This window comes from Thunnus albacares, chromosome 11, assembly GCF_914725855.1.
Source record: "Thunnus albacares chromosome 11, fThuAlb1.1, whole genome shotgun sequence".
NCBI classification, from domain to species: Eukaryota; Metazoa; Chordata; class Actinopteri; order Scombriformes; family Scombridae; genus Thunnus; species Thunnus albacares.
The window spans coordinates 30,079,796-30,151,884 of record NC_058116.1 but is presented as its reverse complement, the minus strand read 5'-3'; the positions used below and the strand labels follow the sequence as shown (position 1 = coordinate 30,151,884).

At 40.8% G+C, this 72,089-nt stretch overlaps 1 long non-coding RNA gene across 1 annotated transcript; it reads right to left on the bottom strand.

Annotated features, from left to right (window-relative positions):
- Nucleotides 1-17,176: 17,176 nt before the first annotated feature.
- LOC122992680 lies at nucleotides 17,177-38,347 on the bottom strand. The gene is made up of 4 exons (XR_006406101.1): nucleotides 38,337-38,347; nucleotides 24,072-24,075; nucleotides 18,354-18,361; nucleotides 17,177-17,276 (listed from the first exon to the last, which is right to left on the bottom strand). It is a non-coding gene; the product is annotated as an uncharacterized LOC122992680 (long non-coding RNA).
- Nucleotides 38,348-72,089: the final 33,742 nt, after the last annotated feature.

The window sequence follows — 72,089 nt, the reverse complement described above, 5'->3', positions numbered from 1 at the left end:
AGTTGGACTGTCTTGCCTGAGAACCAGACTTGTTGCCTTTATCGCGGCCTAACAACACATCCGACAGCGGTATGTGTGCGCACATGTTTCACAGTTCTGTGTATACAATTGTGTGTGTGTGTGTGTGTGTGTGTGTATATATATGTGTGTGTGTGCTTTAGTCTGTGTTTATGTGCTGACGAGGCCAGCGCTCATCAGATGTGTGTGATGTTTGTGAGTGAGCGCGGAGCACTTTTGGTGTGTCTATAGGATGTCTGAGGAATGTTAATGCATGGCGGACTAGCAATCAAGGCAGAAAGCAGAACAATGGAAAATGGATGAAGTGGGAGGATAAAGGAGCGGGCGGGCCAGATTAATGAAGCTGAACAATGCACAGTGTAAATGTCGAGCCTGTGAAGTCTGTGTGACTGATGCACTCAGGGACGGGGAGATTTTTCAGTGGCTTTAGTCCATTTTCTATCTGAATGTTGGCCAAAGTCAAAATATTCCACGACCCAAAACTTCAGACATCGAGACTGAAGTTAATACGAAGCTTCATCTAAATGAGCTTTGTCTAAACGAGTCAAATCAAGTAGATTTCTTTCAACGTTGCAGTCTTTTTAGTGCCAAAGTTCCTCTTTTTGTTACTATACTTCTGTCCGAGGAAACACAAAGAGGGAATTTGATGCTAAAAAGACTGTAAATGTGTCAGATATCCACTTGATATGACTAACTCAGACTGCTGAAGCCTCATATAAACTTCACTTACATTAAAAAGCACATTTGAAGGATCTTTTAATATCCAGTATGAACAGGAGGAATGATTACAGTGAGGAAAACCTCTTTCACTGCTCATATAGACACCTGACTGCTGGTTTAAGACCTTTAACCAGCCTGTTCTCTGTCTTGGGAAAAAGTCTACTTTGTTAAATTTAAGATGCTTGAAATGCATCTAAACCTCTGATTTTTAAGATATAAAACTTGTAAAACTTTCCTAAGATTTTGTCTTGTGTTTTTCTGTCATTCTCCAACAGGTAATTCAAATTATTATATTTCCAGTGGAAAGCTAAAAGTTCACATCTTCTTTCCTTGAGCACATTTGGAACTTTTCTTCTAAGCATCTCTGTATTCTCTATATTTTTCCCCTTCAGTTTATGAGTATAAGCTCATCTTGGATGGATCTGTCATTTCATAAATGTCCACCTGGACTTGCAATAAAAAATAAAAATAATAAAAAAATCTGTGCAGGAAACTTTAATTTTTTTTCTTTAGTTTTTTGAGAGCAGAGGTCCTAAAGTGACATGTTTTATGACTCCAACAGTCTTTTAACGAAGCGCTGTGAATTTTTTTAACAAAAGAAAAAGTTTAGTCATCATTTTAGTTCCTATGAGTGAATCTTGTTTGAAAAACAAATGAACTCTGCAGTTAGTGAACATCTTATTGCTACATTCAGTAACAATATTTGCTCATTATGTTGATAATACATGTAGTCTATTGGTTCTCTGCCTGATAAAACTACCCAAAATGTTCTATTTAATATTTACACATATTCCTTTAAGAGATTCATCTTTGCTATTCTAACTTTCATTATAAAAGTATGAGGCGAGGTCACATCATATCACCCCAAATATTTAGTTGAGTTTAAAGTGACAAACTCTGCTTCCTTGTCACCAAACTCACTGAGTGAAAAGAAAAGCCATTATTACCCCTGATCTGTCAACCACTTCCAGCTTTGTGAATAAAAGGAAAACAGTCGTAAAGAATCGAGACTAAAACGTCTCCTATCATTACCACTCCTCCCCTTCATTTCTCACCGAGAGGAGCATCCTGAGCCCAACAAAAGGTCCCAGGAATGTCTCCTCCTCACTCCCAGGCAATGCTCCGCTCTCAGGAATGTGAAGGAGGTGGAGGGAAGAATTCAATGAAAGAAGAGAGAGAAATAAGGAGGAGTCCCCACTACGTCTGGTCTCCCTCCTCGTCCCGGGCAATCAGCTCTAGTCGTCCCAGTGGGAGAGGAGGAGAGTGTGTCGTTTCTTCCAGGCCTCATGCTTCGCGTCGCTAATTGTAGGAATGAGAGGAATGGGATGATGGAGTCTCACTAGGTGCTGGTACTCTATTTGTCAGTCGGTGCTACAATGGCAAACACATAAGAGCTGCATACTTTTAAGACAAAAGGCAGAGACAATGCTGCTTAGAAGAGACGACTCATGTGGTATCACATTGTAGATTTAGGGGAGTTTTATTAACTTTTAGCCTTAGAAGTGATAGAATAGAAAAGAACTTTATTGTCACCAAGCAGAGCTGCAGACATGAGACTTTAGATTTGACTTCTTTGAGGCTGAAGGGAAAGATCATGGTGAAAATTATCACTTTGTTAAGGTTAGAGAACATATGGTGTGGGTTAAAGTCCTTAAAGTTAGGCCATCTTCGTCGCCATGGCTACAGTAATAACCAGGGTTAAAGGATAAGTTCACAATTTCTCATGTGTGTCTTAAAATAACAGTCAGATGGTCATATGAACACTTTCCTCGCTGTAATCATCCCTCCTGCTCAAACATAGACTGTATAAAAATATGGACGTAGTTACCGTGACGTCACTCGTTTGTTTCTGAAGAGCGGTTTTGAAGCTCAAAGCAGGTTGTACCAGGCTGTAAACATGTTTATTTCTGCTGTAAAGTTGGGCATTTTAACATGGGGGTCTATGGGGATTGACTCACTTTTGGAGCCTCAAGTGGTCGTTCAAGGAACTGCAGCTTTTGGTACTTCTACATTGGCTTCATTTTACAGCCGCTTGGTCTCACACTGCAATAATTGTACTGATCATTTTTGCTGTATTATTGTTTTTGGCACTTTGTAACATTGATTTGAAAAGTGCTGTACAAATAAAGTTTATTATTGTTATTATTAGTAAAGGTTTGTAGCCTGTCATTCTGCTTTGTGCACAATGATGTAGCAAAAAAAAAAAAAAAAGATTGATGCTTTGACAACATGACAGCATGAGCTTCGACTTGATGGCTCCTCAGCAGAATGATTGATTAGTAAGAGAAGTTCATGTTAGTCTTTTAATTGTTGACAATAACAAATATAGTTTTTATTATTAAGGATCAGGTGGAATATCAAGAGAACATTTAGAAGATCCAGAGCACTAAAATATTACATTTGTACACACAAAAGTAAAAAGACAAAACTTTTTAGGTGAAGAAAACATCTTAGTTAAGGGGTAATGCACAATATTTCCCCCCAATAAAGTCGTATCTGTCATCTGCTTTTCACTACCACCCTCTCATGTGTTTCTTCTTCTTCCATCCTCGTGCTGCAGCTGCTTCCCCCCCCCCCCCCCCTCACTCCCTGTAATCTCCTCTCCACATCTCCCTCTCCATCTTCCCTTACAACTCCTGCTGATTTCTTTACTTGTTTCCGACACGCCGCTACTCCTGAAAACCTCTCCGTCTCTCATCTGTAATATTTTTTCTGCGGCAGCCTTTTGATCAAAGACGTAAAGCCTCCTCTCCTCGTATCCCGCCTATCTAAAGGATGGAGATGAGAAATGTTTGGATCAGCAGGAGTTGCTACGGAGGCTTCGGCTCTCTGCCTTCGCCGCTCGGTGGAAAGCCGGCGGAGATGAAGAGAGGTACTCCTCATTTACAACCCCAAACCTGCCTGGGTGCAGGCTGCTGCAAGGGAACAAAGGCAGACATGATGGAGTGTGTGTAGTTCTCTTTTTTTTTTTTTTAACTTAGAGGCCTGACAACGAACAGGATCCATCAGGGGAGTTAGATGTGAAGGGAAGTGACGGGAAGCATGCTGGTTTGATCAGGTGTACATGTGGACTCTGTTACGAGAGATCTGTGCTTCATCTTTGGCCATATTTTACCTTCTAATGGTGGAAACTCCCCTGGGTATGGAGAAGATGACTTTACTGTTGTCGCTTCCAGGGATCACTTTGCATAACAAAAGCTACAGTGAGAGGCTGTGTGCTGGTTTTAACAGGTTGTCTGTGTGTTTATGTAGTTTTCTACAGCTACTTTTCATCTGACCACCACTCCCTTTCCTCTTCTGCTCGCCTTCAGGGACAGATTAACGTGTAACACACCCATATTCAAGTACTCCAGACCCAATTTATATATACACACACACACAGAGTCAGGCTTTGCCAACATCTCTGAAGCCCTTTTAAAGGGAAAGTAAAGGATGTGCCAGGTCAGATGAGTGTGTGTGTGTGTGTGTGTGTGTGTGAGAGTGTGACGGTGTTGACAGAGTGAGCGGGAGCCAAACAGAGGTGAACTGCCGGAGTGTGTGATCGAGTTATATCTGTGTGCCTGTGTGTGTGTGTGTGTGTGTAGGTGTGTTTGTGTGTGTGTGTGTGTACATGTGTAAGAGGTCAGAGGTCATGACAGCAGGTTCAGAAGTTCATTTGAGGTCCTGAGAGAATCCACGCAGCTGCCCCTATCTCCGCCTGATAAGACTACCCAAACAGCACAAATACGCCGGATGTGTGTGTGTGTGGGTGTGTGTGTGTGTGTGTGTGTGTCCTTTCCTATTTCTATATCTGTTTTTCTCCCACAAAGGCCCCTGGAGGAGCTTTATGAACATAAGCCACATTTCAATTAAAAAGTTCCAGGAACTACGGAACCAGAGGAACTGAACTAGGAACTACAAGTCGCTGCTTTGTGATCCTGTTTGTGTTGGAGAACCAGTAGATCCTGCAAACTGGACCCATGATGAATGAAACACCGACGTCTGTGTTTGAAATGCAGTATTAGAGTCGTCCTGTTGTCCTTCATCATTCTGATGATTCACTTAATGAATGAATGAATGAATGAATGAAGAGGAGAACTGTAGAGGAGGAAAACGAGACGAAAAAACTCAACATTAAATCATCTGTTGAGTCTTTGATGATTATTTATTTCTGCTTTTGAACACTGACGCCATGAAACAATGCAGCTCGTTCACATCCTCTTTTATTCTCTCTCGTTCAGGAAGCCGACAGCAAAACCCAACTTCACTTTTAACGTTAATGAACAATAAAAAACTGTCCTCCCTTCGTCCTATCCTGATATTGATACGGTTATAATTTCCCAAAAAAGTCAAAGGTGACGTCTTAAAATGTCTTATTTTGTCCAAAGCCCAAAGATAATCAGTTCACTATTATAAATTAAAAAGAAAAGCATTAAATATTTACATTTCAGCATTAAAATTAATTATTCAGTTATCAAAATAGTTACAGATTCAACAAAGTCTCAACTTGCTGAACGTCACCTGTTGAACATTCATGAGATCTGATCATCGTCATCGTCATCATCAACATCCTGAAAACATCCGTATAAGGCGACGAGTTCTGCTCCGTTTGTTGGCGAGTTTCTGACTTTCACAGTTTAGAGGAGTCTGGAAAATAGGAACGTAGGAGCTAAAGGAACAGAAATGTATCGATTAATTGTGGGATTTCATCATTTAAGTTTTGCAATAATGATAATAAGCAGCTAATTGTAGCTCAGCTGTATTGTCCAATCAGAGCAGCACATACAGTTTCTAACATCATCTGCTAACATATTAAACCCTCTAATGTTTACAAACATAAAATTATGTAAATAAATAGCAAACAGAAGCTGCGATGCAGTTTCTACCGTCAGTGTTACATATAATCTACTTTGACTGTTTAAGCTTTCTAAGCACAACAACACAGTATTTGACATTTTCATACAAATCAAACACCATATTTAGTACATTTCTATTTGTACCTGAAGCAATAAACAACCTGCTGTTATATTATTTTTATTTAGCTGACATTTTCATTTGGAAAGTATTTGCAGTATTGGACACTTTTCATTATACATCTTCATATTTGTGGGAACTAAAATCTGTTTCTTCCCCCCCCCCCCCCCCCCCCCCCCCCACTGCGTCGTCAACATGTGTGCCAACTTCATCGTCGCCATTTTATTTTTATTACTGAACAATTTAATTATAAACCTGAACTTTTTTGCCATTCAATTTCCATCTTATCTTTGCGTTTGTGCGCACGCAGACGTACAAACGGCCAGCTCTCTGTGAACTGGGAATTGTTCCGCTCCCCCAAAAAGTTTATGTTTGCCCACAAACAATGTCAAGTTCTTTTGTGACCTTATCAACAAACACAAATGTGCATCACAATTAGAGGCACGATGCCACAGGGGGAAAGGACCTTTTTACATTGCCATGTTTGGAAATTAAAATAACTTTCATGCTGGCACTGAAAGTGACATTTTCTTTCTCAGGCGACTCGAACAGTAACTCAGACTATTAATTAAACGCGCCGTGCAGTCGCCTGCACAGCCTGTGGCGTTCTCTTATTTGTCATATTTTATTATTTTTTTTTTTTCCCAGGTACCACAGTCTCTTCCTCACTCCCTGAATTTAAACCCATGTGAATTCAAACCCTGCGAGTGTTCTCACACCACCACCCCCGCACAGCGAAACCGAAGCACAATAAAGTGCAATAACAAAATTAAAGTGCAATAACAAGGAGTCCTTATTTTCCTTGGCCTCCCCTTTTCCTTCATTATCGTAAAAACAAAGAGAGGTAAAGAGAGTTTGGCCTGAGTGACTCCCCCTTCCCCCCCTCATCCTCCCCCCGTCCTCCCCTCACTTTCTTTATCACAGCAACACAACCAGAGAAGAAGCTGAAAGGCTGAGGTGTGTGTGTGTGTGACCTCCCCCCCCCCCCCCCCCCATCGCCCCCCTGCATCTCTTCACCCCCGAAGCCTAAAATCGGTCATGTGGGACGACAGGCTAACGAAGGGAACAACGGGGAGGGGGAGGGGGGGGGAAGAGGAGGAGGCGCGTGCATGGGTAGCTCTGAGGAAGGGTGGCAGGTGATTACAGGTGAAGATAACAGTCACTGATATGCAGATTGTGTTTGGCGGGAAAAACAAAACAGACACTGGATGCATGACAGATATACAGGAGGACATGAGGGAGTGAGGTGCAAGAAGAGGGTTGGATAAGAAAAAGACGACAGGAGACGTGAAAAGTGTGCAGAAGGTTGGTGAGATGATGAGATTTTAGGTCGAAGTTTTGACCAAATTAGGAGCCATTTTGACTTAATAGTTCTACATTTTTGGAAAGTAAACTTACTCGCTTTCTTGCTGAGACCACGTAGACTCATGTCTGTGTGCTACATATTGAAATTGAAATTTTAAATTGTTTTTTTTTGTATGATTTGCAATCAATGACAGAGATAAACACAAGACTTCTCAGCTGCTTCTGTCTCATGAAGCTTAGCGTAAATTCAGGCAGAAAGAAGAAGGACCATCTTAATCATTCATTCCTTCATATTTTCACTCTTCTCTCCGCGTCACTCCTAGTTAACAAATCAGATTCCTCCACGATCCCTAAACAGCCAATCACGGCCTAGCTGTCAAAATTTTTCCCTCTCTGTCGCTGTCAGCTGTCATTTCAATCAATCATCGCATCCGCCTCCTAGCCTCTCCCATCCCGGATCATCATTCGTGTTCCCGATCTCACATCACGGCGAGGCCCCGAGTCACCAGGAGCCGATACCGCGCCACGCCTCTCCATCACCGTCACCGGTGTCTAGACTCCATCGGGGGGGGGTTATCCTATTCCTGCATTCATCGCCCCCTCTCCATATTCCACCACATCGCCAAAGACTTTTCACATTCACTATCATGCTATTCACTACGCAAGAAACTGAGTCTCTCCTGATTGAATTCATGTTTGAATCCCAGACCGACTCCGTGATGTTGAGATCAGGACTCTGTTGAGGCCAAAACCATCTGTTGCAGGACTCCTTGTTGTTCTCCTTCTTGCTGAAGATGGTTCTTTACAACTCCGGCTGTATGTTTGGAGTTGTTGTCACGCTGCAGAATAAATTTTGGAGGATCAGACGCCTCCCTGATGGTGTTGCATAATAGATGAGAGTCAAAACATCTAAAGTGCCTAAAACTTGTGCACAGTAGTGTATATTTAAGTTAAGTGATGGTGAACTGCGTTGCACAAGAGACGCCGAGCGCAGTCACTTTTATTTAGAGATGAAGACATAGCGGATTGTTTTCTGTTTTTTTCTGCCGGCTTACCTAACATAACCAAAATCATATGTTTTTAGTATCAAACACTCACCGCCTGTAGGCTTGAAAAGATGGTTCAGTTTCCAAAAAAGCATCAGCGCATCCACAGAGACTTTTAGAAACACTCCTGCAGCACACACACAATCTACTTTTCCACTGCTGCGTTTGAAAACAGCCATTGTATCATGAAAACACGGAGCTGAATACACACTCAGGAGTCAAAGAGAAGAGGTTTATTTGTGAGTGGAACATATTAAATGGACAGAAGAGGAGTGGATTACACTAAAGGAGCGGGGTTGGAAAAGTTTCTATGGAGGTTTTTGTTTTGTTGTGAGTACGCAGGGATCTATTTTAACTGTTTTCAGTTCAAGTAAGCAGGAAAATCACACTGATAATTTCCTTTTTAAAACTCTATTTTGGTTGTTTGTCTCATATATCGTATCCTTCAGCTTCTTATTACACTACAATTAACACACAGATCATCTAATTACTGAAAAGCATAGCGACAGAGAAGCTCTAAATCACGTTGCTTCTTTTAGGGGATAACATACAAATGAGGAGAAAGTAGAAACATTATAGAAAGAGAGAGAACAAAGGGGAATAAAGGGTTAAACTGACTGTTAAAGCCTGTTGACCCCCCTGAGAGAGGAGAAGAAACAGGACACAAAGAAAAAAAAGACAATGAGTGAGACATAATGAAAACTTTCTTCCCTCTTCACCACTAATTAAACATGTGAAACATTGTGTTTTTATTCACATTGTCAATTTACACATAAAACAACCTGAGTGGAAATGCAGAAAATGAAACTCTAAATATTGCAACAAAGGCTGAGTGAATTAAAATAAGTTATAAAAGTCACCTGACAGCTCATCTCTGTGTTGCTCCTGCACTACGTTTCCCAGGGATCACCTGTTAAAGGCATCTTTTAGACTTTGCGTGACAACAGTGATTGTGTATGTTTACATCACGCCACGCCGTGCGAGACGTCTGTAATAAAATCTCAGTCATATCAGTGGGAGACGGTCAGACTGTGAGATGGATGTGTGGTGAATCGTAACGCTACGATGATGGAAATAGAAAAAAAAAAAAAAGTAAATAAAAGAGCAGAGACGCAATCAGCTCGTCATCCGTCTGCAGCTCTGAGGTTTGAAAATGAAGCAAAGTCACACAAACTTCTTTTTCATTTCACCTCCATCGTTTGGGTTTCGTGTGACGTGTGTGTGTGTGTTATGTCGTATTCTGATTGGTCGGTTTTTTGCCTCAGACTGTCTTTGGTCATCAAAGCTTCAAATCTGCCGTCAGCGGACGAGTCTCACAGCGAGATCCGGGAACGCCGTTTCGGACCGACGAGCAAAGATTTCACCACGTTTCTCTCTCACGGTTGTCAACTCGTCTTAGAACAGAATCACAGGAGTGTGAAGGAGCCTTTAATCAAAACACAGTCTTTTGATTTGGAGTCTTAATCTGTAGATGGCGCTCTTCTCTTTGTCTGCTCATCATTACAAGCAAGTTTTTTTTTAGCTTCATCAAAACAAAAATAGAAGTATAAATGATTTACGTCAGTACTTCACTTCATTTCTCAAGATGTTCCAGACGCTGTTTCACCCCCGACATGATGATGGATGTGATACATTGTTGAAATAAGAGAAAGTAGAAGTGATATTGAGCACTTTTTCCTTTGGCTTTGGAAATGTTTTCTTATGTAAACAGTGTTGTTTACGACGTAGTGTGGATGTAAGCTAAACGTATACAAAGCCGGTGTCACATCTGCTCACGGTGACAGGATGAGTGTGTGTGTGTTTGTAAACCTCAGATAGTGGAGGAGGCCTCGCTGACCCGAGTGAGGAGCAGAGATTTTGACTGACAGCTTCGAATCACAGGGTGAGGAGAGAGGAGCGAGAGGATCGATAGAGAGAGAGAGAGAGAGAGAACAAGGAGTGGAAGACTGAGGTGGGGGGAGTAGGTGAGGAGGGAGGTGAAGGAGGAAGGAGGGGAAGGAGGAAATGTGGGAGATGGGGGGAGATAAGTGTTGAAGGACTGGAGAGGAGGAGAGGAGGAGCTGTATGAGGACAAGGAGGGACGGGAAGTACGGAGGAGTTTTTGGAAATGAGAGGAGGAGATGAGGGAGAGGACAGGTGGAGATGAAGAGAGAGTTTGGGAAGAAGAAGATTCAAAATAATTATGTAATATAAAAACAATCTTTAATTGGACCTAATTTGAACTGATTGATAGATAGAAAGATGTCATGCAGACAGACAGGAAACCATCAGTGGCTCCAAGAGGCCTGGGAAAAAGCTAGCAAGCTAGTGTGTGTGTGTGTGTGTGTGTGTGTGCGTCCAGAGCCCTTTTGTCCCTTTGTTGATCCCATACTGATAATGTCTGCCTGGACAGGAAGCAGCACAATGCCAGGCAGGCCCTGAGGAAAGGCTGGATCAGAACCACACGCACACACACACACACTCTCACACACACACACACACACACACACACACACACACACACACACACTTTCTCACACACACACACTCTCACACACACACACATGCATTCTCTCTCTCAGACATAAACAAGTACAAATGCATTACAAATACAATTGAGAAACACCTCCCTCTCTATTTCTTTCCTAATTTCACACACATGCAGGTGAGCTCAACCTCACACACACACAAGAATATTACAGTAACTTCACACAAACTATCTTATCATGCACACTCTAAATACAACCCCCCCACCTCCCCCCGGCCCCCAAAAAACGCTCTATCATGCACACACACACTCCAAAATATCTCTCTTGTCTCTTCTCTCCCTTTAGCACAAGACGACGGAGGTTGTCATGGAATGAGTAAAGTACCCTTTGTCTTTATCCTACAGCTACATGCTGAAAAAAAAAGTGAGTCACTTTTGCTTCAGAAACGTTGTCATTGTTTGTCCTTCCTGCGCTGACTGACTGCAGCCTGGCGACACAATCCAAGTAGATAAAAAGCTGAGGCGCACAAATCAACAATGAAATTATTCAGTGTGCTACATGCACCGGAGCAATTAAGGTTACAGTCGGCTCTCTCCGCTGAATTGACTTCTTAACTAAAAGTAAACAAGATATCTGGTAATTGGGGGTAGGAGATAAGAGAAACCTCATTTCCCCGCTGGTAGATTTGCAGATTTCTCTGCTATGTATTTACAGGTAACCAGGTTTCTGATCTGCTTTTAACAAGTGTTGCACGAGCATAACAAAAGACTGCAGACGAGGAAAGTAACAGCAGAGCGGCTCGATAAAAGGAGAGATTATTACACAGATCGATGCACGTTTAAAATAATTCCATCCAAAGTTTGACTGAAAGGAAATAGCGTGTATTCGGCTAAATAAGTTTCCACCACTGAACATCTGAGGATTTGTTAAATGCAGACACTGTTGTGCTGTGAAGGACTGTGACTGTCGTCTCCTCTCAGGGTTTGTTCAGACAGAAAGCAAAGTGCCTCTAATCAGGTCTCTCCATTGAATTTATATGAGATCGTTTAATTTTTTAACACATATTAATTGTGCTGGTTGTCAGCTCAGACACTAACACACACACCAAACCACAAAACAAACAAAAAAAGTAAGAAAGAAGTTTTTGTGGTGAATAAAGTTAAAATCAGTAAGCCACAATTCCAGTGGTTACTCTTGTAAAAGTGTGTAAACGCACTAATTCTCATCAAGATTCTGGTCAGATCAGATCAGAGACATTTATTTGTGCGTCCATGTAAACTGGGTGGTGCTGGAGGCTCTGTGGCGTTGGGACTTTGGGGCTACTTGGCGAGATATTATGACTGGTAACACACAGGCTAGCTGCCAGTCATAACAGCTCGCCAAGCTAGCCGGCTCGCTATTAGCATCATGTCAGATGTACGTAGATGTACTATCAATTCCTTTCACATGACTCGCGGCAAACCTCTGCTTTTTTTGTGCAGCAGTTTAATATTTTTAATTGAATTCCAATTTTTATTGATGCTTTTTTTTGTTTTTTCATTGCAGCCCTTATAAAAAGTCCTACAGAAATCCTGCAGAAACATGTTACAATCACTCCTGCATGTACAACACTGCAGCAATATTAGCGTACAGGATATTTGGTCGTTATTTCCCTTTTTTAAGGACCATGAAGAAACTGTTTAAGAATTCAACTCAAATCCTGCAGAGACTAACCTATTCTTCTTGAGTCCCTGCAGAATTCAGGAGGTGTTTATCCTGCAGCAATTAGCTTTGATAGCTCAAGTACTGCAGGACCACCAGTCGTACTTGCAGGATTACATCATCAAAAGATGCTCCTCTGCAGACTGAGGTAAAAGTATGACGACCTTGTTGCTTGATGAAAATGCAGGAATGGATCTTTGCTCCTATTACAGTAAAAACAACATATAACAGAGCAGGAAACCAGCTTTTCTTTTGAAAAGGTCAAGAGAGGACAGAAGGAGAATGTGCGAAAAAAAAAACTGAAAAGAAAACACAAATAGAGTTAACAAGAGGAGGAAGAGGCAGTGTGAACAGCCTTGATCCCAGATGATCTCATGTCATCCAAAAAACACAAACAAGCAGAGTTGAGGATCAGCCCCAAGAGAGAAAAAAGGAATAAAGGGTTAATCCATCTGTTAAAGCCTACAGACGTCCTGGAGAGGCAGAGAGAAAGAGAGGGAAGGAGTGAAAAGCTCTGCTTGCAAAATGCATCTCTATTGTCACAAAAACAAAGCATTTCCTACAGAGGAATGATGGTTACAATGCAGAGACTGAAGGGACTGTCTGTAGAGGTTATTTGTTACTTTATTTTATCGTTTACAGCAACAACAAAAAGAAAAAATGCAAAAATGAACCCAATCACCAGAACAAAATGTTGGCATGGTGTGACAACGCTGTGGTTAAGGTCTGGCTTGGGTTAAAATAAAAATAAAAAATTAAATAAAACGGACGATATCTCGCTAAAAACACCCGCTTCCGTCGAATGAAACGAGAAGCGGGCATTGGTTTCGAGGTGGTCTCGAATCGTGTTCTCTGCTGACTGACTTCCAACTTGCTGCCAACAAACTTACTAACCAACCACTGACCCCTCCTCCTCCTAATAGAAAAGATCAGCTCATATAGATCAGGGTGTGAACTACGTCACTTTACGTCAACATTAGGGTCAGGGTAGGGTTTAGGGTTTTGGAAATGTTCACATGATACGTTTTGTTGAAATGTTAATAAGCTACGTATTTCACGTTGAAACGTAGATATTCAACGTTTCTGTGGTTTGCAGAAACATAAACTGCCAACGTTTTATTCTGGCGACCAGGCTGCTCCAAAAACACATGCACGGCCAACATCATGACATCATGACAGCGTCTACAGTATTTCATATCAAAAACTGTTAAAAGCAAGTGTCAGATAGATTGAAACATCTGTCAACCAACATACAGTATATGACACAAGATGGTTCTTTAAAATAAGAAGTTTCCACTGTTAAAACTGGTTCTAAAGGGTGGATTGTAATTTTAATGGTTTCCAGTTCAATGCTTTAACTGTCTGTATATGAGATATCAGGAAATTGTGGCTTTTTGTCTTTTCTCTTTCCTCTGATGTTCTTTGTTAAGTGACATTTAGATCAGAAAGTAAAACTAAACCAACACAAACACACAAATTAATTCAACTATTGATCTGCCACTTAGTGTTGTCATCCTCCTCCTCCTCCTCCTCCTCCTCTTCCCATCTTCTTGCATCATATCTTCATCTCTTCTGGCTCAAATGACACTTTCCTGATGGTATATTTTCAAGTTCAGTATCTTTTATGGTGTTTATGTTGTTTGTCTCACACTTACACAGACAGTCGAATACAGAGATGATGACTTATAGGAACCTCCGCTGCTTCATTTAGCTGCAATATGATCTTCAGTGTTATGTCTTCTGATGTGTATATTTTCAGTGCAGCACGGCTCACAGACGGTTAAATATACAGAGTTCGGGAACGTTAAGAGCTTTCCTAGAAACATTCTTAGGAAACTCTCAGCTTCTAAGATTGATCGTTATCGGGAAAACGAGGCCCCCGGTCTGCGGTGCTGTGGTGGAAACAGAAAGGGACTAAAATTTCCGGGACACCCTATAACCCAACCGACACTCACCTCCGCAGTTATCCGTTTTCCTTCACTCAGCTCAGGCGGGAATTGAACTCCCCGTCTCACGCTGACCCTCGTGGTCTGCTCCGGGTCTCTCCCGCTGCGTATCCCTGCTCCACCTAATGCTTCCCCTTTTGTTGCTTTGCGTTCCTCTCTTGTCTTTGCTGCAGCTTACTGATTTAAAACTGCAGATATCGACCTAATGTCAGTTGCGGTGGAAGTGGGGGGGGGGGGGGGGGGGGGGGGGTTGGAGGGTGGATTCCATCAATTTCACACAGCTGCAAGTCTTCGCCGCTGTGATCATCAATGCATGTGATTAGATGACTCAGAATGCATTCACATGTGAAATATTATTTAAATATTAAAAATGTGACTCATTCCGACTAAACAACTGGAGGAGGAAGAAGAAAAAAAATAACCTTGGTGATGTCATAGTGATGTCATCAGCTTGGGCTTTTAGATTTAGAAACTCGAGGTGTGGGTTTAAAAAAAAAAAAAAAAAGATGCAAATCAGTTGCATTATGGGAATTGTAGGATAAGAGATACAAGATTAAAGAGAAAGTCTGATTTTACACATGAAAGTGTTCACTATACCGGAGATTACTACTGCATATGTGGAAAAGAGTTGTATAAAACCTCTTGTGGCTCCAGAGAGAGATGTGTGAAATCTGATAAAATGTCTCACATGATGTCGAGTCGGCGTCTGTCGGGGCTGAAGACTTTATATAACTCATACTTTATTCTATTCACCGCACATTCAGCGCTCAATCTGACAGCCTCAAACTGCTTCTATACGCTGCAGCAAAGATGTATTCTGTCCTGTTTGTGGCCTCCAAATGATTATCTGTTGGCTCAAATCCCTCTCTCTCTCTCTCTCCTTCTCTCTCGCCGTGCCCTTTGGGACTGGGGGGGCTATTGAGTAGTACTGAGAGTTAATGGCACATTAGAAGCAGACAAAGACACCCTGTGGATACAGAGGCCAGAGAGGATGTGGAGAGGAGGCACAGAAGAGGATGAGAGTTCAGGATGAATCCTGACTGTATAGAAACAAGTTGGAAACAGTGAAGAGAGATATACAGCATGTTGAATTGAGGGAAAGAGGAGGAGCGAGCGAGGAAGAGATGGAGAGGGAGAGAGAGAGAGAATAAATGAGCGAAAGAAGAGAAGCGGAAATTAGGCGAGACGGTCGATGACGGGGAGGAAAACAAAAAAAAAAGGGAGTCTTTTATTCCAGACGCCAGTGTCCTTTTTATCGATCGCTAAAAGAGAAAAACTGAAACACTATGCATCCCGTGAAAGTTGCAATCCAATAAGAGCTAATGAGATATCATTTGAATCCCAAAAGGGGCCCGGGAGATAGTGGTGCGTTGAGGTGAAGAGTGGCGGAGGGAGGGGGGGGCGGGGGGAGTGAGAGTGGATTCCCAGGGAGAGAGCTGGTGAAAGAGGGGGCCGACCCCCCGTGGGGTCAGTGCTATTTACTCTAGCCCTTCGCTCTGTTCGCTCTCTTTTTCACCCCTCGGCTGGTTTCTTCTCTCAATCAGATCCATTCTGCTCCTCCGAGTGCTAATCCACCAAACACAGGCTGAGAAACACTCTCATTAGCCCCCCCCGTGTGTGTGTGTGTGTGTGTGTGTGTGTGTGTGTGAGAGAGAGAAATTCAATTTCAGATGTTGGTGCACTAACTGCTCAAAAGCCCTGTTTTAAATGACCCTTCTACTTCTGCCATTTATTCTCATTATTCCAGCAGCCGTGTTCCCACTTTTTTACTGCATACTTGTTGTAACACAGTATGTAATAGTTACATTTTACTTGCATGTGTCTGCTGTTATGACATCATATAAATTTAACGATCCCCTCCAGCTCTGATTTAAGACTCTGCTTTGACTAATAATTTGGGTCTGATAAGGTTTTTCCACAAAGAAAGTTCAATTATTTCCTTAAAAATCAATAAAAGACAGATCAGGGGTTTTTCTAGTCTGTCTTAATACAACACTGACGTGCCATTATGTACGTGGAAACGGGTCGCTGTAACAGTTCCTCCTCTCCGTACTGACCCTGAAGATATTCTCTCTGAACATGACTCGCTCTGTGCAAAAAATGCATTCCAAAGTTCGACTGAAGCTAAAAATGAGTCAGTAAGTTTAGTCTGTTTCGTACCAAATTCCTTTTAATTGTTTCCATGGACTGACTGATGTTCCTCTGACCTGCGGCGGAGGGATACGGTCTGGTAGTGGCGTGTAAGTTTGTTGATGTTATCTGTTATCTATCAAGACGTGCCCCGAATACACTTTGAAGTCTTTTATTTTCTTCTTCTTGGCAGATCTGATAGCTGCTTCTGGACATGAATATTTTGGAAACAAACCGCTCCGACACTGATCTCCACCTGTTGTTGTCCTCTAAACCAACTTGCTCCCGCTTCTGCTTCTGACATCATTTATTCCCACGTACATAGTAGAAATGTGTGTACTGAGATGTCGAATCTTTATAAAATCAAGATGTGCCGTATGACTTTAACAGGCATGTAACCTCCGTCACGCTTAGCGGGGGCCAGACGGACCAGCCGTAGGCATAAATCGCGGCCTTGCGGGGGCTCATCTCTTATTAATGTGTGTTGCGAGGACTGGAGATAACTGAGGGGAGCTGTTTGCATCAGTATATGACCTTGTTGTTCTCGGCGCTCGCGTATAAGACATTGTCTTCCGGTGTTGATCTCGAAGCTTTTATTTATGCAGCCTTGTGTGCACAGCATTCTCTGTGTGTACGATTGTTTCCTGTAACCCAGAATTAAAGTACTTTCATCTAAAAGACAACGGAGAGACTCACCACGGAATCTTTTTATTTTAGTATACATCAGACAGACTTGAAAAATACCCAACCTATCCTTTGAAATGAGATCTACTCCTTCTCTCTTTATAAATAATCCAGAATCTATGAATATGTAGATTTTGTTCATCTGAAAAGTTTAACTGCCGGACACAAGACGTCTCCTCCTTCACTTGTAAAGTCCGTTCTCACTGTTAATGCACTGGAGGCTTCAAGTTTCCACATCACACTTGTGTAAAGTTGCATACTGGATCATAATTGGCTCCAGACTAGTTATGATGTTACAAATCATGCTAATCATGCTAATCATGTAAAAAAAATTCTGCACATAAAACATTCTGCACAAAGAAAAGATCAACATCCAACTGAAGGAACGAGAAGAAAAACTAATATTTGAGTGGAAGGAGACTTTAAGAGACATTAGATACTGCTGCAGGACAAATGGATAGAGGGGCACATCCACAGCGGCCACCGCATGTACGAGCTTTGACGTAAAGAGTCTGACCTCACACAACAACACGGGGCTTTTTACACCGCAACGCCATTTGGACGACTTTCCTCACTTAAGCAAAGTGCTTTTGGGCTGATTAGCAAAGCGCTTACGGTCGCGGCTACGCATTAATCACCTGCAAGAGCCATCAGCTTGAGGGGCGAAAGAGAGACACAGAGAGAGAGAGAGAGAGAGAGAGAGAGAGAGAGGAATGGTGGGGAGGTTCGCTTAAAGAAAAACAAGCTAATAACAATGTCCATTGAAGGGCTGTGTTGCCGTTTCCCTTGGGAAAGCTTAACAGTCCTTTCCTGCTATACAACAAAGCGCCACAGTGTGTGAGTGTGTGTCTGTCTGTGAGAAAGAGAGAAGACTATATTCACAGCCTGTATGTGTTGTATGTGTGTATGTGTGTGTGCAAGGGAGTCATTTCCACTGGGGACCAGAGGGCCGTGTCACCCTTAACTTTTACATTTCTCTCTAAACAGTGTCCTCTGACTGTCCAGCCGTCACTCTGCAGATGTGAGAGAAGAGATGTTAATATGGCTCATCTGAGGGTGTTTTCAAAGCTGTAGTTGGTTTGTTCTGGTCTGAGTCAGTGGATGAGTCAGTAAACTAGTCGGTTTGGTTTTTGACATGTTTAGTCGGCTCATTGGTTAGTTGTGTCTGGTGCGGGATCGAGAACGTAAACACAGGAAGGAGATCCTGAAGAAGAAGGTCCATCTGCCCAAATATCATGAAGACAACACACTGGGTTGTTAGTCCAGGTCGGATTTAGGGGGGGAACCGTTTAGCTGAAAGTTGCAGCTGGTTAGATGGAGGTTGGATCACATTCCCACCACAGACGAACCGCTCCAGAATTATTCTGTAATCAGACTGAGACCACCTCCTCTAAAGGGGCCTCCGTGCGGTTGTTTTGAGTACGATCAATGTGTTCACATCTGCCCGAACCAATTGCACCGAGTAGAAAAACCAACCAGAGTCAAATTAATTTATTGTGCGGTCACATTAACTTAACAAGCAGCTGCGAATGCTTTGCTGGATTTCTTTTTTTTTTTTTTTTGCCCTTGGCTTCACATCAGTAATCAGATTCCTCTCCTACTACCAAACTTATTACAGGACACTTTGTCTTAGTGTCAGTTTTAGGTCGGACTTTGGATGCAGTTGTTTTAAATATGAGCGTTGCAGTGATCGCTCTTTTCATCCAGCTGCTCAGCTGTGTTTTCTCCGTCTGCAGTCTTCTGTCGTGCACATGCAAACTTGTCAAAAGCTGAACCGAATCTGTGGAGAAAGCTGACTGTAACCTGGTTAGTTAAGTGCATATAAACGCACTGATTGCGTTGTTGTGTGTTGTGTATGCAGCCTGAGAGGAATACCTGCAGACACTACTCAGGGCTGATAAAAGTAGTTCACGGTGTCGACATGTTTTATACATAAATAAATATTATTTCATCTACATTTGTACATTTTATTGAATAGTTAATATTCTCATAAAAAGAACCAAACATCAGTCAAAGATAAGACAGTAAAGTACAGTTTTCATTCAACATTATTAAGCATCAGGTCTAAAGAATGACATTTTATATGTATTTATATATTTAAGTTATTTTACTACAGATGGGCGTCTGTTTGAATTTGCATGTTTTTTTCAGTGTGTCAACATCTGTTATCTGTGCGTGTATTTCTCAGTTTGCATATACGTTATTTACCATGCATGCGTGTCCGTCCACTAATTATGTTTGCATGTGTGTCGTGTGTGTCGTGTGTGTGTGTGTCGTGTGTGTGTGTGTGTGTGCCACCTGCAAAATACTTTACGTGTTAGTGAAGGGCAATCTGTTGAACTGATCTGATCAAATTTCAGAGTCATTATCACTCACTTTGAACAAGCTCTCTCTCTCTCTCTCCCACACACACACACACACAGAGTCACACCCTTTCTCTCCCTCTCCACTACACCCACGTCTCCCAAACACATTTATTCCAGTGACTTCAAGGGCATCAAATGTGTCAGAACTTAGAAAACCTGCCGGAGGTAAAGTCTTCATTTGAAACTGACACAGGAGGAAAACACACACACACACACACACACACACACACACACACACACACCTGAAAAAAAAAACCCCTTTTAACCAGAAGGAAACTCAAGTCCTCCACAGCTGCCCCCTTCACCCGGGGCTGGCTAGAAGTGATGTTATGACATGTAAGGACAAAAGGGCTTCGTCACAGTTTTATTTTAAAAAGGGAGATACAGAATAGGTGCAGATTGCATGTGCTTAAACACTGACAGTCATGAATAACATGCCGGAGTGATGGGTTTCTTCTTTGTGAGATTTTGTTTTCATATTTGGAGTGAATGAGTCTTTCTCCTGTCGCCACAGAAGCAACAGTAAATATATCACGTTGACATTTCAGGTAGATGAAGAGCACACGATGTCAATCGGTCAAATGTGGGAAAGAGGGAAGACCGTGCCGATGTTTAAAATGTCAAAGGGGCGAGTTAGACGACACAAAAGAAGGAAAACAATGAAATTTAAATGAGCTGATAATAATTGGAGATATGTTAAACTGTTAAGCTGATGTTTGCATAGTATCATGTGTTTACTCCGTATCAATACACAGATTAACACAAGAAGGCTGATAAGAGGGTGAGTCACTCAGTGTGAGGCGGCGTTCAAACCGACAACAACTCAGCCTCCTCATCAGGGTTGTTTTCTCTGATTTAAGAGATGCATGCAGACATTTTCACAGGCTGTACGACGCTCCTCATGACAAACAAACTGAACCTAATGTGTAAAATCGGTGGAGGTCGGTGCCTTTTTATGGTTCATCAGTCAATACTAACTTAACGTTTACAGGAAGTTTTGTTGCTTCTGTGTTAAAAGTGTTTCTAATATTTTGTCCACCTCATTAACATACATGAGGGGGGCACCCGCTACAACCTCAATAATGAACAAAAAGTAGAATTATCATCTTCCTGACGATGTCAACAAAAACTGAAAATGTATAAGCTTTGTAAAAGTAGAATTTATGGCAGAGCTGTTGTGTTGGATCACATTAGATTGTAATCAGGTGTTCCTTATAAAGGGCTTGGTGAGTGTATATATTTATTAAATTACACCAAAGAGTTTAAAATTATTAACATCTGAAGTCTTAATGGATATCCAAATAAAATATTTAAAAGAGTTGCAGCTTATGGTCGGTGCAGGAGTGTGTGGTGTCGCCTTTCCCGCTCTGGAAACACGCCCCGCTACCTCGGACCGAAGCTAACGCTAGCCTACACTAGCTGCACACTTGGGGTAACGTTAGCGACTTTAGCTAAACTGAGCTAAAAGGACAGGTATCGTAATCAAGTAACATATTGCGACAATAGTCTGACTCAGTGTGAGTCCCGGAGCTGAGAGAGCAGCAGGTGAGCCAGCTGCCAATCACAGCTGTCAATTTACGCCCACATGGCAGACACCAAAGCTACTATAAGTCTTCAAATCTTATTAACGGAGCAATAATTTCCAAAATGAGCACCAGCACACTTATTAAAGGACCTGAATTTAGAGATTGAGACCAGAATGACTTGTTGAAAAGAATACTTAGTATTTCTAGGGAGCAGTTTTTGGGAGTCAGTTGGAGCATCTAGTGGCCGTCGGTGGTATTGCACTTTAAGATACTTGCACACCGGCTGCAGCCTCAGCCTGGTAGTTGCTGCTTGAGTAGATAAGAGAGAGCTGATCCTGGACATACAGATGTGTTTGGTGTTGAGTGAGTCTTTCTGCTGAGGGAAGGAATTTGAGGGTCTATTAGAGCTCTCAGACTGACTCTCTGCAGTCGGGCCTCATGACTGAGTGACAGACGAGAGCTTAGTTCCCTTTCTGAGGCTGAGAAGCTGCTTTCTTTCTCTTCGACTGGTACTCACTTTGACACTGTTCAACCAGACAGATTTTAGATAAAACTGAAGCATCCTCTCCTTCCCTAAATGCACCTCTATACATTAATCATTGTTTTTATCATCTTTATTTCCCATCATAAGTCATTTTCAGACACACTTAGTCCTCAGTTATCACTTTGATATGACTAACTCAGACTGCTGAAGCCTCATATAAGCTTCACATCAGCTTTTAAATGACTGTATGGACACACTGTGGATTTTAGCCTCCATCACTTACATTAAAAGCACATTTATAGGATCTTTTAATATCCAGTATGAACAGGAGGAATGATTACAGCGAGGAAAAACCTCTTTCACTGCTCGTATGGACACCTGACTGTGTGTTTTAAGACGCACTTGAAAAACTGTGAACTTGTCCTTTAAAAAAAAAAAAATGTTTACTTATTGTCTTATCAAAGTAAGTTAATAAATGTTGCACTTGAAATTTAATGTGTTGCACTTATCAAACATTCGAAATGAGGATGTTGGCTAATCAAACCGTGTAGTTTGGCTGCCTTTTTAAAATGTTTACACAGTCTGTTCATTTAATTTAATTAACACAGGTACTTAATCATTAATCATTGCACAGTCACTCGTGGTTTGTTTATATAATGGCGCACAATAAAGTGCTCTGCTACATATTAACAGAACCACAGATAACCTGCTGCTTATTGAATTACAAACATCCCCTTATTACACACACACACACACAGCTGTGTTGCCATCACTTCAGAGGACTTTACATTTATTTGACTTCATTCCCTGGAGACTTACCCTCACCTAAAACAACCTAACCACCTAACCTGACATTAAACCAAGTCCTCATCCTGAGATTGACTGATTTACATGTTGGAGACTTGGTTTTTGTCCCCACAATGTGACTGTATAACTAGATTTATGTGTAGCTGAAGCTAATTTGTCCCTGGTTAGGCTTTTAAAAAGTGTTCAAACAATCTAACAAATGATGCAATCAAACAGAATCAGGATAAAAACAAGATAAACGGGTGAAACAGACTGTGTGCGTGTGTATGAGTGTGTATATGAAATGAGTCGTATATGAGTAACATAAACACAATCATCATGTTAGCTGCGTTCAGCCATGTTCAGAAATACTCCTGTTATTTTACAACACTGCATTATCTCACTGTACACGTTGAACACGCCGTCTCCTGTAAACATCTGCAGCAACACATTCAATTCAATTCAATAGAACTTTATTTATCCCCGTAAGGACAATCGTACGCAGCTGCTCGCCGCTCTGATCGACAGATAAACACGCGGTTGACAGGAAAGAAAGAACAAATAATGTTAATCACAAAGCTAAAAACAATGACAGGCTGAAAAATATGTGTGGAATAAATGAATACATGAATAAATAACTATAAATAAATATAAACATCTGTCTAAAAAGATACACAAAGTAATGTCGTGCAAGCATAAAAAGCATTTAACAGAACACTTCTACGAGGAATCAAGAAGAAGTTATTTTAATTTTCTTTTTCATTTCAACGTCAGGTTTTTTTTTTTACAGTGTTAAATATTCTGTCTCTGTCGACTATCAAGATATATCAAAACTCAAAAAAACATTTTTTAGGTTCGAGGTTACTTTTATTGTGTCCCGTTGGAGAAAAACTTTTCTTGGATTGAAGGAACTGCTGCATAAAAAACAAACAACACAAATAAAACCATTAAATAATAAGAATGCTTTTCTCCTCCATGTTGACATATTACATTTAGATCAGGACTGGATGGACAGGAAACAGCTGAGTAGATTTCGGTGGTGATCTTAATGAGGGATTTATATTAGATAATTCATATTTTCATTATAATCACTGTGAAACTATTTATATTAATAATTTATTTAATTTATTTATTGATTTAAACCAATATTTAGCTAACAATAACTAGCTAAAAGAAAAAAAAAGCTTCTACTAGTATTATTTTTCATTCAGCTCCTGATCTTATAGAAGATCTTTCAGTGTGACATCAGAGCTCACCTGTCTGTGTGTCTCTGTGCTGCTCGTTACAACATATTATTATGTTTAACATCCATAAATCCATCAGATAAACTTCTGCTAATTTACCTTATAAATAACATTCATGTCTCTGCTTCTGACCCGCTCTTTGAAAAGAGGAGCGATGGAGTAATAGAAATATTTCTCTGTTTGGATTAATAACAGAACGTTCTTTTAACTGAGCTCGACTGTTACTGACACTTTGGTTCTTCTTTAAAAAGGACTGGATGTCTTAATTAGGGATTAATTTTCACTTACAGTAATGAAGTTCTTTAATTAAACAACATATCTGAGCAACAATCACAAATTAACTAACAACACCTAACGTCTGAAATGTAAATATAATGTTAGTTTTTTCTGTTTAAAACGTTTAAACAGCTAAATATTCACCACCGTTTATCCCTGACTCCATTACTACAACTCCAGGCTGCAGCACGTCGACGGCGTAATATTTGAAGTTAAGCGTTGCCAGATCATCAAGCCAGGTACCCCCATATCCCCCTCTTCCACTCTTCATCATACTAACTCACTTTTTGCAGAAGACACACAAAAAACCTTGAAACTCTGAAACGGTAAAATCATTTGTGATAAAAAATATTAGTAGAGACAACTTGTCCCTACCGTCCATACACATATTTACGTCCATGCACGACAGCATCAGAACTAAACTACTACTAACTATAACTGCAACAACTTTAGCAGGATGTAAAGTCAGATATGCAACAGCAGGTTTAATGAGATTTGTGTTATTTTAGTTTTAGCCCGTGGTGCCATGAGCCATGTATCGATACACTCGGTATTTTTCATCTTCGGCACATACCTCAGGTGCAGTGAGGGGTAATCTCTGACAGATGCTGCGGGAAAATGAAAACACTGAGGCATTAGCGGGGGGCTGTGGGACCTGTCAGAGCCGTGCCTGTTGTGCAGAGCCGTGAGGACAGTTGTTCCAACAGGTTAATTGTCTGTTCCCCACCCCCAAAACGTCCTGTCTCGGATAGCTCGGTGCCGTGAAGACATCTTGTGACATCCAGCGTTCCAGTCCAGTGACTTAGCCTTTTCTCTTCCACCCCCACCTGCTCACCACAAGCCAACGCACACTAAACAGACATATAGGCACTCTCATGCTGACAGGATCCACTCTGTCTGGCCCCCAGCTGTTTGGCCACAGATGGGTGGTTTCCTGTCAGAGTCTTTTCCAGATGTAAAGGGTTTCTCCCCCTTTCTTTCACCGCCTTTCTTCTCCTTTCTTTCCCTCCCCTGAAGTATTGTGTGTGTCTGTCCCAAATCATCAAAGCTCATATCTAGAATCCTACCAAGGCTTTTCTTTTTCTTGCTCTTTCACTGCATCCTGCAGTATTGCCGGTCCCCGTTCCTTATATGTAGATTCCAACAAAGGGATTTCCATAATTTCTTGCTCTCTCTTTTTTTTTAAAAAAACCTCTATTTCAAAGCTTCAACCTCCTTTGCTACTGCCCTATGAGGCTGCAGACGTGGCTATACCTGCTCCATCATCAGTCAGGAAAGAGTGAACCACATCCACACTGCAGAGGAACGACTGAGAAATATAATGCAATGTATATTTAATAATATACGGTCTTCAAGGTACTCAAAGAATTCATGATTTGATCCCTATTTGTAGTCTAGTTTGTTAAAGGTGCAGTGTGTAGGATTAAATAGCATCTAGCAGTCCAAGTATGTAGGAAAACCTACGGTGGTCAGCGTTTGGTTTGTCCATTCTGGGCTACTGTAGCTACAGCCCACACCCGACACTTTCAGCACTTTCATCCTGCCCACATAACCGCGTGGAATGATGGCACTTGGGCGGTCCGCTCCTGTTTCCCAGATCTGGGCCACAAGTATGTCAACCATGAACCAACCAGATAAACCAGAACTGGCTCACATCCAGAATACATGAGAGCACCGCATCTTTACCAAAAAAGGCCCACATTTGATTTGGGATGTTTGGGTCCTATCTGCTATTTTACATTTCAGGCTCACATCCATGTTTTCCGGGCCAGAAGAAGAAGGTCAGCAGTGCAGCATCATTGCCTGAAGTGGCCCACATCTGTATGCTATCTGGGATTGTGGTGCAACATGGCGGCTCTGTGGAAGAGAACCGCTCCTTATGTAGATATAAAGGGCTCATTCTAAGCTAACGAAAACACAATGATTCTTATTTTCAGGTGATTATACACTAATTAAAACATACTTATGAATATTATATGCCAGGTCCGTTCTGCTAGACGCCATTAAATTCTACACACTGCACCTTTAAGTTAACAATACATACAGTTATGGAAGAATTAATTATTAGCTTCAGAGATCTGGACCTAGATTGACTGTGTGTTCAAGGCTGCTTAATGAAGAGTCAACATTCGTCAGACTCTGTGATCAATGCTTTAGTGATCAGTTTGACGTGTGCTTTCAGTGTAAACAGATGGCTTTGGGGGGGAAACAAGCATCGTGTTAGCTGCTGTTTCTCAATGAATATGTATTATTTGTTGGCTAGCCAGAGCTGACAGATGTTTCAAAGGTGGTGTGGTGAAAAAAAAAAAAAAAAAGTTTGCGAATGCCAGGATGCATGGAAATTCACCTCTAATCAGTAATTTCAATGGATTCCAGCTGTATTTGTAAATACTAAAAAATGTCCATATATGAGCTATCAGGACATTGTGGCGATGTATTTTCTGCCCCCCCACATCTGCACGCACATCCTTAATTGTCTGTAAACAGGAAACTTGTCTATAAGGTTGTAAATTCCTAATTAAACCGTCCTCGTCTCTTTTACTCCTCTCCCCTCGCTTCTGCTTCCATTCTCTCCCTGTCCCTCTTCACAATAAGGTGACACAGACACGTCCACGCTGGCATATGGCTCAACAATAGCTACGAGTGTTAAAATATTAACTTGCTCCACCTCATTAAGGCTCTCTAAGTCATAAAGCCCTTCTGTGAGGTAGCACTATAAACCACCGTCCACCCCTTAGCCCTCCCAGCCGTGATGCTCGTAAGGCTAAAGCACCAGCAGGATGCGCCCCCCTTCCGGAGCCTCCACAAAGGCCAGTATGGCATCGTTAATGGTGCATGTTGGATTAAGATCGACCTGAAGCTTAGCAGGAGATGCTCTATGAAACGGCGTCTATAGAGTCTACGGGGGGTCCTGGTGTTTTGTGTATCAGTGAGAGCTCGCCTGTGTGTGTATATCTTAAGACAGTTTGGTGGGGTTTAGAGCTCTGAAGATGTGCACTTTCTGAAATGACCCACAGTTTGTGTTCTAAGGGGTTTCTACTCTAAAAAGGTTGGTTTGTAGATGAATTTGAAGATGGATCATGCTTCGGAAAATGAGAGGGATGGAAAAAAGGATGCAAACTCTTTCCCTTCTTAAGCTCTTGTTCTGTTTTTGCATTTGTACTCAACTGGGACTGGATGTGCTCACTATCCACCTTCTTTGACTTAAATCTTGGTTTGGACTCACAACTGGACTTAAAGGAGCCGTAAGATAAAAACAAAGTCTACGTAGGAGACTGAATACAGGTCAGCAACACGTAGGCAGTCAGTGGAGGCAACATTACCAAAAGGGTTGAAGAAATGCAGGCAAAAAATCAGAAAAATAGGCAGGCATCAGATACTAGAAACAAAGGGCTCGAACGCTATGGAGGTGGCAGAGGAGGTAGAGGTCACACAATGAAATATGATCCTGGAAGTCCAGCTTGAAGTAACAGATTCATGCAAAACTTATTAGATGGCAAAATGCTGCACAGGGGATTATAATACTTGCAGACAAGATTTTACAACTCTGTAAAGTTATAACAGCAGCAAGTATTTTATCTTTCATTGTAACAAGTTAAACCGTAAAAATACAGCAGCCACGTTACAAAGTAATCCAACAGGAATGTGTGCTTGCATGTATGTGATTGGTCAACGCAGTGCCTTGCCAGGTTCCACTTTTTTGCCTGATGACCCTGCATCGTTTTGCCGGAGCCCTGTGAGTTGGTACTGTCCTCGTATGCAAACTGGTGGGTCAGAGCAGTGGTCTTGCCATTACTGGGACCAGGACAGTAAGATGGTGTAAAGACAGACGGGTGGGTGAACTGCTTTGCTAAGGAAAAGGGTCCATCTGACTTGCCGGGAGTTGAGCAAACACAAATTTAGTTTGCTTTGGTTAGTCTGAAATCACTTGTAGTGCCCAGTGGGAGTGTTAAAGCCCATCTTTCACTCATCCTGATCCAATCATAGGTGTTTCTGAGGTCAGGTTTAGCACAACTGGAGTCTTTGCAATGGTTTGAGAGCAAGAAGAGTCAACAGGAAGGGGTTACCTGTTCTAGACAGTAATGTCAACAAGGCTAAAGTAGTCACTGCTGGCTTAAAGGCTCTTATTTTTCCTCTCCACATAGAAAAAAAAGATGCATCCATCTCTTCTCCTCCCTCCTTCACCCTTCATTTCTCCTCTACTTTCCTGTCACTGATCCTTCTCTTTTTAAGGCTCCTCCCCTCTCCATGACCCATTACATAAGTATTAACTTCCCACATGTCAATTGATACTATTTCCTTTCTCCTCTCTCTACTCCTCCATCTCCACCTTTCTCCATTACTTTAATTGAACCTCAGTCTTGCAAAGAGGTTAAGGATGCACGACGGTGTTACGAATCAGGTAAATCTTGATTTTGATCCACAAGCGGACTCGACAAACAGGAGCAGTGAGGTAAAGACACAGTTTAATTAGTCTGAAAGCAGAATACAAGTTGGTGAGAGGTGAGCAGCCATTACTGGCTACCGTACCACAGGCGAAAATCAGAAAAAATAGCGTATGGAAGGCAGACACAGGAAACAAAGTGCTGGAGGGCAGGTACGAACTCTGCTGGGGTAATGAGGAGCAGGTGTGCAGGCAGGTCAGCAGAGTGATAGAAAGTGGACACACAAGGCCTTTCCTAATCTGCCTTCTTGTATGTAATTGTGCTCTTGTGGATTTAAGAAACGTCTGTTACAGCCCAAATACAGAGTCCACATTTAGCCAAATCTTGGACTGGACTTACTCCACACCCATCTTACAGAGGATGCTTTGACAGCTGACTCGTGTGAACTTGGAGCAGACGTGTATCAATGCATCTGGTTGTCAGTAAATTTAGTTTTTCTTCAGACTAGAGCCAGTGATGTAAGCAAGAACGCTGCCGTCCCTGTGTGCAAATTACTGTCTGGTCCTGTTCCTGCAGGTTCGGACTCTTTATTTAATTTTCCCAAATTTTTCCAATTTTTTCTGTGTATTGACAAAGGTCTACTGTGAAGAAAAATGTTGGGTAAAGGAGGAATGCCAGGTCTGAAATGTGAGGTTAGAGAACATGCAGGCGTAAGACATTAAACAGAAGATGCAGATAATTGTTGTGATGATTTTGTTGTTTCCATGACAATAACCATTAAAAACGCATCTGACCTCATGAGGTGCAATTCCATCGACCTGTTTTTGTTCTCATTTTCAATTTGCACAGTGCAATCACTGACAATTAGGGAAAATTCCCAAAATAATGCCAAGCAGGTTTTATGCCTGGCTGAGGTGGAACAGTTGATGTATCGATAAAAGCATAAGTGCAATGGAAACAGACTTAGCAAATAAATCATGAGGTACATAAAGACTTAAACGTCCACTGAAGAGAAAAACATGGTGGCAGACGAAAACATCAGATGTGTGAGGAGCGATGATGAGACTGTAACGCTCCTCCAATTAATACATGAAACAAACAGAAATGTCTTATTTCTATCATGTTTTCTAAATTGTTTTTCACTGTTTGAGGTTTGACTGCTGCTCATTTAATGAAATCATCCTGTTGCTTCTCCTGCAATGGTTTAATTGGCACTAACTGGAGAATTAGTGCCACCTGAATTTATTTTGATGACTCCTCTCCAAATATGACATTGTACATTTTCTTTTGCAGGTTTTCAGGAAATTTGATGAAACGTTGCGCTACATTTAGATGGAAACCCAACTATAGACTAATGCAAATCGCATACTTCTGTACTTACACTTAATATTTTGAGTGCATAAGTGTGTTCACACTGAGAAGTATGGAAAAATGCACTGTGAGAACCCGGATGGTGCACTCAAAACGGTCAAAAAGTTGGGTGTGGAACTATGGACACTTCTCGCCCTCAATGGTCGCCATCTTGGCTACGTAGCGGAAGGGGAGGGACCACTTTTCAAACTGGAAATGGCGACGGAGTACGTTGTAATTACGGTGAACATCGCCACATTATACAAGTTATACATGTGTTTTTTAGCACTAAGCACTGTCAGATATAAGCCATCAATATGTTTTTGGGTTAATTTAGCAGTCTGTAATGATTTGGTAGCGCAAGCGATAACGCGAATGCTAACGCTAGCTAATGCTAATTTTGCAATCATCATTTCCGGTAAGTGCACAACAGCTGTGTTTGATTTGAGACAACACTAACCTGTCAAAATGCATGCACTACACCAGTAAGTACATAGTGTACACAGTGTACTACATGAAAGCGTACTAACAGAAGTATGTGATTTGAGACACAGTTTAAGACTTACATATATAACATACAGTATATAAGGTGCATGTAACACGTTAGCATACAGAGTGTCTCAGTGAATATGGACCTTATTACAGTAAGTAGTTTAGAAGTAGGTTAAGTAAGTAAGTAAGTAAGTAGGTTAGAACGGCAAAGATTTGACGCATCGACTTCATTCAGATACCTGGAATTACAATATGGCTGTAACAGGAAGTTACATCATCAGTTTAGGAGGAGGTGCTAAACCAATACCACTTTTTTACTTTTATGAAATGTTAATGACCTACTATCACTCAAGCACTCTCATCACATAAACACTTCAATCTTTGAGGCCGCCCGGTGTCAACTGTCCTCAAAAAGTGAAGTATACTCTGTAAATCCTCCCAGTATGAGCCTGCGTCTGTCTCTAACATCACAGCTGTTCTTTCAAAGAAACTTCTCTGTTCCCCTCCTCCTCCTCCTCCTCCTCCTCCTCCATCTCTATCTCTTCTCCACTCTCACTCCTCCTGTCTCCTCCTCCTCCTCCTCCCTGTCACTGATCCCTGCTTTGTAAGGCTCCTTCCTCTCTCTCCTTTGCCAGGGGATTAACTCCCCAAGTGTCAATCAATACTGTTTTCCTTTCTGTTTCACCCCTCCTCCTCCTCCTCTACCATCTCCACCTTTCTCCAGTCTTTTAATTGAACACCAAGTCTTGCAGGGAGGAGGAGGAGGAGGAGGAGGAGGAGGAGGCCGGTGTGTTTTTTTTTTTCCCCACCTTCGTCCATTACAACATTTGATTCCTCCTTTTTTTTTTTTCTCCCCCTCCACCTCCTTCTGTCAAGCTGTTTGCTCAGCTCTGGGTCGCTGAGTTTGGAGATGGAGGGATGAAGAAGAAAGAGAAGAGAGAGAGAGAGAGAGAGGGAAGTAACGCCAGGAAGAATAAAGAGGCAAAGAGAGAAAGAAGCATAAATGTGCAGGGGATGGTGTAAAAGTTTAATAAACAGCAAGACCTCACGGTTTTCGGGAGAAGAATGAAGGATGACGATATGTTTCTTTCCTGTTTATTTTATTACGTCTGTGTGTGTGTGTGTGTGTGTGTGTGTGTGTGTGTGTATGTGTGTGCGTGAGGCTCCTGCTCTCTCTGTTTTCCCCCCATAAACACGTCTCTCTTTTTTTCGGCCGGGCGCTGAGATTTGTTTTCAATTACTCACCGTGATCAACGAGATCGTCCCCCGTTAATACGCCTATGAGTTGTTCGCACACATTTTGTCATACGAGGATGACAAGGTGCAAATCCGGCTGATGTGACGGCTTACAGTATACACACTGGGAATAGCGCCCGGTAGAGCGTGTGACCGAATGAAACCTTTATCTCTTTTCGCCTCTTTTGTCGTTGTATGAAGCAGTTAAAAGATCTGAAACGTTCGGTGTTTAGTCAGGAACGGACATATTTACATTCATGTAGCTTGAATGCGCTCTGACCCTTTTATCTGTCGTGTGTTTTCAAGGGATCCAAATATTTACTTTCTACTTTCCAAAAGCAAATTCATTTTTCATTTTCTTACTATTTGACACTTTATATTTGTGTTAGCTGCTCCTTTTTTGTTCTATAGAAGCCGAGGGGAGAGTGCTTTGTGATGTTTTTGGCTTGAAACAAATGCTCATTTTGTTGATGCTCATTTTGAAACCAAACCAAAGTTTCAAAAGAGATTTCAAACGTTCTCCTGAAATGTCACGCTCACCGCTCTGCTGCTGCTCTCACTTTTTTTTTTTTTTTTTTTTTTTTAACACACAATTTATAATTCATTTCATTCTTTTCACTCGGCCGTTTTTTTTCTTTGATTGATGTTAAACTACAAGTCAGTGAAACTCGACACTTCCTTCACATTAAAAGCCTTTCAGTAAACAAAAAGGTTGGAAGGCTTTTAATGTGACAAATCTGCAGGAAGTATTGAGTTTCGTTCACAATAACAAGTGAGGAAAACGTGGAACAACTGGAATCAATTAACGAATGAAACCGGTAGGAAAGAGCAGCTCAAGAGTAGCAGAGGTTGATTAATGTTTGGCACAATTTGAAATTCAGTAATCATATTACAGTTACTAATCCCAGTAACACTCTGTTACTTTTACACTTTGGGGTCATTGTGCTCGCCGTCTCACCGGCGTTAACGGAGGGTTGATATCAGTGTGGTCTCCGCGATCAGCTGACAGACGATCTGGAGGAGGAGAAACGTGATTAGCAGTAAAGACTTTTTGTTCATGTGTGTTCTTAGCCGCCCAGCTTGCTAATGTTACCCTCGGGTACATTCAGGAGTCACCTGACGCTAGTTCAGAGTTGGAGTTTGTGTGAATTTGTGCAGCTGAGGTCGAGACTTCTGGGATGCTAACGCTAGCTGTCGGATGGTCAATAAATCCTTCCAAACTGTATCCTGCCTGCTTGTAAGACAAACGTCTCATTTTCTGTTTCTACTTGTGTTAAAGGACCAGTGTGTAAGATTTACTTGTCAGACATGGAATATAATAGTTATAAGTGTGTTTTAATTAGTGTATAATCTCATGAAAATAAGAAACGTTGTGTTTCCGTTAGCTTAGAATGAGCTCTTTATATCTACATAGGGAGCTGGTCCCCTTTGGGTAACGTGACGGTAGAAAAAGACACCAAGGACGAAGGCCGCTGAGCCACCAGGATGTCCTGTATGCCCATCTCTTTTCCAACAAAAACCTTTTATCAGCTCTCTCATCTGAACTTCCTGAGGGAATAAACTTTATCTCTCTTTCTCCGCTTTTTCTCCTGAGTAACGGACTGCTGACACTTACAACTAATCACAACCGGCCGCTATCACATAATCTCAGGATCATATTCTCTTTTCTCAGGAATCTGAGGTCAGCAACAACTACACTTTACAACACTTAGGATCAGCTTTATCACAGCACATCTAACCTTTCCTTTGATTTTTGGACTGTCTCCTACTTAGTCTAGTGTTACACCAAGCAGACACACACTTTCGTTTCTGACTCCCCCTGCAGTGATGACAACCAGCAGCGTCTCGCACTTACAAAGAAGAGAGGATTCAAGCTTGGCTGAGCTAAAACACAGCCAGGTTAGTGCCCAGCCTGTTAAGAACCCTGATAACAATCAATGGAGGATCAATAAAAATCAATGGAAGCTAATGGCAATGGGGCTTTTTTCCTCTTAAAGGTCAGTTAGGGTTTGTGGGTCGCTATCAGACCATCAGCAGCATCACTGGACCATTAACCCCATCAGGATCTCCTAGGAGACCCCGAATTAGAAAACAGATGTGTGAGTTCATCACCTGGAGTTGTGGAGAATGAGATGGCGGTGGGGGTTTACAAGACAAACACACATACAACAGTGGATAAACAAAGAAGGTGATGGTGTAATGAAACGGAGGAAAAGGAAGGATGGATTATTCGAAGGTCATGAATGATTACCAATAAATAAATATGAACACCAGACAGGGGGTTTGTCTGTTTTGGTGACCATGACCACCATGATTTCTCCCTACCTGAACCAAGTAGTTCTTTTAAAGAGGAACAACATATTAAATTAATGTGTTCACTCTGTAAACATAATCACATAGCTTCTTGTTGACATTCAACACACATATTCTATGTAAAAACAGCTGTTTCTGCTCAAAATTACCTTATTTGTGTTTGCTTAGATTTGAAGTTTGTCCACGTTGTTTGTCACATGTTAGTATGACTGTTGCTCTTTGTGGTTCCACCATAAGTCATTTAGAGCCTGTCTTCACAAGGAAAACAACACAATAGGTCGTAAAGTCAGGCGCCAAAAAAGGACCTATAGTTGTGTTTTGAGTGACAGACACCATCTAGCAGCCGTAGTAATTATGACCCAGAGAAGTGGGTGCGGTTCAGAGGACGTATATATATAAGGTAAGAGTTGGGTGGCTGGTTAGATCTGAACCAGAAGTGGACTTAGTGGACTTTGCTGCAGGAGCCCATTGATCGCTTCCCGTTTCCAACCGTGAGTTTTTGTAAAAACTGTAACTACGATTGTCTTGTGTTTGCTGTCGTCATGATGTTGAAGGTTGCTTAACTTTAAGGAATCTTTAACCGTCACCACATTTCAAGTGATCATTTTCATCCAAACCATGATTTTTCCCTAATCCTAACCAAGTGGGTTTAGTGCTTAAACCTAACCAGACCGAAACCGCAGCGTTGTCACATCATAAAACATCATTATTTTTTAACATTGATTGATATCGATAGCGCAGACAATTGATGTTGTTGTCTTTATGATGACTGCTGATAGAGGCGCCTGATGATTGTTTAATTTAGAGGGTTTGTCATTTCTGTGGGCGTAAAACCATAAAAACTGACCAAGTTTTCATCAGTAAACAGCCTTGACAACAGTACAAAAATGTTGGCACCACACAGGGTGCAGTAGAAAACCGAAAAATGCCGACCTCACACAAACTTCTGTAGCAGAAAAAAAACAAAACAAAACAAAAAAAAACCCCAAATATCACATGACGGCCTTTGTCTGCTGTGTCAGTTACTGTGTCTACCCATGTTGTCCTTTAGATGCCAGTATCCAATCAGATTTGACCTTAATCCACACTGACTAACACACCTCATATCCGATGCTACGTTACAGTTTATTTTCTTTACTACAACTACTACTGTTTTGTATTTATTGGGATTTGGTGTCTTTTCCTGTTTTTGTCATGGGCTATGGGTCGGGTTATGACACATAAGAAAACCAAAACCACTCACTAACTGATGGAGTGGTTGAGACAGAATATGGGGAAAACACCACCACCATCCCCCTCGTTAAGGCCTGCTGCAACTTTCCAGCAGTAGGAAATTAACATGTGGTGCAGAGTAATTGAAATACAATTGAGGGTTTATTGCCAGTAACAATGCCAATGAGGTATTTTATTGTTAAAACTAAGTTGCCACTGACAATCAGAGAAATATGCCCCAAAATATCAGACTGAAGGAGCAAATATGTTATTAAAAAAAAGATGAATCTTCTTGTACAGAACACAAAGTTGGAAAATATAAAAAACTACAAACCTTTCCTATGATTTGAAAGAAGTTTGCTTCAACCTTTTGCCTTTATGTCTTTATCTCCACAATGACAGAGTAGCTCTCTAATTCAAAGAGCAAACTCTGCCCTGTAACTTTCCAGGTCACCACTAAAGCTAAAAGGCCGGATTAAATGTTGACTTCACTGGTGAAATGATGATCTGACAGCTTCTGTGTTTGTGTTATTGCTCATTCTGTGTGTGTGTGTGTGTGTGTGTGTTAAACTTGAGGTGTGTACCTTCCTTTTTAGCACCTTACCTATTGTGTGTAGTCAAGGTGTGAAGGTGCTTAATCCTGCTCTTCACAGCCGGCAGAGTTGCTTTGTGATCCTCATCTCCGAGCAAACATCAGGGAGAAGGAGGTCTGCAAATAAATACATGCAACCGCGCATGCACCCCCCCCCCCCCCCACCCTAACTGCAGGCCACACACAGATACATGCATATATGTGCATCCTGAAGATACAAAAAACCTGCATGCTCGCACTACACACATACAGCACCACTGATATGTCTGCATGCTTGTACACATATGAACAGATAAGCAGACATACCCCTAAATGCACACACACACACACACACACGAGTACAACATACACACAGTTTTTTAATCCGAGTACAGAGGTTACTTATCAGCTACGCTCTTCTTATAACATCTTATAACAATACCTCTCACGCAGCCTGGTCCGTTTACTGCGTCATCACGTAGCCTAGACGCCGTGTCTTCTCTATTGTCACGCGGGCGCTGACAGTTTCTATTTTTATGTTAAGATATTTTATGGTCTATGGATGAAGCAGCATAAATTACTATGAGGGGGATAAAAATAACTCAGCAGAGGCAGCGATATATAGACCAGAGGGGGGGAAATCCCCACCATCGCCCCCACCACCACCCCCGGGGCAAACTGCACCCTGATTATCATGTCCTACGAATGAATAACATCATAGAAATTAATTCCAAAATTGTTTAATTGCTTCAGACTAATTTATACAAAGGATTGAAAGTCCTGTTTTCACCTCCTGCTCCCTTAATAAAACATTCTGTAGTCAACTGAACTATAAGACAGACAGAAGAAGACACATTTAGTATCTGAATAAATATCTGAAGTTTTTAGTTCTGACAGAAAGCTCTCATGTGGATGGACGTTACGTAACTGTGTCCCCATTGGTCAGTTAATTTTGGATGCACAGGTTGGTGCAACAAGTGGTATGAAAATGAAAAATAAAGCAGCGAAACTGAAAAAAAAGGAGAATCAATGTAGCACTTTTATATAGTTTTATTCTAAGTTTTACCTTTGAGTTTTGCCCTTTTTTTAAAAATGAATTACCTGATACCGATCTGACTCGGGTCTTCAGAATTGTAGACGCCTTAAGACCTTTAATATAAGCGGGCACAGATGATGGATGGATGGATGGAAATAACACACTTCTAGGTGACCTCATTTTTAACAAATGTATGGAAAATGCAGTGCACTTGCACAAAGTAAACCACACGTTACGTGGACGCACTCTCAGTATATAAAAGTTTAGTTTATACACACAAACATGCAAAAACAGTGTTGAAGAAAACTTCCATTGCCCGCTTCGAGCAGTATACACACCGCTAACCTTCGATACACACTCCTCCAGACAGATTAGAGCCAGCTGCACGTTACAGATGTGAATTTATATGCTTGATATGCTGCAGTGAGTACAAAGGGTCCAAATATCATGGAGACGCTCATTTACATGATGTGCGGAGTCAGGAGTTTGGCACATGTTGACATGCATATCGCTAAATGTGCACACACACACACACACACACACACAGCAGTTTTTGTCACCCATGTTAGCAGATATTCATCAGTAAGTGGCCGCATGCAAAGTGTTTTCCCATCTTTAATGTAAATTTCGTCAAATTTATGCAAACATGCGCATACGAGGATACTCTATCACATAGTAATCTGTTCTGAGACCTTTTATTATTGTGAAAGGAAACACACATTCACAACTGGCATTTTCGTCCCCTCGTACCCTTCCAATCAATCCTCCGAACCAGCGGTACATGTTTATATTCCACTGTGCTGAATTTACACTCGGGGGGTAGCTCTGTTTTAACTTTTGTCATTATTTGGAGCGAGCGTTTTGTTACAGTGTAGCCGTTTGTACAGGCAGCAGCAGCAGCGGACAGATGTGAGGCTGATTGGATCCAGGCTCGCCTGCGCTGATTACAGTGATAAAATGGGTCAATCTACGATGATGGCGCGCTTCAAACATAATTCATGGACTTTTAATAAAGAATCCCTGATGAGGTCCACGGTTACAATATGTTGGGAATTATTCTGGTTGCACTGGGGGGGCGGGGGGGGGGAAAAGAAATACGGGAATCGTTCCAGGATAATATGAGCTCATTAAATGCAAATTAGCGCAACATTTAGAGTAGTGCTGCATGTTTACATACTTTGGCTTGAACTATCAATGTGCTTTAATTTACAGTAAACTCACTTGTCATCATGTCGGTTTATATTTTGTACAAGACAGATTCCTGTTTATGTATTGATCCTGGCTATTAAAAGCAAGTTATTTATTATGTACAGTACTGGGCAAAAGTTTTAGGCACTTTAGACTCTTGCAGCAGCATCACGGCGTCTGATCGTCCCGAATGTATTCTGCAGCACGACGACGACGACCCTGAACATCCAGCCGGAGTCATAAAGAAGTATCTGCAGCAACTAGAGGAAGAAGGAGTCCTGCAACAGATGGTCTGATCCCCACAGAGTCCTGATCTCAACATCACGGAGTCAGTCTGGGATTAACACGAAGAGACAGAAGCAGCCGAGACGCCCAAATCCACAGAAGAAGAACCGACCCGCCGAGTACCTGAAGCGCTGCGAGCGGGTGAACCGAGGAGAAGTGCTGCTGATTTAAAGGCGAAGCTGCAAATATTGATTTCATTTAGGTTTCTGCTGTTTACTCAACTTCATGTCAAGTTAACTGATCAATAAAAAATATTCTTTGCTTTATTTTTGAAAGCATCAATCACACACTTTTAGTGCCTAAAAGCTTTGCATATATAATTGTTATAATCATTAATTTTGAATAATGTTTCATTTAAATATTTTAATGTTGTTTTATCAGACTTTTAATTTCAGAGGGTGTTGCTCAGATAATTATTATTTTTTTGCTCTTGTGGACAGAATTGTTTGATTTTCTCTGGAAAAAAAAGAAACTCTGTTGCAATAAACGCTGTAGATTTAAACCAGAATCAACTGCTAATGTAATAAAGTGACAGAACATATCATTTACTAACTCAAAAAAGGGAAGTTTAGTGTTAAGTTACTCCTTCAGCTTTTCATATCTGAAATTAAAAACCTCAGATTTAATTCGGTTTGATCTTTAACTGTTAATGTTGAATCCAGGTGTTGTCAGACATCACATCTGATACGCTTCATCTTTTAACCACCAAATGCCTTTTTTTTTTTTTTTTTAATCAAGAGGCAGTGTAAGAAGAGAGGCTGAGCTGGATTACCCACGCTGTAAACACAAACACAGAGGTATCACATGGATGAGAAGAGAAACAGAATACCAGATAAGAGTCGATTCAAAAGACAGATTATCTTATTGGCCGGGAGTTCAAGATTCCCGTGGTGCTCGGCTTTATGTGGCTTTCAACAAGTCGTTTTAACAAGTTAAAAGGCCAATAAGTTAAATTTTTTACTGGCCTAGAGCATGAAGTGACAGAACACACAGTTGACCTGTGGCTGTATTGATGTCTGTAGAAACGGAGCAGCTGTCAGTATCACATTACGTTTCAGCTCAGGCTGCTAAAAAGCTTCGTTTTGAAGCCGTATCGTTACTACGACGACACACAGGCCGAACATCTTTTACCTGCACGAACCAATGACAGCGTGCTTTTATCTTGAGAACAAAACACACAAACTGGGGGATGTTTTTTGCTCACTACTGTCCTTAAAGGAGGAACACTATTGTCCCTTTGGAAGGAAAAAGTTAATGAACTAACGGGCCAAACTTTCATTTTATTAAATGTATCATTGAATTCAAGAGGGAACCCTGCTGTTTTTTATCCTCCGAGTCTATTTTTTTTCTCCTCTGTCACATTTAGTGAAGTTTAATCTGCACAAACAGCTGCTTAAATCACACAAATCTCCTGCTATATATATATATATATATATATATATATTTTGAACTTATTAACTCTATATTGATTGATCTGCTTGTGAGTTTGTAACTTGCAGTGTTGCTCTTACAGCGTAACTGCAAGTTTCAATTACTTCAATTCAGTTTTTGAGAAATGACGTTTTGTCCGTCATTTTGCAGACGGTTAAGAATACTACAACACCCATGAGCCTCGGCCACCGTTGCTATGGAGAAGAAGCTAGTTAATGGTATGACTTTGGTCTGACTGTTGTTTATGGTGCCTTTTTCTGATTTGTAATCATCATCATTGAATTTGTGCTTCCAGTAAAAACCTCAAAGGCGACCCGCTGTCTTTGACCTTTTAGTGGAGGTTCAGCTCGCCTCATCGCTGTGCACCTACACGTATAGTGAGGGCAGAAAGAGAGAACTTGAGAATACAAATAAGCCTTTTTGGGTGTACATTGAGAGAAAGAGACGGAGAGACAGAGAGAGAGAGAACAATGGGGTAAAGGTTCCCGTCACGGAAGGCTTGAAGGGGAGGAAAAAAGGCCGGCCGGTCGGGTCAGGTCGGCTCTGTTATCATAACAGCAGCTAAAGCAGCCGCTAATGTGGGAAACAAAGCAGAGATGTGACTGGAAACGGCTCAGTACTCAGACAGCAGCTGGAAGAGAGTACAGCAGCAGCAAAATGACTGGGAGTGTTGCTCCCAGCAGGCTCCATTGCTCATTTTAAATGTGCTGTTTTCTATTTTAGTACTTCAGTGCAGATGTTTTGTTTTTTGTTACAGATTTTTTTTTACTTATCGTCTCTGTGAACGTCTCCTTTAAACCTATTTGTTAGTAATCTTAAAGCTATGTTTAGGCCTATAACCCTTCCACCTGAACCCAGCCCGTACCTGCATCTTCTAGAGCCAACAGGGCTGAACCTAACAGGTAGCTTCTGCTAAAATTTACCACCCGAGGCTAAATTTTTGCTCTCTCATGAGGCAACTGGCATAGTCGCAGAACTCTAATTTATCTGAGTAATTCTGATGATGTTTTATTGAATAAAATCAATCAAAGATAGAGTATAATTTTCATCAGCTAAACTAGTATAAGAAGATGATGATTAATAAACAAAAGGATTATATAAAGGTGTTTTTTACAAGAAAAAAATATAAATATCTCAGTATTTCTCAGCACTAACATACATAAATAGTAAAAGCTCCTATTGATGCTGAAATCTACATTTTTTCACTCATCTTTTGTAATAAAGTAAATGCATTTTTGTTATCCTTATCTACTGTATACTCATTAACAACTGTGTGTATCTATCTTTTGTCCATTTTATTGTTTAAAGTGACACACCAGTGATTTAGTGTTGAACTTCCATACAGTTTGGTGAATTGTGATTGAGAATTTTACCTAAGAATAATAAAAGTTGGAGCAGTAGAGACGACAGTATCCTAACTCCAAAAACACTGTATCTTACATTTCCCTTTAAGATTTATGCCTTCATGCCCCCAGTTTGTATGGCAGGGTTTCTGTTTAAAATGTATAAATGTGTGTCTACACTCAAGCTGATCCTGATGACATCATCACAGTTATTTGTTGAGTTCACCTTTAAATGAGAAAGAATAATTAAAAAAAAACAAACCAAGGAAGACTGTATCTTGTGTCCACTTATTCAAGACAAATCCTGACCCCTAATGTAGATGATTCAAGTAAGAAAAATAAAATAAAATGATTAGACCTGCTGTTGGCCGTATCTCAAAACGAATAACACTCATGTATCAGGTTTCTGAACCAGTTAGCCATTTCTCATTTGTCAGCTGATGTGAAACTCCGTGAAATACTCTAAGACCAATTGACAACAGGCGTTATTAGCTCTTATTGAAAGGCTGCATCACAGTGGCAAATGTTAATCCCTGTAACTAATGCTACTACATGCACACCAGCTATCCTTCACCGCTGCATTATCATTATATCAATAACTGCACCAGCTGCATGGTATGGGCCTTGTGGGGGAATAATTCATGATGGCTAAACTTAAATTGATGTTGACTACAGCAACAACAATAGCAGAGAAGGGTCTCTGACTGTCTCTATTCAGATTATGATGTTGATAACGGTGGTAACTCCTGTTGAATTCATGGTTATAGCGTTCAGTTATGCAACAATGAAAACAGAGAGCAGACAGTAAAACCACAGACTGTATATAAAGATGGATGTAGCGAGGTGTGATGTCACCCGTTGGCTTCATTGGAGCCAATTAGAAGCTCAGAGTTTATCTTTTCTGTTTGGAGCCAGAAGCTTCCATATAAGGAGCCGCTACCTCGGACCCAAGCTAACGCTAGCTTACTGGGAACACCGAGCCCTGCAGACGTAGGCTAACATTAGCTACTTTAGCTAAACTGTGCTAACAGGGCGGGTATCATAATCAATTAACATTGAACTTAGTGAAATATTGTGACGGTTCTCCAACACAGTGTGAGTCCCGGAGTCGTGGAGAGCAGCAGGTGAGCCAACTGTCAATCAACACCCACACAACAGACATCAGAGCTCCTCAGATCTTATTAACAGAGCAATCATTTCCAAAATAACCACCAGCACACTTATTAGAGGGTCTGAATTTAGCGACTGAGACCATAATGACTCGTTGGAAAAAATGATTGACTCGTTATTTCTAGAGAGATATTGAGGCTTTTTGAATTGGAGGTCAATTGGAGGCAGCATGTTTTTAGAACCAGCATCTAATGGCGGTCGGTGGCGTGGCACTGGTTTCAGCCTCAATGTGTGGTAGTTGCCACTTGAGTAAAACCCGTACTGTGTGATCGGATGTTCTGACTGGTGATTACAGAGATTGAGCTTACAGTGGCTTCGTAACATTAATGACAACACATAGAACAGATGTTTATCCCAACTGTAAATAAAAATATATGTCTATATGGATGACCAGGGTCAATATGCAAGTGAACACATTAACATTTCTGGAAGCCATCGAGTAGGGTGTAGTTACTGAGGTGGACAAAATCCAGGGAGAAACGCAGGAGGCTCTGAACACGGTAACAAAAGAGGATTACAGGAAATGTTTCCAGGAATGAGAGAAGCGCTGGGAGAAGTGTGTATCGCATCTCAGGGAGAGTACTTTGAAAGGTATTTGAAAGGTACGACTGAAGGATTTATAATGACAGTTTTTTTTTAACATTCCAGGGAATTTTTTTAGGTACCCATCAGAGGCATGAAAGTGGCTTAGGGTGCAAAACTTAAGGCTTATTATAACCAAGTCAAGTCAAATTGTGTTTATACAGCCCAATATATAGAGAGGGAAAAAAAAAATTTGGCTGAAGGGGCTTAACAATCTGTACAACATACAACACCCTGTGTGTACAAAATAAAAATACAATAGAACACAAAATGATGGAAAATAGATGCATTGATAACAAATATGAAGAACATGACTGGGAGGCCAAAACAGCGCACAGCAGTTTATAAAAAGCGTGTTTGTGACTATTAGAAAACTGTAGAATAAATGCACACATTTCATTGGTCAGTGCAGCGTGTTGACAGGTTACTTCCTGCCCCCTGTATTTTTTTTTGTTTGAGCCCTACTGTACCAATGCAGTGGTCTCATTGAAATGAATGAGGAGGCTGTGTTTTTTTTGGGGAAATGTTGGTGTTAATGTCGATCTGGTAGCGTGTAGGGTAAAACTTCTCACTGGGAAGTAAAAAGAAGTGGTTGGCAGCTCCATGTGTAACAGAGGAGAACTTGTCTGAAACAGATAAGACAAGTTGGATATAAAATAGTGTTTTAGCAGTTAATGAAGGCTGTCTAAGGTAAGTCTTGAGAAGAGATTTTTGACTCTGCAAACAGTAATATTTAACTTATATCTGGTGTGTTAATTTGTAGGCAGCAGCCACCCAGATCAACACACACACAGAGTTGATAGAAAAGAAAGAAAAAACAAACGTTAATCACAAAGTTAAAAACAATGAAAGGCAAAAAACTTCTTTGGAACTGTTAATAAGTGCAATAAAAGGCTTAAAGCCTTAAAGCAGTAAAAGCTTAAAAGGGTTTAGACACCGACCACAAACCGAAACATCTCTAATATTTCTCTCCTCTCATTTCCTGTCGTCTTGCTACTGCAGCTATCCAATAAAGATATAAAAATACCTAAAAAAAATACACAAAAAAGAGGCTCGTTTGTACTCTCTGTATAGAAGATCACATGTGTAATATGTGTGTCTGTCTGCTTCACGCACCAACGTATGTCCTTCTCATCTGTCTGCCACACTGCAACCACATCATCACTCCGTCACTGAACAAAATGGTTAAAAAAAAAAAAAGTGTATTTGTTGAGTGTTTGTGTGCGGTTGCCCGGGACCACAGTGCTCTCATTACTCGGGTCATGTGGATCAGTGTGTATACATGTGGGCGCAGAAGGAGAAACCTTTCTAATTGATCGACCTCACACAGAGCAGCTTGTGAAAATACATTTATTGATTCAGAGAGTGTATACTTCAGTGTCTCGCCATGTTGTCTCTGTTTTTCTTTGACGAGCTGAACCACACTTTTCCTTTTTCCTCTCTGCTCAATCACCCCTCTCTACCTTTTTCCCCCCCAAATCTCTCTTTCCATTAGCCTCTCTTGTTACTGGTGCACTTCCCTTTCTAATTCCCTTCTCTCTGTTTCAATCTGGCAAGCCTTAACCATAAAAAAAAAAAAAAAAGAAAAGAAAAGTTATGATTAACCTTGAGAGAGGTTGAGATTGAGCGGGGTGGAGTGTGAAGTGTAAATGGGGGGGCTGAGACGGAGCATTTAGTGCCGATCCTGGCTGAGAACTGGAACAGATGTTCTGATGCAATAGTTAGAATTTTATGGAGGCGAGAAAAAGTGTGAGGAATAAATAATATAAAAGAGCTTTAACAGAAGGATTCTTGACAGCAATTCAAATCAAACGAAAGAGGGAAAAATGGAAGGTTTTAGTCTGTTGGATTTAGTTGAAATAAAGTTTCACACTCAAGGTTTTGATGAGATATTACCCTCTAAAAAAAAAGAGTGTGATATTATTCCACATCATTTCACTTCTACCAGCCATCGAGGAATTCAGAATTCCTCAAAAACCTCCTGAAATTAATGCTCCTTTCTGAAATAAATACTATCTTTCAGCTCAAATAGCTCTCTCTCTCTGTGTGTGGGTAAAAACTATTATTCAAAGTATTTTTCTTAATCCTTTATGAGTGCAGTGTTGCTTCTAACAATGAACAGCGTGTACTGAGGGAAATAACGATGGAAAGCAAAAAAAAAAAAAAAAAAGGGGGGGGCTGAATATTGGCAAGAGTATCGGTTTGGCTGGTGTTGCCGTGCATGACCAGGCATGAGAGAACGAGCTCAGAATGAGACTGAGAGGATTAGTGGCTGCAATGAACGTCCAACGTCAGGGTCAAAGTTCATGTCACAGATACAGGACAGGCAGAGGACAACGGAGGACAGCGGTGTTTAATATGCGTCGGTTTTAGACGTTTGTGTTGTCTAAAGACACTGATGGTACTCACTTTGGGCTACGCGTTCGTGTGCGCGTCTTGTGTGCTTGTGCACGTCCTCAGCGATTAACACCATGAGATGCAGTCCAGCATCGATGGGGCAGCATCACCAAACGAGGTCAGAAGCAGTGAGCGGTCACAACAACAATGATGGAAAGTTATGAAGAGTATTTATAGAAGTCTACTTGGAAAAAACATAAATTATTATTCAAGAAGATGGTTAAACTTTTCCCCCCTCAAGACCTAAACTAGAGCATTTGCATAAATAATCATACAGTGGCCTTAAATTTGAGACTAAGTCTATGTTAAGCCGGCTAAAAAACAACATGTGTCCATAGAAGGAGGAAAAAACCTCCATCCACATTAAAACGCCAAAACAGGTGATTCTCCCTCCTACATGTGCGGAGGACAGACGAGCAAGTCAGCCTCAGAAAACCAGCGAAGAAGAAACGGTATAATATTTCTGTTTCCACAGCGGTTTCCTGAGATTTAGTTTATTGCGAGCAGATTACTGAACTACTTAGTTAACTCTAAACTAGCCGTCAAACTAGACAATAAAGAGAACAACACTCGCCGTCGATGGCGTCGTCGTGTGTCTTCTTCTTCCACGTCTACTGCCCCGCCATCTGACATTACAGCGCCAAGCTGGTGTTTTCACATTTACACACTTGGAAAAGCTCAGTTTTTTGGGGAGGAGAAAAAAAAAAACACCATTTTAGTCTGGACGAAGGGCCAAAAAGAAAAAGATGCATTTACAAAATGTATCTGGCTTAGTGTGGACACGGTCTGAGCTGCAGATAGAAAGAAGTGGCTCTGAAGTGCGGCAACACATATGATTTCGGTCAAGGCTGGAAAAAGGCGGGTGTCCTATTAAGCAGGTGTATGAAGGACTTTTGAGAGCTTGAATTCATCTAATCAAATTCCAGACATTTGAGGACTCTCTCGAGGACGTGCAGACAACCTGGCATGCACATGACGTCTACAGCGGGCGTTCTGAAGGAGGCAATCACATGTTTCCTTCTCATCTCTTTTAAGCGTCTGAGCGAAGCCGTACATCAGACAAAACTGTTACTTCCCTTTCCATCTTTACAGTCGTGACCGTGTCCTCCCTGTGATGCTCTTCCAGAAGTCTGATGGCTCTCCACATGACGTTATAATCACGTCGTCCAAATCGAAGCCCCGGTTTTTTTTTAATGAGCTATGCGTGACATCGTGAAACGCTTAACCGCAGCGCTCGACAAGAAAATCCACTTCGCCTATCATCAGCTATCTGGACATCAGATTTGTCTCTCTAATCAACATTCAAGGGCCTAATGGACATTCCTCGGTTTCTGCAAGACTATCAAATGAGAAAAGGAGGAGGTTTTAATCTCCTCAATTACTCTGTATCTCCTGGTAATACAATCAACCCGCGAAAGGCACAATGGCAAGCCTTCAATGACTGCAAAATCAAAAACAAATGCATGAGAATCGTGTATTGTCTGCTGTTCTGCACTCTCAGCTCTTTGTTAAAAACGCTGAGGGGAGAGAGAGAGAGAGAGAGGGTGAGAGAGGAAGACAGAGAGTAGGAAAGAGAGAGATAGATTAGAAGAAAAAAAAATCCCTCAGCGAGGCCGATGAGGGAGCCGATAAAAAGTTTTTTTGGAGCGGAATTCCACACCACCATGAAATAGGATTTTCTGCCCCGAATCAAGAAAACGCCGGGGCTCCGATCACCATTTTTTTTTTCTCTCTCTCCACCTCCTCCTCCTCCTCCTCCTCCTCCTTCTTTCCTTTAATCTAATTTGAAGGTTTCAATGGGAGTAAGGAAACAATTTGGGGTTGCTGGATCTCGCTCATCTCTCGCTGCCTCGCTGCTCATAGATGTAACTGCGATCCTGCATTTATGAAAAGTGCTCTCTTAGCTGGCTCCTCGGTTGGTGAAACAGTGGTTTTGGATGCGGGCCTCTCCTGGCGCTCTCCTGTACAGACCAAACCCTTTCGCCCTTTACACCCCATCGACTGACTCACCTCACACCAGAGCCAGAACCACAGAGGCGATTAGAAGAGTGCAATGTGAACGCGAGGGTGTAGAAAGATGGAAAGGAGATGAAAATGGTAAGAGAAGAGGGGAAAAAAACAGACTGGCGGGGAGTCAGATTATAACTCGAGTTGCTCTCTCTGCCTTTTCCAAGTGTTGCTCTCCTTTCCTGGAAATCAGATCCTCTCTGTATCACCCTCTCAATGCTGCAGCTTTCGCCTCTGGATTCAGTTGGATCCAGTCTGCAAGGCCAGCAAATAAATCAAGCCATCTCCCCTTTTCTTTTCTTTTCTTTTCCCCTCCTCCCTCGCTTCCTTTCATCTCTCCCATCTTTACACCACTGTCCCTGTAACCTCTCTCTGGCTCTACTTCAAACTCAAGAGTGGCAACATAAACCAAGATTATGGGCAGACAGATCTGACGGAAGGCGGCCGCAACGACCTGGAGAGAATAGGAGATGAGGTGAGAAAAGGAGGTGGAGGAAGAGCGAGAGAGAGAGAGAGTCGGGAGTAGAGAGAGGAAAAACTGGTAGCATTAGAGCAGAAGAAAAAAAGAAGGAAAAATCAATCTAGTGAGAGAAAAAGGCAAAGAGAGACAAGTAGGGTGACCTTTTGGGCAAAAAGGAAAGTTGCTGACAACAGACACACCTCAACGCTTTCCTCTATTCCTAATTTTGGATTTGATGATCAGGCAGTAAAAAAAAAAAAAAAAAAAGTGTCACCTTTAAGCCGAGGTATTCTTGAAACTAACTAGTTTGCACACAGTCTCCCTCAAGACTCTCAGAGGTTGCACACATGCTAGTATGTAGATGTTTACATTCAGTGTGTTGGTTTAGCGTGTTAGCATGCAAACATTTGCTAATTCGCACGACACAGTAAAGGCAAAAACCAAAGAATTAGACAAACTGATGGTGGCGCTGCAGGAAAAGCCAGACGGATTACCGACATCATTAGAAAACATCATCTGGGAGCCGTGAATGTCTGCACCAGATTTTGCGCTAATCCGTCATGTAGATGTTGAGATATATGTATCGCAGCGAAGTGAAAACTTCGACCTGCTGGAAAAGTCAGAGGATCACCGTCAAGTCTTTGAATCGAATATCAGTTGTAAATTTTCATGACGGTCCATCAAACAGTTGTTGAGATACTTCAGTTTGGAGCAAAGTGGTGAACTGACATCTGTATATTCATATGTTTCTATTCATGTGTTTTGTAAAAATTTAGTAACTACAGATGTCAAATAAATGTAGCGTAGTAAAAAAGTACAATATTTCCCTATAAAGTACCAGAAAATGGAAATAAAAGTACCTTAAAATCTTACAGTACAGTAATGTACTTAGTCTTGAGTAAAAGTTGGTTGCAGCTGCAAAATAAACTGAGAAAAAAGCTGTGAAGGAAGAGCGAAACAAGGAGGCGAGTTATCAGGAGAAAGAAGAGTCTGCAATACAAGAGAGAGGCAGAAAAAAAATCACAAGACGTTCTGGTAGATTAGTGTAAAAGACGGCAGAAAATATAAAAAATAGTAAAAGTACAAAAGAAAAAAGATCAAAAAAAGATGAACAGTGATGGTTAGGAAGAGAGAAAAGATGAAGGAAAAGATAAATAAAACTATGAATGTTTCAATCAATAAAAGAAAAATACACCAGAGGAGTAAACTGACAGAAAGTGATTAAAAATCTAAAAAAACTCAGGAAAACTCAGGTCAAGTCAGAGAATATGACATTAAATATAAAGAAGAAAAAAAAAGGATACAAATCAGAGGAATAAAGGATATAAATGCAGGCAGTGAGAGGAAGCGAACAGAGTAAACTTTGAGAAAAGTTGAGAAAAGGATGATGGAGAGGAGTAGGTGAGAGATACTGGTTGTACATGTCTGCCAATGGCGGGGATAATTCACTGGTAACCGTGGCGACAGTGGCAGAGCTCTAGGTGATGCTAATCACTCCCATCCGTCTTCTTTAGCGCTACCGCTAAAGCACGTTAGCGAAGGCCTTGGAGCAAATCACACAGCAGTACAGCTAGATAAATAAATAAATGCTCGATTCAGAGGATAAATCTTCCTCTTCTTCCTCTTCTTCTTCTGAGCAGCGAGGTGGCAACGCTGAAATTCCAGCTCTGCTTTACAGCTGTGTGAAGCCACTGCTTTTATATGTGTTTCCTCAGTAATGCATGAATTAGCACAAATTAATGCATAATTTAGAGCTGCAGAAGGCAATATTTTTGTGTAAAAAATATATATATTTTAACAGGCTGAATCACAAAGTAGGCTGCATCCCCACTAACTGAGATTTACACACAGGAAGTGATGGATTACAAAACAAAGGCTTTCTCCAAAAACAGCAGAGAGAGTGAGTGCTCCGTCCACAGAGACTCACAAACGCAAATGTTTTTCATCTCTCGTCGCTTTGGCTTCCTCGAGTGTAAAACAGCTCCGACTGGTCGGGTTAGTAAATAGATTGTATCGCTTTGTGTAGTTTGCTGACGTCGCTTTACAGGATTTCTTGAATTAGTTAGCGGTGAGTTTTCACTTTCATAAACTTGTTGGACTTGCTGGAGACACGTACAGTATAAAGAGGATGATTGATGATCCCTATAGTATGAGTCAAACGCTGGATCCTACACTTCCCATGATGCAACTTGATGAGTTTTTCCTGCATGATGTATTATCCTCAATATTCCTGAACAAACACAGGACTCTCCCAGATGATGTAATTGTGCGTTCACACATACAGATACAAAGCAGTTGTCAGTCTCTGGCCTCTTATGCATCTGTAGTTCTCCAGTCATACATACTCTGCTCTGATTGGACGGTTGTTTTCTGTCGTAGCCGCTACATGTCGTTGGTCTTTTAATGGTCCTTGTAGCTTGTTAAATACATGTTGTAGTGAAACCGGAGACTGCAACTACTTTTCCTCCGCTTTTGTTTAAAGGGGCCATTTGATGCTTTTTGTGATTTTACTGTTATTTATATCCTGTTGTGATGTCGGATATCTATGCTAAACATGGTCAAAGTTCCCAAACTTGAGGTGAACGTATGTAGAAATGCATAGTTTTTTTCTACTTTGCCGACAAGCTGACATCAACTCGTCATGCATGCCCTTCTCATAGCCTTGGTTGCTAAGGTTGTTACTAAGGTTTTTCCATGTTTTCTTTGCATTCTCCACTCATATTTCAGATCAGATTTCGTCTCGAACATGTACGTATGTAAAGAAACAGGAGCTAAGCTGAACTGAGGGGCTGCATAAAGGACCAGTAGAAGATAAATAAGGAGTTTTTAACTGGAAATCATGCAGCGATATTCCAGTAAAGCCCCAGAATATAAATATAGAGCTGGAAATGTGCAAAATACTTCCCCTTTAAAGTTATTTCATGTTGCGGAGCGGAGAAGTAAACAACTCTGTGCTTCAGTTTCTACAGGAATCAGAAGGAAAGTGATTGGCTCTCGCTGGTTGTTGTTTGCACTGCATCACAGGACATCAAGCCTTTCTCAACTTTCCCCCTGTAGTGTAGCCTGGAACTGTTTGAATCTGGTGCATTCACAATGAACTGGGACTGGGACTCACCATCACCTGTTGTTCCCCTTCTCCTTTCCACAAAGTTAGGTTGTAAAAAAAATAGGCAATAAATGAAAAGTGCAAAGCAATAATCACCTTTGAAGTTCTTCTACATGTTACATGACATTACATTCAATTATTTTAACTTTGTCTCTGAGAAATCACGTTTAGTCTGTCATTTTAACCGACAGCTAAAAAATACTGCAATACCCATGAGCCTCAGTCGCTTCTGAAAGTTACATTTTTGACACACTTGTTGTTTTAACCCACAAACACTCGCTGCATTTTCAGGCTCCGTATCGGAAAAACACATCCCGCTACATCCCGTCAGGTGTTCCACGTTATATTGATATATATATATATATATATATATATATATATATATATATATATATATATATATATATATATATATATATATATATATATATATATATATCTCCACCAACACATTAACTCTCATTACTGCTCTAGTGAACCGCCTGGCATTTACAATGACAAATTCCTCTCCAGCACAGACCCACCACGACCTGAAATAGATCTCAGTGCCCCTACACACATACATCAACAACCCCCCCTGAGCAACCTGCAGATATTACAGGGACTTTAATACAGTATTTCCATTTTTTGAGACGCGGGGAGAAAAAAAAAAAAAAACATTTCTCAAATGTCACTAATTTGCAAAACCAGGAAATTGCTTAAAACTCCTGATGCCGTCGCTGGAATCTGTAAATGGTATTTTCTAGCCAGCAATCAGGTTATTAGACTGGATGTTCAATTTGTCAATTGGTTAATAGCCTAGATCACATTTGGAATGATCATTCAACCTTTAATAGAATAGTACTGTTACGTAATGTTAAGGTGTTTTATATTGCCAGAATGTGCTGTGAGGATTACAGTTTGATTAATGTTTCCAAGTAATAATGGGGAGTGGGATCTGGAAATGAAAGAATTTTTTTTTTTTTTTTTTTTTTTTTTTGTTATGCTTCCCTTTTGTGTTTTCAAGTCCCTACTTCAGACTGTCTGTGGACAAATTGAATTGTCTTCTCACAGAAAAAGCTCCAGAATCCACTTCATGCTGATTGATGTCGCTCAAGTACGTGAAGGAGGAAGAGCTCTATTAATGTGTGTGTGTGTGTGTGTGTGTGTGTGTGTGTGTGTAGGAGGAGGGGGGGTGTGGGGGGTGGAGGAGGGGGGGGTGAAGAGTGTAATTGAGTTAAAGTCTCCCCAGGCCAGAACTGAATTAAGAGCAGATTAGAGGCCAAGTGCTGAGTGTGTGCGAGTTCCCTCTGCACCTTCGTATATGTGGATGTGAATTGCTCCCCTGTGTGTGAGCATTATAGTATTGAAAGATGATATTAAATGTGGTTTGAATTTAAAGGTTTTAGTGGCTGTTTTATTTTTTTTTTATTTACTTTTTATTGCTATTCGCAAGTACCCACGGAAAAATGGTATTTGTGGAAGTGTGAAATAACAAATGGATATTTAAGATATAAGAAGATGAAACTTTAAAGGATCCAGAGGAGATATTTGATCACTGCATTAGCACAAAATAGGATACACCAGTAAAACACATACAAATATAGTAGAAATAGTATAATTACTTAACCCTTTCATGCATGAATTATGATAACCTCAGTCAGAAGTGTTTTTATTCCTCTTTAGGCACCAAAAAAAAAATTTGAACATCTTTTTTTCAAACACACATTTTTCAACTTATCATTTTCTCCCAACATAAAATCAATACTTGTAAATTTTGACAGTTGTATTACTCTTTAGTTGTTACTTGATGTTACAAAATATTATTTACCTGTAAGGGTCTGTTACTATAGAAGGATCGGCAAGATGTTCCCGAGCTGTGGAGCATTTCCGGGCTGGCAGGCGGCCATCTTGGTTTTGAGAAATTTGTATTGCACTAACAAAGGCTGGCCAATGAATGGCAGCGTATGGGATCTTACACTAGAGTCTACAGTGTTGGCTGATGTGCAACTATACCATTAAAACCCCATGCATATATAAGAAAACGGCTTTTGAACAGCTGTCTGCTGTAGTGACCAGTATGCATGAAAGGATTAAGTAAAAGTATCAATACAATAATGTAAAACTGCACCATTACAAGTTAAAGTCTTGGATTCAAAATGTGACTTAAAACTGCAGTAACTGTCTTTTAATAAAGGTTGAAGACAGTTGGTTGCCTTTTTTTAACTAGAAGCAACAGTGAAACGGTGAAAACAGTATTGGACAACAACCAATCAGACAAAACAGATAACATAAACAAGAGTCAGACCAACATTATTGTAAAAGTGCAACAGTTGAGAACAGCTGTGATAAAAAAAAAAAGAGAAGAACACTTACAGATAACGCTCCAACGAGAGCGTTTGGGGAGCAGATAAAAGATGTCGGTCAATATTTGCTGAGTCATAGATCTGATAAAACGGTGGATGTAACGATGTCAGTTAAGCAGCGGCGGATGTAGAGATGTGTCTGTGGTGGTTGCTACTAGCAACAGAAGCATCAACTGAAACCAACTGAAACCTGCTGCTGGAGGAACAAACTGACTGACATCTTTTAAGTTGATATGTTGAACTTGTTAGCAAACAGTTTGTTTATTTCCACATCCAGCAGTTACGGAGCAACATTATCATTCATGTGGAGTCGTGTTTCTGTCCACCTGGTGAATATAAGTCCAGTATTCACTCTCTTTTAACTCTGTTTTTACTCTCTACCAACTCCTGAGGGAAATATCTGGCTCTTTAGCTGCTAAATGCTCCACTATGTTCACCAGCTAGTCTGCAGCTAACTGTGTCTGTTTGCTGTTTGGTGCTCAGCAGTGTACAGTGAGTTTTTAGAGCTTTTTTTTCCTGAAAAGTGAGTGTAACAGCGAACTAGAGTCGACTGTCCAAGCTAGGACGCAGACTTCTCTTCATTAATGGTTTTCTGTAACTTGTAAGAAACATTTTTTCTGTTTAAGTCACATGAAGTGAAGCAAAATTGACCTACTTTATATACAGCTGTCCAGTTTAATGTTGGTTTATTTATTTATTGAATGGGACAGTGTGCAGTTTGAAACATTAAAGATGCACTGCACCAGAGTTAGCTTGAAGCTAATTTGCATCTGTAGTCCCAGACAAAAAAACAGACAACAGCACAACAACAAACAGTAAAAAGCAAAAAACAAAACAAAACAAAAAACCCCACACAGAACACACCATACAGAATACAAAGCTACACACAGCACATCACATACACACACAATGTCTATTAGAAATAATGTAAACTAAACTCAGCTGTGTGACTCAGTGGTCATGAATGCATTGATAGATACAGTTCTTCATATCATTATCATCATTCATAATCTGTAATTTGTGTATCATATTATATATAAACTGATAATCTTGATATGTAAAGTAAGAGATCATAGGTGTCAAATTTATTCTGATTTATATAAACCACATAAAGACATCACATCACTGAAATATTAAGTCAATCAATCAGTTTATCAGTCAAAACACCCGCCTCAATAAATGGATAATCAAAGCAACACTAATGAAATAAAATCAGTGCAAAGTCACCTAAAATAGGCCGCTGTGACTTACACGCTTGTCCGCCGCATCGCTACATTAGAGGCAATTTAAACAAGTGACGTAATGTAATGGACCATAAAGCACATTTGATCCAAACAGGATCATTAATCACATGTGTCGACTAACCGGGTGTCGCTGATGTCACTCGACTGGTAAACCAACTGTGTCCTTTTTTTTTTTTTTTTTTTAACATCTTATTAAGAAAACATGTCAGTTTTTCAAAAAGGTCAGGCCGTGTTATCGTTAACTCACTTTGCAAAGGACTTGAATTAATGTGCACTTGTTTAAAGTGAATTCTCCGAGACCCAATTATGAGTCAGACAGGTTAATGTTTTATGCTGTTTTTTCTTTTTTTTTTTTTTTATTGCTTTAATGCATTATGTGAAGCACCTTGAATTACCCTTGTGTATGAAATGGGCTATACAAATAAAATGGCATCGCCTTGTCTTGTATAATGACACTTTTGATCACTGTATGAAATGACTGAGTGGTAAAAACCTACAGGGTGCTGTTGGACGGCACCGGGAAAGTTTAATATATGAATGGGCACATTTTTAGCTCACCGTTACAGTAAAACTCACTGCTTTGACACCAGGTTCACCTCTCCTGAGCTCCCACTGAATGTATGCCTATATAACTACTGACTATAGCTGTTAAATGCATTAAGTTGAGTAAAACTATAAAATAGTGCTGAATAAATACTGATTTAAGTACCTCGTTCTAGTTCTTAGTTACATTCCACCACTGCTTAACTTAGTTGTTGTAAAGACTTGCGTCTGTGCATCTCTGGGTGTGTGTGTGTGTGTGTGTTTGACTGAATACCTTCTTTGAAGTATGACCCAGCTGTCCCATTCATGTCTTAAGTGCCCCGCCAGGTGCCTCGGATGAAAAAAAAAACAAAAAAAAACGCTCTTTTTCAGAGAGGACTGCTGCCTCACAAAAGCTTTACATTCACGTCAGAAATCTCCCAGCAACCACGAGTCTACTGCTGCGATCGAGGAGGTCAAGTGGAGAATTATGTGTGTAAATAAAGGCTAAAGGTCTGAACAACTGAGGGGAGATGTATGACCTGAATTGTTGTTGTTTGTAAAATCACTAATTTCAACATAATTCAAATTGTCTGACAAGGAAAAAGTGTCTCCTTGTAGGTGACTGACCTGGTTTAACCCTGTTTATTCTAAAAAAAATCACCCATAGCAACACAAACAGCCTGACTGGCCAGCAGCCTGCAGGATAAAACTGCAAAACAACTAATTTTATACTGCAGCCACTAGTGATGTTGACCTCTTACTGGAGAGAAGACAGCAATAAACTGTTCAGATTGTTGTGTGAGGTTGACAACAAGCTACATAGTTGATCAGAGACATTACAGTGAACACATCAGTTTAAAAGTCTCGTACAATACATACGCAGCTCGTTCCTGAGGCAACTTGTCAAATACTCATCACAGCTATAGAGATGCTTACAGAAGAATGTTCTACTACTGTTAATTATATCCTCAGTGATCCTCAACACAGAAACAGAAGCCTCCTGAATGGATGGAAAACAAAAACAAAATTCCAGTTGCAATTTCTTAAAGTGATGATGGTTTTAGTACAAAACTGTCAGTGCTGGTCACATGACTGGATCTGTCCTCTAGGTAAACTATTTACAATAAGTACAAAATACTGTAAAAAAAAAAAATATATATATATATATATACATATATATATATATATATTTTATATATATATATGATAAGCAAATGAATTAAAAGGAAAAACATGAGATAAATAGATCAACCTGAGAGGTAAATGTGCAGATTTACAATAACTGTGTCTAATATGGATTGTGCAGATAAGATCTATGTATAAGTATTATAATAACAATAATAATTATTATTATTAATTGCATACTACATATACTGTTGACTCCATTTCATCTCATTCTCTTCAATTTAAAATTTAAACCTGTTGCAACTCTTCTCACTTAGAACATATTTTACATATTTTTATTGCAAATTCTTTCTTTCTTTTTCATATTATTTAGGGTCACTTAATTTTGTGTATATTTTTGACTATTATGCATCACAACACCAAGGAAAATCTCTTGTATGTGCATAGAATATATAGACAGAAGAACGAAATTCAACAGATTTAACAGAAATTTACAGAGCGCAATACTAAAGGTTTGTCTTATGATCGACACTTTTAATTATTTAAACTTTGTCTCTCAGATTTCTAGTTTTTTACACCAGTTCGGGATGTTTAATGACACTTAAGGCGTCAGTATACTTCAGCCAGAGTGCTTGTCAGACAGCCGAATAGCGTCTGAACACCCTCCCACCCCCCCATACCTTTCTGAAATCAACATTTTAACAATTTTATGACTTCCTCAAACTGACAATCGTGACAAGTGAGACTATTTCACGCAGTGAACGGCCCATAGTTTAGCCTTCAGATGATGTCAGATGATCCGTTGTACTAACCCATGAGCCTCAGCTGTCTTTGCCTTTGAGAGGAAGTCAAAACAGAGCTGTAGCTAATTCACAACGCTGTTATGTCGGGAACAAAACATTCTGCCATAGTTGTCGAATTCATTGACCCGGAATCTGATATTGAGTTTATTTAAACTGCAGAATGTTTTCTTGGGAGCTCCAACTGTCAGTCACCAAACATTATCTATGCAAAAAAAAAAAAAAACTCAGTGAACCCTGGACGTCTGAAGCAACTACTCCCACTTTGCAAACTCCATATTTTCTCATAAGCTAAAGATATAAATATGGCTGCCAGAGGTTGGGTTGCATCACCTGAAAACACAGTTTTTCCGCAGCGATGAAGTAATTCAGTGACTCACAGTTACTGCATGTTGTGGGCGTTTGCAGCCTCGCTGGGTTTCTTGGTTTTTTACTTGTGTCAGTCATACATATAATATCATGAGAGGGACTGTCTATCATCGTCCATCAAGTGACAGTTCAATCATAAACGATTAATTCATAAATCAAGTTAAAAGTTGAGATCCTTTTGCATTTGATCCATGCAGGCTGTTTAGAAGCTGTGGGAATCTGACCCTGCAGTTCCTGGAGACCAACACCATTACTGAGATCTTTGCCTTGATTAGGGGCATTGTATTAGTATTCCTAAACCCCACATGCTAGGGGGCTAACCCATGAATATTGGGGGGGGGGTGTAAACCTCATAAAGAAAGGTGCACCCTCTCTGAAACCACTCACATATGTTAAAAACATTTTTAAAAACAACCTCTTCTGACTTCCTGCTCTGACGTACCGTCTACAATGCTGAAAATATGGATGTCGCACAAGTACAAATAAGGCGTCAGGCATGGCTGCTTTGCATTAATGATGTCATTGTCCCACCCTGTATTTTTGGCAGAATCTGGGCCAGATTAGGAGTATTATGAATTCACCAGTCACTAAAATCTGTTAGTCTCATTCGCTTTGTTCAGGCCAGTACTGTGAGTCTGTGCCTAGCTTGTTGCTGAATAGACTCACACACATGTTCTTCCTCTCTTTGTCTCTGTGCTGTGTGTGACTGACGGTGTACCACGTCCAACATCACCTGGCATGTGTGTGCCTGAATGCGACTGTAAAAATGTCCGACACTGAATCGACAAGGGAGCCTGCCTGTGCGTTAACTGTGTGTGGGTGCGTTTGATTTGTTGTGCGTCAGCAGCATGTGTCATTGAAAAGAGTGCGGTGGGAAGGCTTCTTTGGGGTCATTGTCCCCTCCAGATGTTTCCCTCAGCCACCCAAAGTGCTGCAGCCAGAGAGGAGAAAGAGGCCAAAACCACTATACGCCGTAAAGCCAGGCTGTAAATTTGCTGCATGCCACGGCCTCTATTTGCACCTGAATGGGGCCAGGCGGTTAGGCTCAAGTAGGGGGAGGGAACTGTTGAGGCCTACCACACACACACATGTATGTGCACATACAATGCAACACAGGCCTTGAGTGAGTGAAAATGCATTCAACCTCCCCCTCACTTGTTGACAAGACTGTGCGAAAGAAAGTGCTTTTAAATGGTAATGAAAAACAATTGTCAGTGTGCAATTCCTCAACGAGATGAGCCAAGGATGAGTTAACGGGGGGGGGGGGGGGGGGGGGGGGGGGGCAGCACCGGTGTGAGGAGAACTATTATCTTCATGTAATGACTGATTCGGCCAGCTGCTCACTGAAGCACATAAGTGTGGAGATCAAGATGGCGGCACATGCACAACACGAGGTTCTGCGTCTCCCCAGTCTTTGCAAGTTTTTTCTCCTCAGTACAGTCGTGTGAATACGTGCAGCCGACAAGAACTTGCATTGCATCAGACAGCTTTAAACTACCGCTGGCGATAGCCACGACACCACGGGCTAGTGAACTAGCTCCCCAGACAGGAAGAGCCCGGCGGCAAGACCATAAGCAAAGGTGAGGGAAGCAGGGAGGCCATCGGGCTAGGCTAAAGCTAACCCACCAACAGCTATCTCAGCCTAGCATTTTCCCTGCCAACATTCGGTCTCTGGTGAACAAATTGGACGTAGTACGACTTCAGATGACCTCACACAAACAGATGACACTGTTATATCATGATTTTCACAGAAAACATGGCTGAATAACAGCATCCTGGACAACTTTCAGGGCTGACAGAACAACAGAGGACCTGTGTAAGACCAAAGTTGGTGGTCTGTGCATCTATATACTTTAATTCACACTCACGGACCTTACACTGCTTTTTGTACATATTTATTACAGTTATCACACCTAATGTCAATACATCACACATCCCCCACTTGTTTTGTTATTTATTAACAAAAACAATTGCCTGCACTTATTCACATATATAATATTCCTTTTATTTCATCTGTATATAACTCATATATGCCTTATCCCTTCACCCTATCTGTAAATATTGCTTTGTCAGCATCTTATTTGTATTATCTGTATATATTTCATGTTTATATAACCATTTATCACATGTACAACTGTAAATATTGCCTCATCAGCACCTTATTCTACTATTTGCACTTTCTGGTCGGGATGCAAAACTGCATTTTTGTTGTATTTGTACTATGAACAATAAAGTTTAATCTAATCTATCTCTGAGTGTCCTTGTTGATGAAACTGGATTTAAAGCAGATGAACAGTTTTACGTCATAATTAAAGTTTAGTTAGTTGTTTTGTTTGTTTGTTTTAAAGGGACAGTTAATCCAAATTACAAATATATATTTATTTTCTCAGCATGTAGATAAATTATCTTTAATCTGCTGAGGTTTTGAGATACTTGTCTTGTAGATTTGTTCTGCCGCCCCGACACAACGGAGGTTAATGGAATTATGTTTGTTGTGGTGTAGAGGATTTAAAAAAAAAGCCTGATTTAGGCATTTAGCAAACCGGGGGAGATTTTCTCATTCGACAATTAAAAATGTACACATGGTGGGTATTTTATAAGATGATATTTCTGACTACTTGTAAGCCAACAAAATAATAAATAAACAAGAGCTTCGGCATTTCCTCCTGCAGACTTTTATACCAGGCAATATGAGGGAAGGCTTTGAATCAGCACAACATTTACAGAAAATATAATTGAACTGTGCATGACAAAGACGTCAGACAGAGAAAGTATCATGACAGAAAGGTGGCAGAATGAAATGAGAGAGAGTTAAAACTGGCACCATGTAGCTTCTATAAATCTACATCAGTTAGTTTCTGCAGCTGAACATCTGACAATTTGTAAACTTCAGTAAAGATTACTGACCTGCTGCATGTGTACAATACCTGGATTTACAATAACCAGGTCACAGAGCACATGAACATGTTGTCCAAGTAGCAGCATAACCTGATTTGTAATCTGGTTTCTTAATTTAGTGAAATATCGCGTTAATAGTTCGACTCAGCGTGAGTCCCGGTGCCGAGGAGAGCAGCAGGTGAGCCAACTGTCAATCACAGCTGTCAATCAACGTCCACGCAGCAGACATCAAAGCTACTAAAAGTCTTCAAATCTTATTAAAATGACTTATCAGAGGGTCTGAATTTAGAGATTGAGACCAGAATGATGCTCAGTGAGTTGGTCGAGGAGATTATTGGGAAGTCGAAGCGGTGTTTTCTTTTAATCAGACTCTGTAGTGTTTTCATCTCCTCCCTTTCTCTGCCCCATATTTCCTCCACCACTTTGTTTTTGGCTCACACACACACACACACACAGCCCCACACACATCTGCACGTACATATGTTTACTTTGCGAGTCGTGCACCCTGAACGCCACATTAACTCCCTTTTGTCACTCCTCAGCGAGTAGTGTTAACGTTGTGACCTTTCAGCGCGCAGACTGACTGTATCATTACCGATACCCTGCCGGAGCCCGGGACTCCACACACCATGGCTCCCGGCTACAGCCCATTAGAAAGTCCTCTAATGGCCTTCACGTAATGACCAAATCACTCCCTGACAGTGTAATACAGGCAGTTAATGGAACTGATTCACATCAACTGAGTGCAAAAGTCTGATCTAAGTTTCCATCAGTTGACATAAGATCTGAGGAATGCCATGTGTACACGCCACAATACACGAGGAAGGGGAATGTTTTTAGTAGATTAGGGGGCTTGTGTTCGTGTCAAACGGGATGAACGATGAGCTCATTTCATCAGATGACTCAAGGTGGTTTTATGATCGCAGGCTCGGTCGTGTGTATTGACAGTATAGCAGTATATCCATTATATTTGAGTTTAATCAGCTTGAACGCTGGACTTTGACTGATGTGAGGCATCTATATGTGTTTGTATCATCAGGAATTTGTCACTGCTGTTGTAGAGATTCAGGAAACATGGACTAGCAGCTACCCTCATGGGTCTCTCCTTCTGGAGTGACCTTTTTATTTAACCAGGAAAACTTTATTGACATTAAAAGATCTATTTTTCAGCAGTTTCCTGGCCAAGATTTGCAGCCACAACAACGAATAAAGACAACAGAAACATGAGTTGAATTTTCATACAGTCATACAAAATACAGCATCCTGAAGACGATGTGAGATTCCTTAAAAACAACCCAATAACTATGTAGATACAATAAATGAATTCTAATCTAAAGCAGTGACTCAATGAGACGAACACATCAGGTCCTTAAAATACCCCGAAAAACATCCACAGCTGGTTAAGAAAACAGGCAGATTATACAACAGTGATGTCAATTTCTGAAGAAAAACCAACTTTTGTTATTTTAAATCAAGTTGCAGAAGGTGCAGCACAAATAAAAGCTCTTTTATCTAAATCAAAGCAAACTTTGGGAACCGTCTGGGGAGCGAATGCCATCTATTTACACAGTTTTGTTCTTATGTACTTACATAAATAAGGTGTCTGTAACGCAGGATTGGCTTTATAGATGAATATAATCCAGTGCTTTAATCTATGGGAGGTTAATTTGTTGATTTGTTGGAGAATTATTAGCAAACGAGAGAAGTTTGTTTATATGTTTTTGTAGTCTAACGTGCAGATCCGAGGCTGAAAAATACCATCGTTCTCATTTTAAGCGCCAATTTGGATTCATCTGAGCCTTCATAAAAAATGTTTCCCAGTCCTAATTACAACTTGGATGGTGACATGAACAGTGTTTACAAGTCAGAAAGTTGTAATTATAGTAACATGAACATTGCATAAAGTCAACAAAAATGACTTGTCATCTCGGACTGAAACGAGAGCGCGCACGGTCTGCAGGAAATTAAAATCCTAATGTTTACTTGACTCAAAAGAAAAGAAAACTGCTATTATCATCTTTTTTTTTTGTTTTCTCTCTCTCTCTCTAAGAGAAGTTGATTTTAGAGGGATAATTTAAGGGATAAAAAAGGGCCAGAAATTATTTCACGGAGGAAATGGAGAGACCCATTAGACCTTCCTTAAGAAAATGTCGAGACAGAGCAGTAAGTAAGTCATTTTTCTTAAACCCTTACATCTGGGCGGACTGAGCGCAAACTGGACAAAAAAGGACAACAAGTTTTTTAAGGCCTTTGAGGAGCTAAAGATGAGGTCGACCCTTTGAGATGTTCTCTCTGGTCCAGAGCTGCCTAAGCCTGGTTTTATTATGGGTGGCACACACTTAAAGAATGGGAGTGGATTTACAGAGGCGGCGTGCACTGCTCGGTGAGGCAGAGGTTTGTGAATCTCAGCTTCCACACAGTTGCTCCCATTTTGGAGAACACGCGAGGCTGAGCACGTACATGCTCGCTAATTAATGTTTGCAATTAAAGTTAGTCTGTGCTGCTGCTGCTGCTGCTGCTGCTGCCCACTACAACTAACACCACGGTCACTGCAGCATTCTCAACTGTTCATCTGTTCAAATGTTGCCAGGGGAACTGTTACATGTGTAAACATCTTCTTTTTTTTTTTCACGGTGGCCTTTGCAGTGTTTTGAAAGACTCGCCGCTGGTCAGAGAGTAACCGATCTGGAACGTGACTAATTACAAAGCAGACAAGCTGTCCTTCTCTTGAAACCCCCCCTCATGAGAAACACCTTCACATTTTGTTGTTTATCTCTGATGTGTCACTAAACTCGACTTAGCACCTTTGGCCTCAAAAGGGAATTCACATTAGCATAGCGATGGGTGGTGGTGGTGGTGGGGGGGGGGGGGGGGGGGGGTTGCCCTGAAGCAGCCCACTGAACAACACACACACAACATGTTTTCCATTTAGTTTTCCATCTCAAGTCCTGAACGTAATGCAGCTCATTTATCAGTGATGGCAAAAACAGACAAGCTCTCTAAAGTACTCCTGAAGTGTTCGGTAACAGTATCGCCTAAAACATAAATCAGGTGCTCTCAGCTCAACTCAAATGCAAAAGCATAAAGCTGCTGGTTCCTAATTCAAATCACTCAGCACTTTGAGAGGAGGAGGAGGAGGAGGAGGGGAGTTTTTTGGTGACTCGTGAGTACCTTTTGCAGAGGCAGCAATATCCCCTCATAATTTAAAATCAACAGGCTTGGGGCACTGCAGGCCAGACGTGGATTACGTAGTAAAACAAATGCTTTAGCCGCTGTCCATGGCTATGAAAACAGCCATTAGCATTTCCGCAGCTGGTAATCGCTGGCGTAGAGAAAACAGGGAGGAAGCCCTCGCGGCTGGCTTCCCACACATCGCTACAAAGTGGGCTTAAACGCGCCTGCCACTCATGTCGGGAGGAGACGTGGACACACTGACTCACACATAAACAACACACACACACATTCTTACATGCACCACACACACATATATATATATATACACACACACACACACACACCCGTTTTTGTCGCACAAATCCGTTCACAAACAGACGTCTTCTTGCAGACATTCACACAATCACACGAGCTGTGTCACCGGATTCCATGCCCTCAGGCTAATGGTGGTTATGGCGGGTTCCCAGGGGCAGATCGTGTTGGGGCAGTTTGAAACCAGTAAGAAAACAATTAAGTCATCAGCATTAGCTCTGTGCAGAAGGAAAAGGAAATTGCCAGTAATAATTTAGAAGGGGAAATAGGATTACAGTCAGAACAATAGGAGCTTCTAAGATATCGAATTAGTAAGTCTTGTGGGTGATTCTACATGGGACAAATGTCTCCAGTCTTGGTATGTAATGATGGTAAGTTGGCTGTAATGTAATGTGACCCTGAGCTTCGCTACACCCGTGCAGGAACGGAGGGAAAACTTGAGAGGTCGCTGGTGGGTGATGATGCCTGGAAGTGGCTGCAATATGAAAAGTTTTAATTTTTACCTACACTTGATACAAGACAACGGCAGCAACTCCTCACTGTGCAAAGTCTATTAGATGGTGATTATTCTCTTAATTAATTGATATTTATTTTGTCTATGAAACGTCAGAACATCATGAATATTCAGCTGTATGACAAATACAATCATTGTAATCATAATATTTGGTATCATTGCTACATGATAACTGTAGCAAAGAGAGAAAATACACAACACTTCCTGTTTCTCTTCAAAATACTGTACAGTCCAACGTTAATCATGCGTAGTGTTACAGTGATCAAAAACTTGCACCATGCAGAAGGAATTAACACACTGGTCACAACTGCAGTAAAGTTTTTTCTATTACAAATGCATGAACTCAGTTTTTTAATGTGTATTAGGTTAATATGTGCTTTTAAGTCTCTTCCTGACGCCTTCAAGTTGTTCTAAGAAAAGTCAACAGTGAAATATACAACAGCGGCTTGTGGATCGGCACTTCACTTGAGCATTTAGCTTTTGAACGAGGGCGTTAAAACACACACCGTCACTCACTCCACAAGTACACAAGTTGGAGTTGGTCTGCTGTCACCTATCACCTACTCTTTGAACTACTAATTGTTAATTACTTCAACATTTCTCAAACAGCTGAAAGGCTGAAAGGCTCAGAGACCATCTGTGATTGATTGTGCTGGGGGGGCCGGGGGGAGGGGGGTCCGCATGTGTCCTTTGATTTATTTCCTGATACCCAGAAATCAGAGTCAAGGAAAGGCTAAGCCTGGTATCTGCAGATCACTGTTTTGTGTTCAAGTGAAGGTAATTTCCTTATCAAAATAGCTGTTAAACAACTGCGCCGTGGATCTAACGAGCGGTATCGGGGGTTTGTTTCCTCTGCAACTGGGGGGAATAAGTGATCTAGTGTTTCAGACACACATGATGGGAGTTAAGCGTGTGAATGCTGACAATACAAAATGCCTCTAAATTCTCATTCTGATAAGGAGTAAATAAACAACTCAAGCAGGATCTTGCTAAATTTGCACAACTTTTCAGGGGAAAAAAAGTGTTTTTTCTGTGTCAGTTTCAGTAAATTGAGTTTAAATGTTAAATAAATGGAATAATGGAATTATTTTGGTTGTTAAAGGAACTTATTTATAAGGAGCCAGTGGTGGAAGAAGTACTCAGATCCTTTACTTAAGTAAAAGTACAATGTAATTTACTGTTTATAGCATTTTATTGTTCTTGCTAGTTGAGGTGGAACCAGTTTTAACTAAATATCACAAGATGAATCTGAAGGGTTGTGAGATGATATTCAGACAAAGTTCTGCTATGGGGGGGGGGATAATTGAGAGTTTTTTTCCTCTTTGAGCCTCATTTATTTGAAACCATGTGAGAGTTTAGAGGGGGGGGGGGGGGGTGTAAGCTAACAGCTCATAGACACATGAGAAGGAGACACGACTACACACCGTAGAGGTTATTTCATGTAAAATTTCATTTCAGTGACTGGAGGTAAACAAGCTTGAGAACTACAGTATGTCTCACTGATACATGTGTCCTCTGAGTGTGCTTTGCCAAGCTATGTGTGTGTGTGTGTGTGTGTGTGTGTGTTCTCAGGTGTGCATGGATAGATTGGTGTGTGTGTGTGTGTGTGTGTTTACAGTGAGTCCAGGGAGATGGTTGAGCCATCTGTCCTCACCACAGTGGAACTGATGAAGCTGTCAGACCAGCTCCGTGTGAATCCATCCCCCTCATCATCACCTCTATGTCACTAATTACAACCTGTGTGTGTGTGTGTGTGCATGCGTGTGTGCGTGCATGCGTGCGTGTGTGAGAATAAGATTATTGCTTTATCATAGTTTTACAGACCTTTGCAGTATTACATTGACTGTTAATTATTTGTTAATTAATTGGCACTTTAGTTGTTGTCATTTTCTATTTTGAACCTCTGGATAGTTTGTGGATGTTGCTGTAATGTTTTATGTATCATAACATTGTAATATTCATGATTAAATTGACATTTTTGTCCTCGTGTCATTGTCTAATCTTTAGTAGGATGTTTTCACTTATGAACCTGGATGTCGATGTGTTTGCTCAACGTGTTTCATTCACCAGTTAAACTAAACTGATGAGTTGCAGCTTCTATAAATAGACCTGCTGGGTGTGTGGGGCCGTTAGACACTTCCTTCTCCATTCTGTATTCCCATTTCATTTTTTTCTTTATATAATATCCTCAATATTACAGAACATAGAAACTCAGGACTCTCCTGGATAATGTAACAATCCTATAAGTTTATATTATGACCACAAGTTTCAATTATTTCAACTTTGTTTCTGAGAAATCACAATTTGTCTGTGACTTTGCTTAGAAGCTTAGAATACTACAATACCCATGAGCCTCGGCTGCTGTTACGATGGAGAATTCGAGCGTTAATGAATTCAAAACGCTTTGCTGTTGAAGTTGTAAACAAAACGCGGCGTCATAGTTGCTGAATTCACTCAAAAGTGACACAAGACTGAATTTTAAGCTCGGTGATTGGCTGTTTCTTGCTGAAATGCACCCTGGGAGTCGTAGTTAATTTACTCACTACCCCAAAATATGTATGTACACAGTCTTGTACCTTCAACTTTTTTTTATCAAAGAACCAAATATTTTCTAATGCAGTTGTTCATCTTTTGTGCTGATGATTAAAACCAGGAGAGTTTCATATTGATCCAACTGTTAGTCATGTGATGTCTTTGGGAAAAATGAATTAATTACTTCTGGAACTTCCTGAAATAGCTTCTCCCACCTCACACCTCTATACATATACTGTATGAAATGTTGTGATGCTTGTACACATAGCTGATGGTCAAACAGACTGAAATGTGGTAAACTAATAAATACTCCAGCAGTGAGAGTGTGCAGAAGTTTTTCTCATTTGTACTCGAGTTGTGCTTTCGTCTGACACACCTGTCACAGATGTTTTCAGTATTGTCATTATAAAGAGCTCATCCCTGTGCTTTAATCACATTAAAATACATTCAACCAAACACATTTCATTATTTTTGTTATTTTCAAGGACAGTAACAAAGCAAAATAAAAACAAAATAGATTTCAGATCATTTCAGTTTAGAGCAGTTTGTATGTTTCATCATCGAGATGCTTTACAGGTAGAAAAACATCGAAACTTTCAGCTCAACTTCAGAGTGAAAATCTGTTTCGTAGATTCTGTAATACGTTCTTTCTGTGATTAATGCATGAATTTGTCAAATCTTGCAGCTCTGTCTCGCTCTGTGTGTGTGTGTGTGTGTGTGTGTGTGTGTGTGTGTGCGTGTGCGTGTGTGTGTGTGTGTGTGCGTGCGTGTGCGTGCTGACAGGTAAATGCATCACAGATGGTGACATCACAGCAGGTGGCTGCTCTCCAAAGCTGGTAACATGGTGGGGGAGGCGGCGTCGGCGAGGGAACGGTGACATTGCTGTCGCTACGGGAGACAGATATACCCTGACAACGTCCTGGATATGAACACACCCACTTCCTTCCCACCACAAACACACACAGATACACACACACACACACACACACACACACACTTGCAGTACACACCTGAGAGGGAGGGAAGGTGACACTTTCACATTGCCTAACAGATCCAGTGATGCTTTTGAGCGTGTTCAGCACTGATATCATGACTTCAGCAGTTGTAACTTTTGTGATTATTTTGTAGTCGACTTTCAGGATAACATGACATGTTGAACTTGCAGCCAGCAGCTTTGGAGTCCCACAGGTTTGTTGAAGAGAGCCAGCTTACGTATCTGGTTCCTCTGGTTTTGGATTTCATCCAAGATGAGCTTGTAGTCATAAACTGAAGGAAAAAAAAAAAGATGCTTAGAGGCAAAGTTCCAACGAGCTCAAGGAAAGAAGATCTAAACTTTTAGCTTTGCACTGGAAATATAATTATTTGAATCATCTGCTGGAGAATGAAATGGACATCTTTATTCCACCTGCTTCTTTGTTGACAGAAAAACCCCAAGACAAAATATTAGGAAAGTTTTACTGTTTTATATCTTAAAAATCTTACAAACCTCAGAGGTTTAGATGCATTTCAAGCATCTTAAAGATAACAAAGCAGACTGTTTTCCCAAGACAGAGGAAAGGATGGATTCACAGTTTTTCAAGTGTGTCTTAAAACAACAGTCAAGAGCCCAAATAAACATTGAGACATGTTTTTCTTGCTGTAATCATTCCTCCTGTTCATACTTTCTATTAAAAGATCCTTCAAATGTGCCAAAATCAACAGTGTGTCCACACACACCTCAGACAGTGTTTCCCTGTTAGTATAGTAACAAAAAGAGGAACTTTGGCACTAAAAAGACTGTAACGTTGAAAGATATCTACTTGATTTGACTCATTAGGACGCTGAAGCTTCATATTAGCTTCAGATAAACTTTGAAATACATTTTTTCACAGAAGGAGGACTGTGGATTTTGTTCTCCATCACTTCCATTGTAAGGTCATTATGAAGGGATCTTCTAATGGTCAGTGTGAACAGGAGGAATGATTACAGCAAGAAAAACAGCTTTAATGTTCATTTGGGCTCCTGACTGCTGTTTTAAGACACACTTGAAAAACTGTGAACTCGTCCTTTAATGTATGTTTTGTCAGCCTTTATGAAGACATACGTTTTTCTTCCTGTTTAAAAATCTACTTACCATTTTTCTCACATCAACATCCAAGTGGTAAACTAGGAAAATCAGACTTTTCTGAAAGACCTGATCTAGTCCAATAGACTTACAGCCTAAAACCACGACCTACCTACTACCTAACAAGTAGTGTAAGGGATTACATCTCATATTGAGTAACAACATCACAGTTAAAAATCCCAGTAACGCTCAGACACTTTGATATTTGTCAGTTGGCTTCTTCACTGTCTAACCAGCACGTTGATGAAAGGTCCTTCTGGGACAGACTAGTCCAGGAAGGAAGGATGGATGCAACTTCATTGTCCACACGGTGGGAAACTATCTTTGGTTTCATCACATAGCGTCAAAAATAACACAAAACAGAACAATTGACAACACATCAACAACTGACATCGTTTAAAATACACAAAATATACAAATACAGTACAGTAAAATAAAAGAAGGGCTGAGTTTTCAGGGTCGCCTATACATTCAGCTTCCAAACTGCATTTGGCAACATTATTGGGGTTTTTGGGGTTCTGGCAACAATTACATATACTTCCAGTTCTGAATATGTCCAGAACTACCTTAACAAAATACACAAACAGCAGGAGTCACTACTTTACAAACATGATACAAAACAAAAGCAGGCTGATATAATTACATTTAATTACTAAGGTATGCTGCAGTCAGTTCCAATGTTGTTAATTAGGTAAGGTCAGTCCAGAAGGGTCCAGCAGGGTCCACTGTGTCCGAGACCGGTCGCCATATCTTAATAAATCTCTCAATATTGTCATGAAGGGATGCAGAGGATTTTAAAACCTTCAACTAAACCAGCCCTGCAATCAAACAACCGTCTGAAGACGTGTGAGGACATGAAAGCTTGTGACTCATAAACATGGAAACCTTTCACACAATAATCCTGCATCCCACATGATTTGAAGGCCTTGCTGAACACGGCCTCGGTGTCCACGTCAAGACTTCCTGACCTCTTCAAGTTCAGCATTCAGGGTTTATAAATAAAGTCTTTGATTCAGGTGTTTTTCAGGTCAGGTAAATAAATGAAGGTCATGTGAAAGGAAGGTGAGAAGAATGCTGTGAGATGATATTCCTACAAATTGCTGGTGTTAATAGAGAATATTGTGCATGTTTCTCAGTCTTAGCGGTGTGCTTTGAAAGCTGGCAGGCTGCCCTCCGACGGTTGATTTTATCTGAGGGCAGGATTTTGCAATATTTGGGTCAAATCGCTCTGTGAGTTAATATAATAATGACGGGAGGATAAATCTGAAATCTAAATGTTTTGGTGACAAAACAATGTTTGTGTATCAATGTTTTTCTTCTGGTCAGTGGGATGACCTGTACACATCTAGTCTTTGTGTGTGTGTGTGTGTCATTCTGTGTTTCCTGCTGTGTGTGGGCCAGTGGGAACATGAGTGTGTGATGGTCTCCAAGGTCATTTCTCCTCCTCATGACCTCACTCTTTTCTCAGCCCCCTTCACCACAATATCACTTCCTCCTCATGCAACAAAGGGACTATTTTAGACCACAATGATCTTCCTCTGACAGAGACACAGAGGGACAGAGACTGAAAGTCAAACAGGGTGGGAAAAAAAAAAAAAGAAGAGGCCGAGCCAGAGTTAAGTTTCTTCAGGTTGGCTTAGAAAAGGTACACACGCATGTGAATGTACGTGCACGTACAAACACACACCGATCTGTACTTTCCTGTTCATGTAAACATGCACAAAGTTCAGACAATAAGTTGTAGTAAACAAGATCAAAAATAGAGCCGACTCAGAAAGACTGACAAAGGCTTTTTGATCTATTTGACCTATCTATTTTAAATTACACCTTTGGCTGCGTTCACACTGCAGCTGCAACAGGTCTTCAAGTCAACTTCTGATTATTTCCCTTCTCATGTAGCACGTGATCTGATTTCACTCTCAACAGGATGCTAGCAAACTACGCATTGCTAGTACCATGAAAAGCTACATGAATGTGCATCCCCTGCTGCCCAAAAACAATCCAAAATGTAGATATTTTTGGTCACTTGGAAACAGCACAACAAACTGTAAACTCAATATTGACTTAAAATACTTTTATATTGACAGTGGATCAAATTACAACGTGTACTGTGACAGGTACGAACTAACTCTGCAGTTCCTGTTAGCTTTACAGAGTGCTTTAGCATCTTTTAGCTCATTCTTTTGGCTTAAACTACACAGCGCCGTCGCCAGAATAAAGTTTACTGCAATCAGTCTTCAGTCTGTTCCAGTTTTCTGACCTTCATCACGCTTTCTCAGACAGCTGAAAGCGATCGGTTGCATCAAGCTTTTGTTAGCTAATCTTGCTAGCACTGTCAACATTTCTTGTGGTTGTACACAATAAAGTCAACCATGTACTGCCTTCATATTAACACATTTGAATGGAACCAATGAAGTGATTTGATAGAAAAGAAATGAACGAATGTAACTGAAACTACGAATCTTATTATCTACAAGTAGATGACTACATCTCACAGCACTGGCTAACGGTGTTAGCACTAGTCAAGTAAAAGTTGTTTTTTTGCACATAACTGAGCCTTTTTTTAAAATATATTTGTGATCCGTTTTTAAACATTTACATCCTTAATGAATATTGTATTAAAGCCACGTGTCCTTGGATAATAATCTTAAAGTGAATCCTTCATCACGCTTTCTCGGTTTCATCAAGCTTTTGTTAGCTAATCTTGCTAGCGCTATCAACATTTCTTGTTGTTGTACACAATAAAGTCAACCACTGCCTTCAAATTAAAACACATTTTTCATGGAGCCAATGAAGTGATAACGTGTCAGCATTAGTCAAGTAAATGTTGAAATCTCTTGCGCCAAGTTGTTTTTGCACATTTACAATATATTTATGATCCGTTTTTAAAGATTTATATCCTCAGTGAATATCAGCTATAAAACTGTATTAAAGCCACATGTCCTTGGATAATAATCTTAAAGTGAATCTTATATCAAAGTAAATCTTACATCATCTGTGAGACAAATATCTTGCACTCAGAGCAGCTTGGCTGAGCAGTTAAGCATGAGACACAACGATGTCAAGAAAGCCAAGAACCTGATTGGTATTTGGGTCGATACTTCGGTAGAAACACATACCATAAACAAAGTTTCTTCTAAGCAAATACGTGAGATCTTTGACCAGGGGGCTTGACGGCTGCACACGTCCGCTGGAGTGTGTTGTTCAGCTCCACCTGGGCTTTGAACCTGTGACCTGCTGAGGCAAAGGTTACAGCCCACAGGGCCTATTGCCACCCCCGCAGATCCGCTCAGCCTGCTGCCAACTCAGTCCCCCTCACCCCACCAACATCCTGGCTGCCTCCTAAATACACCCAAGACCACAGTTCAACATCCGAAGGGTGCTTCATATTCCTCTGGTTTCCCCTGACAGCTTTCACAGTGTGTGGTAGTGTTTGTGTTTCTTGTTTCTTTCTTTCTTTCTTGTGCATTTCCTCAGACAAGTCACTAACGATGAGTCAGAAGACTGTATGCGCACGAAGCATGCACAAGCCGTTGCAGATCGCTGGGTGTGTGAGAATTGCTCGTTTGTTTCTTGGAAAGGGAGGGTCACACAAAGTTCCAGTGATCTAACTGTGGGAATTAAAACAGTTTAGCCAGTTAGACATTCTGAGATCCCTGTGTTGATCAAACAAGCAGATGTTACAATGGCTACTGGAAAAACAGCAAAATATTGCATATGCTTATGTGATAATCCTGTACTTTATGTGAATAAAATGCAGCTGCACAATGGAAACAACAGCAGTGGGGTTGCAGGATTCCCTTTTCTCTGGAAAAATACCTGAGGGAACCCTGGATTTTTGGCATGTGTCTGTGTGCCTGTCTGTGTTTTCATCCTGAAGACTATATCATATTCTCCGAAACAAAGACGCCCTCTCAAATCCTCATCAAC